General features: G+C 46.2%; 1 protein-coding gene across 3 annotated transcripts; it reads left to right on the top strand.

Annotated features, from left to right (window-relative positions):
- The first annotated feature begins 33,267 nt into the window (after positions 1-33,267).
- CUNH17orf114 (chromosome unknown C17orf114 homolog) lies at positions 33,268-71,404 on the top strand. 3 transcript variants are annotated; one of them, XM_089689341.1, is made up of 3 exons: positions 33,268-33,390; positions 67,191-67,267; positions 67,574-71,404. In XM_089689341.1, the coding sequence occupies exons 2-3, from the start codon at positions 67,192-67,194 to the stop codon at positions 67,741-67,743; spliced, it is 246 nt and encodes an 81-aa protein (XP_089545467.1). In that variant the 5' UTR covers positions 33,268-33,390; position 67,191; the 3' UTR covers positions 67,744-71,404. The 3 variants fall into 3 exon arrangements, with proteins under 3 accessions (XP_089545467.1, XP_089545469.1, XP_089545468.1); XM_089689343.1 differs by lacking the exon at positions 33,268-33,390 and adding an exon at positions 33,564-33,627; XM_089689342.1 differs by lacking the exon at positions 33,268-33,390 and adding an exon at positions 39,483-39,621.
- The last annotated feature ends 685 nt before the right edge of the window (positions 71,405-72,089 follow it).

Below are 72,089 nucleotides of genomic sequence, written 5' to 3'. Positions count from 1 at the left end.
CCCTAATCATCCCTACTAGCACAAATCCCCCTCCAAATAAAAAATCCCCTCTTAGCATCTTAGCACAAATCCCCTCCCCCCTCTGCCATATTACCTTTGCTAGCACAAACCCCCCACATACCCCCTCCCAACACATATTGCCAAATCCCCACTCCTGGCACACTTCCCTAAATTTCATTTCCTAGAACAATTCTTACCCCCTGCCGTCACCCCCACCCCACAGTGCCCAGAGCAGCCACCCCTCCTGCCTACCCTTTGTCCTGGCCCTGATCCTGAGTTGGACCTCTCCTTTCAGTCCCTTATCAGGTCCCTGTCCAGTCTGGTGGCCTCAGACTCCACAATGTCTCGAAAATACGTCTTTCTTAACCAACAACACCACAAAGCTTCAAATTCGTTCCCTGGTTATCTCTTTCCTCGACTATTGTAACTCCCTCCTCATTGGCTTACCTTTACACAGTCTATCCCCCTTCAGTCCATCATCAATGTTGCTGCCAGACTCATCCACCTCACCAACCATTCAGTGCCTGCTTCTCCTCTCTCCCGATCCCCCCATTGGCCTCCACTCATCCACCTCACCAACCATTCAGTGCCTGCTTCTCCTCTCTCCCGATCCCCCCATTGGCCGCCGCTCATCCACCTCACCAACCATTCAGTGCCTGCTTCTCCTCTCTCCCGATCCCCCCATTTGCCGCCACTCATCCGCCTCACCAACCATTCAGTGTCTGCTTCTCCTCTCTCCCAATCCTCCCATTGGCCTCCACTCATCCACCTCACCAACCATTCAGTGTCTGCTTCTCCTCTCTCCCGATCCCCCCATTGGCCGCCGCTCATCCACCTCACCAACCATTCAGTGTCTGCTTCTCCTCTCTCCCGATCCCCCCATTGGCCTCCACTCATCCACCTCACCAACCATTCAGTGTCTGCTTCTCCTCTCTCCCGATCCCCCCATTGGCCTCCACTCATCCACCTCACCAACCATTCAGTGTCTGCTTCTCCTCTCTCCCGATCCCCCCATTGGCCGCCGCTCATCCGCCTCACCAACCATTCAGTGTCTGCTTCTCCTCTCTCCCGATCCCCCCATTGGCCTCCGCTCATCCAATGAATAAAATTCAAAGTACTAACTGTAACCCACAAAGCCATCCACAACTCTTCACTCAGCTGCATCCCCATCTCCATCTCAACATATTGCCCAAACCATCCTCTCCGCTTCTCCCACAACCTCCTGCTCTCTAGCTCCCTTGTCTCCTCCTCCCATGGTTTCCTCCAGGACTTCTCCAGAGCCTCTCCCATCCTCTGGAGCTCCCTACCCCAATCTGTCCAGTTGTCTTCTACTCTGTCCACCTTTAGGCGATCCCTGAAAACTCACCTCTTCAGATAGGCTTTTCCTGCCTCTGACCAATAAATTGAACTTCTACTTTCACTTGACCTACCCTTTTAGATTGTAAGCTCTGACGAGCAAGGCCCTCTGATTCCTCTCGTACTGTCTCCCTTCTTTGAAAACAGTTTTTATTATATAAATAATGTTTTTTAATCACCTCCCGCCTGCCATATAGTAATATGACGGGTGCAAGGTGGTTCTCCCATTCTGGGAGCACGTCATATGACGTCCTCCCATTCTCACCGCGCTTCCCTCGGACACAGCAGATCACCGATCAACGGAAAGAGCCGAAGATGTCAGCTCGGTCATGTGAACAGCTGTGTCCAATCACAGCTGATCACACGTAAACAGGGAAATGGCGGTTATCCGCATTTCTTTCCTCTCGAGCTGTCACGCTGACAGAGGAGAGGAGAGCCGGTAATCGGCATTCTGTGGAGGGGACATCTACACTGATCATCAGAGCACTGATGATCAGTGTGCCCTGATGACCAGTGTAGCTCCAGCAGTGCCACCTGTCAGTGTTCATCAGTGCCTAACGTCAGTGCTCATTAGTGCCACGTGCCAGTGCCCAACAGTGCCACATCAATGCCACATATCAGTGCCTACCAGTGCACATCAATGCCACATATCAGTGCCCATCTGAGCTGCCTTTCAGTGTCACCCATCAGTGCTAGTCAGTGCCACCTATCAATGCCAATCAGTGCCACCTATCAGTGCTACCAATCAGTGCCACCTATCAGTGCCAATAAGTGCCACCTATCAGTGCCAGTCAGTGCCACCTATCAGTGCGCATCAGTGCCGCCTAGTGCCAGTCAGTGCCACCTATCAGTGCCATATATCAGTGCTGCCTTTCAGTGCCCATCAGTGATGCCTGTCAATGCCCATCAGTGCCATGTATCAGTGCTGCCTTTCAGTGCCCATCAGTGCCACCTACCAGTGCCTCCTCATCTGTGCCCATCACTGCCACCTATCAGTGCCCATCACTGCAGCCTCATTAGCGCACATCAGTGAAGGAGAAAAATCACTTATTTACAAAATTTTATAATGAAACCTAAGAAAAAAATGTATTTTCAAAATTTCAGTAGTTTTTGGTTTGTTTAAGAAAAAATTAAAAAACACAGAGGTGAATAAATACCACCAAAATAAAGCTCTATCAGTCACAAAAAAATTATAAAAAATTTCATATGGGTACAGTGTTGCATGACCGCGCAATTGTCATTCAAAGTGCAACAGCGCTGAAAGCTGGAAATTGGCCTGGGCAGGAAGGGGGTAGAAGTGCCCTGTAGGCAGGAAGGGGGTAGAAGTGCCCTGTAGGCAGGAAGGGGGTAGAAGTGTCCGGGGGGCAGGAAGGGGGTAGAAGTGTCCTGTAGGCAGGAAGGGGGTAGAAGTGTCCGGGGGGCAGGAAGGGGGTATAAGTGTCCTGTAGGCAGGAAGGGGGTAGAAGTGTCCTGTAGGCAGGAAGGGGGTAGAAGTGTCCGGGGGCAGGAAGGGGGTAGAAGTGTCCGGGGGGCAGGAAGGGGGTAGAAGTGCCCTGTAGGCAGGAAGGGGGTAGAAGTGTCCTGTAGGCAGGAAGGGGGTAGAAGTGTCCTGTAGGCAGGAAGGGGGTAGAAGTGCCCTGTAGGCAGGAAGGGGGTAGAAGTGTCCGGTAGGCAGGAAGGGGGTAGAAGTGCCCTGTAGGCAGGAAGGGGGTAGAAGTGTCCTGTAGGCAGGAAGGGGGTAGAAGTGTCCGGGGGGCAGGAAGGGGGTAGAAGTGTCCGGGGGGCAGGAAGGGGGTATAAGTGTCCTGTAGGCAGGAAGGGGGTAGGAGTGTCCTGTAGGCAGGAAGGGGGTAGAAGTGTCCGGGGGCAGGAAGGGGGTAGAAGTGTCCGGGGGGCAGGAAGGGGGTAGAAGTGCCCTGTAGGCAGGAAGGGGGTAGAAGTGCCCTGTAGGCAGGAAGGGGGTAGAAGTGCCCTGTAGGCAGGAAGGGGGTAGAAGTGCCCTGTAAGCAGGAAGGGGGTAGAAGTGTCCTGTAGGCAGGAAGGGGGTAGAAGTGTCCGGTAGGCAGGAAGGGGGTAGAAGTGCCCTGTAGGCAGGAAGGGGGTAGAAGTGTCCTGTAGGCAGGAAGGGGGTAGAAGTGTCCGGGGGGCAGGAAGGGGGTAGAAGTGTCCGGGGGGCAGGAAGGGGGTATAAGTGTCCTGTAGGCAGGAAGGGGGTAGAAGTGCCGGTAGGCAGGAAGGGGTAGAAGTGCCCGGTAGGCAGGAAGGGGGTATAAGTGTCCTGTAGGCAGGAAAGGGGTAGAAGTGCCAGTAGGCAGGAAGGGGGTAGAAGTGCCGGTAGGCAGGAAGGGGGTAGAAGTGCCCGGTAGGCAGGAAGGGGGTAGAAGTGCCCGGTAGGCGAGGGGTTAAAGGAATGTTGCAATTTGAATGTTTTACTTTCAGCATTACTAAAATCTCTGCTTCCAGCCAAACGGAGTGTCAAAATTTTTGTTTTTTTGGCTTTGGTGCATGCACCCCGGGGCAGTGCCCAGCCCCCACCCTGTGTCATTTGTTTGACAATTCGGAGAATACTAGCCTTAAAAATAGCCAGTGCTGTATTCTAACATCAAAGTGCAGTATATGGGAACCCTCACCTTGTATAACAACCCGTAGCAATGGGAGGCAATGTGTCGAGAATCGTTCTCCTGTATGTGTCCTTTTAATAATCACAAATAAATAAATTACTATTTAAAAAATTGAATTGAAAAGCAAAGCATTTGTGTATGGATATAAAAATAAAACCATCATAAATACCTTTCTGTCCCCTTTTCTTTATAGGTGATCACCTACCCTCTGTTCTCACCTGCACAGGGAGGTGAGTAGGAGAAACATCAGCACACTGATGTTCCCAGTGAAGGGCTGTGCAGTGGGGGGGTGTCAGGACAAGTCTGATCAGGAGGAGAGCAGCACAGGTAGAGAACTGACCACGCTGTGCGCTCATGCCTAGTGTAGTCAGTTTTTAATAGGAAAGCAGAGGGTATAGCAGGATCCCCAGGGACTTCACACAGAGGAAGCATTGCCAAGAGAACAGGATCCTTTTTCATACGAGTACATGGTACAGCCGGCTCAGCTCAGGAATATGAAATGTTGGGTTTATATATTCCTTAAAGGATAAGTTCCCCTTTGGGAACATGTTACAGGATCCACCTGTTTTTAGGGTAACGTTCCCATAGCCGCAGCCGCCGCCCCCCGACAGCTAATACGGAGAGAAGTTTCCCCATACTATCTGTCAAATGTGAAAATAGCGTGGCTGTGCAGGGCTCCGCCCACATGGCCACATCATTCATTCATGGAATTTTGTGAATGAATGATCTGCAAGTCCCAGCAGCCTTAGCAGCTGTGGGCTTGTAGTTTTTTATGAACTACCACGGTGCTGTGGAGCACACTGGTAGTTCATTGAAGCTTCCTGTACATCCCATACACCCCATACACCTCGTACATCCCATACATCCCATACACCTCGTACATCCCATACATCCCATACACCTCGTACATCCCATACATCCCATACACCTCGTACATCCCATACATCCCATACACCTCGTACATCCCATACATCCCATACACCTCGTACATCCCATACATCCCATACACCTCGTACATCCCATACATCCCATACACCTCGTACATCCCATACATCCCATACACCTCGTACATCCCATACACCCTGTACACCCCGTACATCCCATACACCCCGTACATCCCATACACCCCGTACATGCTGTACACCCCGTACATCCCACACACCCCAAACATCATGCAAACCCTGTACACCCCGTACATCCCATACACCCCGTACATCCCATACACCCCGTACATGCTGTACACCCCGTACATCCCACACACCCCAAACATCATGCAAACCCTGTACACCCCGTACATCCCCTACACCACATACACCCCGTACATCACATACACCCCGTACATCCCATACATCCTGTACATCCCATACACCCTGTACATCCCGTACACCACGTACATCCCATACACCCCATACATGCCGTACACCCCATACATCCCATTCACCCCATACATGCTGTACACCCCGTACATCCCATACACCCCGTACATCCCATACACCCCATACATCCCATACATGTTGTACACCCCATACATGCCGTACCCCCTGTACATCCCATGCATGCCATACACCCCATACATGCCATAAACCCTGTACATCCCGTACATCTCCGTACACTCCGTACATCCCATACACCCTGTACATCCTGTACACCCCGTACATCTCCATACACTCCGTACATCCCATACACCCTGTACATCCTGTACACCCTGTACATCACAAATATCCCTTATATCCCGTACATTCCATACATCCCGTACACCCCGTACATCTCCGTACATCCCATACACCCTGTACATCCCATACATCCCGTAAATGTTGTACATGCCGTTCACCCAGTACATCCCATACACCCCGTACATCCCATAAACCCCGTACATCCCATACACCCTGTACATCCTGTACACCCCATACATCTCCGTACACCCTGTACATCACATACATCCCTTATATCCCGTACATTCCGTACATCCCATACATCCCGTACACCCCATACATCCCATACATCCAGTACACCCCGTACATCCCGTGCATCCCATACATCCTGTACATCCCGTACACCCCATACATCCCGTACACCCCATACATCCCTTGCATCCCATGCATCCCGTACATCCCATATGGCCAGCAGATATTCTGACAGGTCTGCAGGAAACCTGAATGGCATCAGAGTTCTACTGATCACTGGTGCAATGCTTTCCATGCTCCTGTAGACAAAAATAATAAATTCACATTTTAAAAAAAAATATATTTATAATTATAATTTTTTTTTAAAGTGAACTTATCCTTTAATTTCAATGGGGTTCAGATTCAGAACTTTAGTCTTGTTGCCCACACCCTGCTTGAACCGATCCCAAGTATGTTTGACTCATCATTATCCTAAATGCCATGTCACCACCACATTCAAAGTACCCTCAACAAAGTGCAGATCAATGTGGCAACGTCAGCACAACATGTGTGGTCCGGGAAGCGATGCAAGCATAACAATTCTGCAGTGAAGCTCAGATAATAATTTAAGCTCATTATGTGAATGGTGGATACCCAGAAAATTACCGGTTTGTTGTTTTGTCTGGAAGTTTTGTTGAGGTTGCTGACAACTGAAGAGTTTATCAATGTATGCTAATCCCAGGAGATCTGAAAGGATTAAAGGAAGAGACGTTTAGGGATGGTTGAAGATGGGACATTTATCTACGGAAAGAACTGAATTTTGGTTGGGGCCACTGTTCATTTGCGTAGTATCTCTTAATTAGAGTGATCAAGATTTCCATACTTTCTGTACCTTCGGAGCTGCTAATAAAGATAATTTAAATAAAAGTAAACTGGGGTAGGATTCCTTTCCTTAATGATGAAGTGTAGTATGAATACCCCCCAAAATCTTCCCGACCCCTTCCCTGGATTCTCCACTCCACATTACTGTCTGTGTACAATTGGGGGAATTTCCTTTAACTTCCTTGCCCACAAGGAAGAATTTAGAGGGAATCTCCAAACATGGTGGAATTCCCCTCTTTGACAGGAAGAGGTGTCCTCATTGGCAGTCTCCCCAGCACAGACAACACTTTAAAGGGTGCATTTATAAAAGGTTCACCTCGCTGTTCCGCCATTGAAACTGCATAGTAATTCAATCTGCAATGCAAATGGGGTCAAATCAAATGTTCTTGAGCTAAATCCTCTGCGATTTGAATGTGACAATGCAGAATATACCGCATAATGGTCACTGGATGCAGGGTAGCCCTTTTACACAGCTTTAGGCCTCCCCCCCTTCCCCCCCACCAGGCCTGACCACCAACATCCCCCAGGGCCTGCTCATTGGCCATCCCACTGAATCCAGCCTTGGTCATCTGGTCGAGTCCTTCAGTACACCCACTTTTATTTTAACACTCTTGCAACTTAATATATGACAATGAAAAGTGTATTCCAAGGACTCTACACTAGCACAAACTGCACTACCTTTTCAAAGAGACAGCTCAACCCAGCAAAGAGACATCCCCAAATATTAAGCAAAGGGATGGCCCAATACAGCAAAGAGACAAGCCCATATATTCAGTAAAGAGATGACCCACTCCAGCAAAGAGACATCTGCATATATTCAGCAAAGAGATGGGCCAATCCAGCAAAGAGACAGACTCATATATTCAGAAAAGAGACAGCCCAATCCAGCAAAGATACATCTCCATATATTAAACATATAGATGGCCCAATTCAGCAAAGAGACATCTCCATATATTCAACAAAGAGACATCCCCATATATTCAGCAATGATATAGACCAAATAGACATCCCCATATATTTAGCAAAGAGATGGCTCAATGCAAATACCCCAATATATTCCATATATTCAGCAAAAAGACATCCCCATATATTCAAAGAGACAGCCCAATCCAGCAAAAATACATCCCCATATAGTCAGCAAGATACAGTCCCATATATTCAGCAAAAAGACAGCCCCATATATTCAGCAAAGAGATGACCCAATACAGCAAAGTGACATCACCATATATTCAGTAAAAGAGATGGCCCAATCCAGACATCTCCATATATTCAGCAAAGAGACATCCCTATATATTCTGCAGAGAGACAGCCCAATCTAGCAAGGAGACACTCCCATATATTCAGGAAAGAGGCATCTCCGTATATTCAGCAAAGAGACAGCCCAATCCAGCAAAGAGACATCTCCATATATTCTGCACAGAGACAGCCCAATCTAGGAAAGAGACATCCCCATATATTCATCAAGGAGATATCCCCATATATTCAGCAAAGAGACATCCCAATCCAGAAAAGAGACAGTCCCATATATTCAGCAAAGAGACATCCTAACCCAACAAAGAGACATTCCAATCCAGCAAAGAGACATCACCTTATATTCAACAAAAAGACATCCCTATATATTCAGGAAAGAGCCATCCCAATCCAGCAACGAAACATCCCCATACAGCAAAGAGCCATCCCAATCCAGAAAAGAGACAGCCCCATATATTCAGCAAAGAGATAACCCAATCCACCAAAGATACATCCCCATATATTCAGCAAAGAGATGGCCTAATGCAGCATAGAGACATCTCCATATATTCAGCATAGAGACAGCCCCATATATTCAGCAAAGAGACAGCCCTATATATTCAGCAAAGAGACATTCCCTTATATTCAGCGAAGATACATCCCAATCCAGCAGACAGGCCATATATTCAAAGAGACACCATAATCCGGCAAAGAGACATTCCCCATATATTCAGCAAAGAGATGGCCCAATCCAGCAAAGAGACATCCCAATCCAGCAATGAAACATCCCCATATAGCAAAGAGACAGTCCCATATATTTAACAAAGAAAAGAAGAGAACAAAGGAAGTCCAGTCGGCTGCACTCCAAACAATCCATTTTATTGAACCAGGATAAAACCAATACAGACAGTGGAAATACAGTGGAGGGTATGGCAGGTAAACACATTTCACGCTAAAGACAGCGCTTATTCATTACCCAGTGGACCCGTGTACAAAGTGTTGGTTTTAAGCACCAGCAACAGCTATTCCTACTAATCAACACTGGGTCCATCCCCTGCTACACCAAACTGATTTAAAGGTAAAGACAGTTCTGCAACTAACAACAATTTCAACATCCCCAAAGTGCAACGCACAAAGTCCAACGCACCAACCCGAAGGATATATGCAAGAATTCCCACGTCGCACAATGGGTACGGCAAAAATAAAAATGAGAATAAAAATTAAGCTGTAAAGAATGTATGGGAATAAGAAACAAAAAAACTACATACTATGAAGAAAACACCACATCATGTATAAATGTATGTATATTGGATCTATCCCAAATAAGAAGATATACAAATGATAAAAATAAATATGCCTCACATCAATGACATAAAGTCCCCGTCCTGTCCTCACCATGCCAAATATAACAAAGACCAAAAAGACCAATAAGGCGATGGAACGGGCAGAGACACAGAGAATAATAAAAAAACATCAGCACCAAATAAACGCATAGAGTCAAATAAACGCATGTAGTCAAATAAACGCATGTGTTCAAAAAGCTGGCAAAACATAATTACATCAGAGAGGGAGGGGGGTGAGGCCATGGCTGGGCAAGGAAGTCACTCATAAAAATGGGTAAGAACTGTAAGGGAAAATGGAGCAGCCATTTATTGAATTAGATGGCCTAACAACCTATTTCCCTCTCCTGCTGGCTCAACATTTCACTCCTACTTCCAGTTCAGCATCATTCATACCACCTATTGTCTACAAGATTATTATCACAGCCTTTGAAGACCTGTTAAACCCAAAGGACAATGGAAGTAACAATAACATGTGTTAACTATTCGCATCTCAATGAGTTACACCAAAGATACAGATGACTCTTCAAAGAAAGATCAGATAGCTAGGTACCACCCACTGTAAGAGCATATAAATTGTATTAGAAAACCTTAGTAAGATAGAGCATTTCTTTGAATCTAACACCATGTATTGTTCTGCTCTCCCTGCATGGAGGTCTAGCTACATGCTTGTATAATAAACATCTACTTTTCAATCTGGCTTCAGCAGTCAAAATGTTACTGAAACCCATGAGTTTTGGGTTTCCCCGTCAGAACCCATTCAATATTCAAACCATTAGGAATACGGGTATCCAAATAACAAAAGCCAAAAGACTTTACGTTTGGACACACAATCTAAAGCCATCTCCACCCCTAGGAGACCTGTCCACCCTCTCAATGCCCTGTAAGCTCAAAGCACTAAAGTAACCTCCATGAGTACTGTAAAATGATTACATTGGTAGAATGGTTCTTCTGTATGTCATAAACATGATCATGGAGGCAATCTCGTATCTTCCATGAGGCCTAGTAGTCCCTCAACGAAAGGGTTGGACAATGGTTGGATTTCCAACTACAGCCTATAGTACTGGGACTCCCTAGCTATGTTCTGTATTGGTTTTATCCTGGTTCAATAAAGTGGATTGTTTGGAATGCAGACGACTGGACTTCCTTTGTTCTCTTCTTTTCTTTGCTGGTTATATGGGGCTGTCTCTTTGCTGGATTGGACTGTCTCTTTGTTACATGGGGATGTTTCATTGCTGGATTGGGATGTCTCTTTGCTGGATTGGGCTCTTTGCTGAATATATGGGGCTGTCTCTTTGCTGGATTGGACTGTCTCTTTCCTATGTGGGGATGTTTCATTTCTGGATTGGGATGTCCCTTTGCTGGATTGGGCTCTTTGCCGAATATATGGGGCTGTCTCTTTGCTGGATTGGACTGTCTCTTTGCTATGTGGGGATGTTTCATTGCTGGAGTGGGAAGTCTCTTTGCTGGATTGGGCTCTTTTCTGAATATATGGGGCTGTCTCTTTGCTGGATTGGACTGTCTCTTTGTTATATCGGGTTGTTTCATTGCTGGATTGGGATGTTTCTTTGCTAGACTGGGCCATCTCTTTGCTGAATATATGGAGATGTCTCTTGATCCCCACTGATGAAGTCCTGCCCAGGATGTAATGCATACGGGAGGAGTCACGCCCACTGACGTCACCTGCAGCCATCTCGGGCTACCATGTGGAGATTGTTTTCACACACTGGCCCTGTTCCTTGCACTTGGACAAAGGTGTGTTCAGGAACAGTCTGGTCATTAAGGATGTATATTGAGCCCCTGAGCAGTAGGGAAATGAAACAATGGTCATCAATTGGTCTGGGATACAGATGTGTATGTATACACAATTACTCAATAGGCCTCACAGACTCAATCATCATTTAGCATCAATTAGCGTTAATTAGTCTAAAGCCCCGCCTCCTGGATGTCACACCTTGGTGTTAACCTCTTGCCGTCCGCCTGCTGGTTATAAATGGCAGGGCGGTGGCAGTCCAGGGGCGGGTTGCCGTTCCTAAACGGCAACCGCCTTTTCTAGCTGTGCGCGCTCCCTGGGAGCGTGCACCACCGCGATCCGGTGCCCGCTGTGTCCTCCGGACACAGTGAAACACGGATCGTCGGACGGGACCTCTATACGAGGTCCCGATCATGTGATCACTGATTGGCAAATCATTGATCACATGCAAAGTAGTAAGCAAGATGTCACTTGTGACATCATTGCTTACTACGTGTGAAATCTGTGAATGATCACAGAGGTCACATGGTACAAGGCTATTCACAACAGCCTTGTACCATGTGACAAGCTGTGACCAATCACAGCTCACACAGTACTTCTCAATGACTGCAAGAAGAGAGAGAAAGAGAAATGATTGCTTTTACATCCTATATGGGTGTAAAAGCAATCAGTGTAAAAAAAAAAAAAACAAATCTTCATCACCCCCCACAAGTAGTACAGTGTCACCATGGTGACACTGTACTGCTAGGGTGACAGTATGTAAAAAAAAATAAAAAAGAATAATATAAAAAAATAAAATAAAAATGTAAAAAAAAATGTTTAAAAATTATAATTTTTGGTTATAAACTAATTTGGTTTTTTTTTTTACTAGAAAAATAACGGAATAAAATTTGGCCAAGATTTATGATGAAATATTATTTATTTGCAAAATTTTATTTAAAAAAAACACTTTTTTTCAAAATTTTTGGACTTTTTCATTTACATAGTAAAAAAAATAAAAATCCCAGCGGTGAATAAATACCACCAAAATAAAGCTTTATCTGTCTCAAAAAAATGGTAAAAAATTCATATGGGTACAGTATTGCATGACCGCGCAATTGTCATTCAAAGTGTGATAGCGCTGAAAGCTGAAAATTGGCCTGGACAGGAAGGGGGTAAAAGTGTCCGGACAGGAAGTGGTTAATGAGATTATCACCTGCTGGGAAAACCTGTTTAGGAACTTGTTATAGGAGACGGGACGGCTAGGTTTATGTATTCATAAAAGGAGTATATTTAATCTCTTATAAAAGCTGAAATATTAGTTGGAGAGATGGAAATACTTCTGTTGCGCAGGGCCTGCTGTGCGCTACATTTGCATATAAGAAACATATTTGTGGCTTGGAAAGCCAGGAAAATGCATGGAATGATTAGATGACGCGGGGGGTGCGACAGTCTGATGGTGTTTGGTACTGTCGCGATCGGGCTGACGCGCTGGTCTCGGAAATCCAATCCCCGACTTGGTGTTCAGGCCAGTCTTGGCGCAATTGAACTTGGGCAGGTCCACGCACGGTACCACTTGTGGGCAGGTCAGGACCACCTTCCCCCGAGTCAATTGGCCGAAGACTATTGTCCCGCCCATGTCCTAATCCCAATAAATTGAGCGCACGGACATTTGTGATCCGTACAGAGTTGGTCGATCGACTAGCGGATTGCTGATTTTCCGGCTTGCTCCAGCCGCAGGGTAAAGTGTTATTCTGTCTTTTTATTCCCTTTTTATTTTATAGTAATTAGTCATTTGTGTGTCTTCTTATATCTTTTGTATTTCTGTAATTTTTTTATATTTTGTACATATTCTCTGCACTGCCCACTTTGGGAAATTAAATCTTAAAATTAATTAGTGAACCTCTGTGTATTTAAGCACATGCTCATATCTTCGGAGAGACCAGATCGGGGAGATTAGATTGTACTGTATGTTAGTGCCTTTAAACGCTCGGTTAAGCTCATTGCCAATCTGTATGCAACTGCACTGTGAGTGGGCAGATTGCTCGCAGATTGCAAAGAGAACAGATCGGCCAGACGGAGATCTGTATGTGTGGGGTGTCTCAACAGACCATTCTGATAAACTGTTGGGTGGTGGCAGGCTACCTTTTGTGTTGTGTCTGATGTGGGGGTGTGTGGACAGTGGAAGGGTTATCAACACCGGGGTTCAAGCTAGGATAGCTGGAGGGACCTTAGAAGGGTGCGTGATTACTAAGCTGGTCCTCAACTCTAATCAGGGCACCAGGTTGTATGTAAGATCGTATCTGCCAGTGTGTGTGGTCGACCAGCTGGATTGGAGTGGAGTCTCCATCTGGTGGTGGCCACAGGTAGTGCGGGCTGTGAAAAGGTATCACGGCTGATCTTGTATACGGTTTTAGATATTCAAGTGCAAATCCCCTTTATTCCCCCTCTTTACCACCCTGTCGCGGCCGCACGTGCGCATCTCGGTTAGCTAGTCGCTGTGGGCGTGGCGTGTGGTAGACACGTGACAGGGTGATCGTTGACAAATCCTTGACAGCTTCCATTTGGTATCACACCATTCATCAGAGGATCCGCTTGTTGTGACTGTGATTGATGTCAGTGGAAGCTTGTTACCCGTTTGAGGAAAGCTCTGCTTGACTTACCTGTTAGCCCAGGGGTCATACAATTAAGGTGAGAGGCCATGAGTGGGATGGGCTTTGGGGTTCTATCGTTGTTTTTTTCCACATGGAGGAGTCCATTTGCTGCGACATGACCTTGTATATACCATACTATATAGGGGTGGAGTCTTTTGGACTGACATCTCTGGTGTTTCTGCCTGCCTAGGACTACATGAACATTTTAATCATGTGTTTATTTAATATTTTACATTTAATATTGAGCTGCACTTTTATTTGTTGTTTGTTATATATTTTTGGAGGTATTGTGAAAATGACCTTACGGTGTTCAGCTTGCATAATTGGTAGGTCTATATATCGTTTTTGTGCTGATTTATAGAGGTTTTTCATGAATAAGCGCTGTCTTTAGCGTGAAACGCGTTTACCTTCCAGTCCCTCCACTGCATTTCCACTGTCTGTATTGATTTTATCTTGGTTCAACGGAGTGGATTGTTTGGCGTGAAGCCGATCGAACGTCCTTTGCTCTCATCTATGCAGCACACGAGCTGGGTTAGCACCTACAGGAGGGGTTGTGGTTGGAGACTGGGAATCTCTCTACCTTGAGCAGCGGTAAACATAGCAAAGAAACATCCCAATCCAGTAAAGAGACATCCCCATATATTCAGCAAGGAGACATCTCAATCCAGCAAAGAGACATCCCCATAAATTCAGCAAAGAGACAGCTCAATCCAGCACAGACAAATCCTCATATATTTAGCAAAGAGACATCTCAGTCCACCAAAGAGACATCCCCATATATCTAGCAAAGACACATCTCAATCCAGCAAAGAGACATCCCCATATATTCAGCAAAGAGACATCTCAATCCACCAAAGAGACATCCCCATATATTTAGCAAAGAGACATCTCAATCCACCAAAGAGAAATCCCCATATATTTAGCAAAGAGACATCTAAATCTACCAAAGAGACATCTCAATCCACCAAAGAAACATGCCCTTATAGCAAAGAGACATCTAAATCCACCAAAGAGACATCCCCATATATTTAGCAAAGAACATCTCAATCCAGCAAAGAGACATCCCCATATATTTAGCAAAGAGACATCTCAATCCACCAAAGAAACATGCCCTTATAGCAAAGAGACATCTAAATCCACCAAAGAGACATCCCCATATATTTAGCAAAGAACATCTCAATCTACCAAAGAGACATCCCCATATATTTAGCAAAGAGACATCTCAATCCACCAAAGAAACATGCCCTTATAGCAAAGAGACATCGGGAGCTTTCCAGGACCTGCTGGTAACTGTGGGAGTGCGCTCTCAGCTCAGTTATGTGTTTACATAGGGATGCATTGGCATTAAAGCCCCCCCCCCCCCCAACACCCCTTACCAGCTCGTTGAGAGGCTGCATATATGCATACCTCTGGTGGAAACTGGTTATGTAAGAACAAAAGTATGAAATCTGTTACTGCTGCTATACAGGGAGTGAACAAACACCAAAAACTAATTGGTGCCGCGGTGTGAATGGGCGCGCTGCGTGTTTGTGGAATCCTGCGACATTCTTCCAGCCTTACGACCTGTTCACCGTTATCTGTAAGAATGTCTCATTGCCTGTATCTCCTCCGACTGCCACTGCAAGGCGCGGCTCACACCGGAGCACACATTTCCGCATGTTCCTGCGGGTGGGGCGGCCCATGTATTTCAAAACGTTGCCCTACATGCAAGAAATCAGCAAAAGAAGTCCCTGAACATTTATCAAAATTGCATTGTACCAAACCGCATGGTGCTGTTTACAGATGGGTGGGGGTGGGGGGGGGGGTGTCAGAAAGCATTCATTAGGGCTCATTTACACTTTCTTCGACTTTAACACACATTAAAGAGCCTACCACTTCATGCTTATTTGATGCTTCGGTGATGCTTTAATAAAGCTTGGCAAATACCCTGTGTGTGTTGATTTTCTGTTCTTTTAAAGGGGCCCAGTGAAACCCTGGCTCAGTAGTACCCCCACTCAGCAGATCCTCAGCAAATTGGTACCCTCGTTTAGCAGACCCCCAGCTTATTAGTACTCTCATTCAGCAGATCCTCTGCTCAGTAGTACCCCCATTTCTGCTGATCCCCCACTCAGTAGTGCCCCCAGCTCTGCTGATCAGCCACTCAGTAGTAACCCCCAGCTCTGCTGATCCCACACTCAGTAGTAACCCCAAGTTCTGGTGATGCCCCACTCAGTAGTAACTCCTAGCTCTGCTGATCCCCCATTCAGTAGTAACCTCCAGCTCTGCTGATCCCCCATTCAGTAGTAACCTCCAGCTCTGCTGATCCCTCACTCAATAGTAACCTCCAGCTCTGCTGATCCCCAGCTCAGTAGTAAGCCCCAGCTCTGCTGATTCCCCACTCAGTAGTAACCTATTCTTAAAGCGGCCCAGTGAAACCCTGGCTCAGTAGTACCCCCACTCAGCAGATCCTCAGCAAATTGGTACCCTCGTTTAGCAGACCCCCAGCTTATTAGTACTCTCATTCAGCAGATCCTCTGCTCAGTAGTACCCCCTGCTGTTGATCCCTCACTCAGTAGTAATCCTAAGTTCTGCTGATCCCCCACTCAGTAGTAACTTCCAGCTCTGCTGATCCCCCACTCAGTAGTAACCCCCAGCTCTGTTGATCCCTCACTCAGTAGCAATCCTCAGTTCTGCTTATTCCCCACTCAGTAGTAACCTCCAGCTCTGCTGATCCCCCACTCAGTAGTAACCTCCAGCTCTGCTGATCCCCCACTCAGTAGTAACCTCCAGCTCTGCTGATCCCCCACTCAGTAGTAATCTCCAGCTCTGTTGATCCTCCACTCAATAGTAACCTCCAGCTCTGTTGATCCCCTGCTCAGTAGTAACCCCCAGCTCTGCTGATTCCCCACTCCGTAATAACCCCCAGCTCTGTTTATCCCTCGCTCAGTAGTAATCCACAGCTCTACTGATTCCCCACTCAGTAATAACCCCCAGCTCAGTTGATCCCCACTCAGTAGTAACCCCCAGCTCTGCTTATTCCCCACTCAGCAGTAACCCTCAGATCTGCTGATCCCTCACGCAGTAGTAATCCACAGCTATGCTGATCCTCCGCTCAGTAGTAATCCTCAACTCTGCTGATCCCCCACTAAGTAGTAACCACCAGTGCTGTTTATCCCCTGCTCAGTAGTAACCCCCAGTTCTACTGATACTGTAGTTTGCTGATCCTCCTCTTTTTCTGGATCCCGCTCACCTCCCACTATATTGTTCCCACGCTGAGCACCACGTGTGACATTGCTAGTTTCTCCTGCTCCTGTTCCCCACTTCATGCTTATTTGATGCGTTGGTGATGCTTTAATAAAGCTTGGCAAATGCCCTGTGTGTGTTGATTTTCTGTTCTTTTAAAGGTGCCCATTGAAACCCCGGCTCAGTAGTACCCCCACTCAGGAGATCCTCAGCTCATTGGTACCCTCATTTATCAGATCCTCTGCTCAGTAGTACCCCCACCTTTGCTGATCCCCCACTCAATAGTAATCCTCAGCTCTGCTTATCCCCCACTCAGTAGTGTCCCCAACTTTGATGATGCCCCACTCAGTAGTAACCCTCAGCTTTGCTGATTCCCCTCTCAGTGGTAACCCTCAGCTCTGCTGATCCCCCACTCAGTAGTACCCCCAGCTATGTTAATCCTCCACTCAGTAGTAACCCCCAGCTCTGCTGATTCCCCACTCAGTAGTAACCCCCCGCTCGGTCAATCCTCCACTCAGTAGTAACCCCCTGTTCTGCTGATTCCCCACTCAGTAGTAACCCCCACCTAAGCTGATTCCCCACTCAGTAGTAATCCTCAGCTCTGTTGATCCCCCACTCAGTAGTAAACCCCAGCTCTGCTGATTCCCCACTCAGTAGTAACCTCCAGCTTTGTTGATTCCCCTTTCAGTGGTAACCCCCAGCTCTGTTGATCCCCCACTCAGTAGTAACCCTCAGCTCTGCTTATCATCTAGTTTGCTGATCCCTCCTTCTCTGGTCCCCACTCACCTCTGACTATATTGTTCCAACACTGTACACCATGTGTGACATTGATAGTTTCTCCTGCTCTGGTCCACCAGCTCTGCTGATCCTCTGTCACTCAGTCCTCTCTCTGGGCCCCGCTCACCTTCTGCTATACCTTTCCCATGTTGCACACATATACTCCTGTCGCTGCACCTGTCCAGTCCAGACCCCGCTCACCTTCCTAATGCTCCACGCTGCACACCAGCTGTGATATCTGCACCAGACACCCCCAGAATATACTGTATACAGATGAACTGGAAATGACTTCTGATTAAGTTTTTTTTGGATCGGTTGTTGGTTTCCCAGTGCATCCTGGGACATCTCATACCTGCAATACCTACAAAACAAAATGAAGTTAAAGCTGAATAAAAGCCTCTCAAAAGCTTCAGGTGCTGTTAGCAAGTTTTGTCATAGACTCCTATGGAGGTTTGGGAGACACTTTGAAGCACCAAAAAAGTGGCATGGGGTATAATTTTTTGAAGCAATGTAAGCAGGACTGTAAGAGCGCAAAATCCAAAGCATTCCCAACACTCACAGAGATGGAGATGCATGGGGGTTCTACTACTTCCTAATGGTATCCCCATGGATCAGCAGCCACTCACACTTAACAAAACGGTCGGGGAATTCATTTCCATCGTATGTACACCAGGCCGCACCAAACCGCCTGTTATAGGGTGACAACGCTCTGTCCCTGTATGCCAATTCTGATCCTGTGTTGTCACCCTGTCACATGGGTTTCTGAGGGAGGCTTCAAGTGGCTTTTCCCACACACATTACACAGGCATGATCTATATTGGGGTCTCCAAACTGTGGCCCTTTTCCTGCCTTTATCTGGCCCATGGGGCACTATTCCTCCCGCTGACACCAATGATGGGCACTATTCCTCTCACTGACACCAATGATGGGGCACTATTCCTCCCACTGATACCAATGATGGGACACTATTCCTCCCACTGACACCAATGATGGGGCACTATTCCTCCCACTGACACCAATGATGGGGCACTATTCCTCCCACTGACACCAATGATGGGACACTATTCCTCCCACTGATACCAATGATGGGGCACTATTCCTCCCACTGACACCAATGATGGGGTACTATTCCTCCCACTGACACCAATGATGGGGCACTATTCCTCCCACTGATACCAATGATGGGGCACTATTCCTCCCACTGATACCAATGATGGGGCGCTATTCCTCCACTGATACCAATGATGGGGCGCTATTCCTCCCACTGATACCAATGACGGGGCGCTATTCCTCCCACTGACACCAATGACGGGGCGCTATTCCTCCCACTGACACCAATGATGGGGCGCTATTCCTCCCACTGACACCAATGATGGGGCGCTATTCCTCCCACTGACACCAATGATGGGGCACTATTCCTCCCACTGACACCAATGATGGGGCACTATTCCTCCCACTGACACCAATGATGGGGCACTATTCCTCCCACTGACACCAATGATGGGGCACTATTCCTCCCACTGACACCAATGATGGGGCACTATTCCCCCCACTGACACCAATGATGGGGCATTATTCCTCCCACTGATACCAATGATGGGGCATTATTCCTCCCACTGATACCAATGATGGGGCACTATTACTCCCACTGACACCAATGATGGGGCACTATTCCTCCCACTGATACCAATGATGGGGCACTATTCCTCCCACTGACACCAATGATGGGGCACTATTCCTCCCACTGATACCAATGATGGGGCACTATTCCTCCCACTGATACCAATGATGGGGCACTATTCCTCCCACTGACACCAATGATGGGACACTATTCCTCCCACTGATACCAATGATGGGGCACTATTCCTCCCACTGATACCAATGATGGGGCACTATTCCTCCCACTGATACCAATGATGGGGCACTATTCCTCCCACTGACACCAATGATGGGGCACTATTCCTCCCACTGACACCAATGATGGGGCACTATTCCTCCCACTGACACCAATGATGTAAATTTTTTTACTCCCACTGACCAACAAGCCTATGGCATGGTTTACTTCCACCAATCCCAGGGCATTTTCTACTTCCACTGGCCATAGTCCGGCCTCCCTAAAGCCTGAAGGGCAGTAAACTGGCCCTTTGTTTTGAAAGTTTGGAGACCCCTGTTCTATATCATCACCCACCATGAGAAATGCCACACAGCCACACTGGGGTGGATGTAGACTGGAAGTGGCTGCAAAGAGGTTTGAAGAAACCAGCAGCACTGACATGTAGCCAAGGATGGAAAAAAAAGGGACAAACTGTAGCAATTGTGCACACAGAGATGGACGCAATCATCCATCTTGCTAAGGATCCTCCATCTTGTATCTCTCTCTCCCTCCTCCAATCCCCCCTCCCTCTTTGCTGACTGAAATGTGGTCTGTATGATGCCAGAGATCATAGGCATCAGGCACAGTGGGAGAGCATCATGGTTATAAACCCCAATTAGCCTGGACCCAGTATGTCTGTGAGATTCTTGCTTGGAAAGGATCGTAAAGCCATAAAGCAGTCCTTCACTGGGCTTCAAATGCATTCCAGATAAGCTGTAAAACAGACTCACATTTAAAAATCCACTTTCCCCTATGATTTCATATCTTGAAATAGGAAATAATTACATAAACATAAAGCACATATTCGGATAGCTCAGTTTTATGCGAGTTGTCTGATATCTTACACCCCCTAGTTGAAGTCTGCAGGGGAGCAGAAAGCCATATAGTTCTAGCTGGAATAGTAAATTATGGCATGTTTCATATCTAGACGTTCAGCAGATGATTCTGCATATTAATCTACCCGTGGATAGAATGTTACATGTACCTAGGGAAGGTTATTGACCATAGTATAATTTGTGAGGGATTTGGTCATAGCCTGAGCTTCCCGCCTGCAACACCCCTCCCCGAATGAGGCGATTGGTTCTCTGCTTTAAGGAGACACCTTGCCCAGTTCCTAGAAAAAGGCTGTTATGCTTGGAGTTGAGTTGAAGTTGAAGAATTCTCCCTTTTAACATCGGAACCAACTTTGGGAGAACGGTACCCTTTTGCTCTGACACTTGAACGCTGCTTAAACCAAGACTGACGGCAAGTACTTTACCTCTCGAAACTTCTTTCTGTTATCTCTTTGCTGTGCTGTTGTTCTCTGTATATTTATATATATATTGGCTACATCTTTTTCTGTAAATACTTTTTATTGCACCATTTTTTGACCTTTTTAGTAATAAATCTTACTTTCTGAAAAGTGTTGAACTGATTCTAAAGCTCTTTAATGCAAACTAAGAACCCCTGTCTCTGAAGAGCGCTACTGTGTGTTTTAAACATCTGTATACATCTGTCTGCGGTGACAGTGGTATACCAACGGTTATTCAACCATTATAGTGTTATTGCTGATATTGCTGAGTTTCCTCTTTCTCTGTACAAAAAAGAGGTGGTGGCAGTGTGAAGGGTTAATTGCGTAGTTAACCTGACCCAGTAACAATCGCTCAGGCTGCAGATACACAGATTGTGGTCCATTAGCTGGAAAATCTTTGTGCAGGGTGCAGCTGGGCGTGGCATTGTTTCGCACATGACAGCGCGATTTTAGATTGGCTAGTCCTTCGCTCACGAGTTTGGTGAGAAGGGCGGGGTCTGACGCCGCGATCGTCACACAAACAAGTGTTTTATTAGCGCTTACATATTAAACATTCTTTTTCTAACTTTGTTAATGTGAATATTTCATTTAAAAGGAAACTGTACTTAAAGATGTAGTCTGCTGGTGTTGAGCATCTTCTGAAAAATGCTACTTTTCTGACTGTCTCTGGCTTAATATCTTTACCCATTTAGATCTATTCGCATGCGTAGAAGTGCAGTTTTTGGGTTTTTTTGTGGCATTTGGCAGGTTCCTTGATATTCATTACATGTGTTTTGAATTAGGGATTTGGAGCGGATAAAGTTAACAGTCATTGATCAAGACAGCCAGGAAATTAGTATTTTCAGAAGGCGAGATCAGCAGAGTCGGTCCTCATGCTTCCATGGGACAGTTTCTCCTTATTTGTCATTAATATTTATTGTCCGTGAGCCCAAAAATTTGTATTTTCTGAAGGAGAGGTCAGTAACATCAGTCTCCATACTTCCTCATCGTCATCATTTCTATTTATCATTCCTCAGCCAGAAAATTAGTATTTCCAGCAGTGTTAGTCCCTATGCCTGCTCAGGACAGGTTCTCTTTACTGTCATAATTTCTATTTATCATTCCTCAGCCAGAAAATTTGTATTTCCAGCAGGAAAAATCAACAGTGTTAGTCCCTATGCCTCCTCAGGACAGGTTCCCTTTACTGTCATCATTTCTGTTTATCCTTCCTGAGCCAGAAAAGTAGTATTTCCATCAGTGTTAGTCCCTATGCCTGCTCAGGACAGGTTCTCTTTACTGTCATCATTTCTATTTATCATTCCTCAGCCAGAAAATGAGTATTTCCAGCAGGAGAAGCCAGCAGTGTTAGTCCCTCTGCATCCTCAGGACAGGTTCTCTTTACTGTCATAATTTCTGTTTATCATCCATCAGCCAGAAAATTTGTATTTTCAGAAGGAGAGACCAGCAGAGTTAGTTTCTATACATCCTCAGGACAGGTCCTCTTTAACTGTCATAATTTCGGTTTATCATTCCTCAGCCAGGAAATTTGTATTTTCAGAGGTGTCAGTCTCCATACGTCCTCAGGACAGGTTCTCTTTAACTGTCACTGCTCACAGCCAGGAAATTTGTATTTTTTTTTAGAGATTTTTGTCTCCAAACTTCCATGGGACAAGTTATTTTTAACTGTCATCATTTCAATGTATTAGCCCTCAGCCAGGAATTTAGTATTTTCAGAGGTTTCACTCTGTTTATACTCAGGTCCTCTTTAACTGTCATCCTTTCCTTTTGGCCCTCAGCCAGGATATTTGTATTTTCAGACATTCTGCTTTCTGTATATCCTCAGGACAAGTGCTCTTTACCCTTCATAATCTCTGCTTATCATCCCTCAGCCAGAAAATGAGTATTTTCAGAGGCGTCAATCTCCATACATCCCCAGGACATGTTCTTTTTAACTGTCACTGCTCACAGCCAGGAAATTGCTTTTTTTTTTTAGAGATTGTATCTCCATACTTCCACGGGACAGGTTCTCTTTAACTGTCATCAATTCAATGTATTGGCCCTCAGCCAGGAAATTTGTATTTTCAGAGGTTTCACTCTCTGTTTATCCTCAGGACAGGTTCTCTTTAGCCATCATCATTTCTTATTTTATTGTCCGTAGCCAGGAAATTTGTATTTTCAGAAGTTCTACTCTTGGTATATCCTCAGGACAGGTGCTCTTTAGCCATCATCGTTTCTTTCCTTTTGGCCCTCAGCCAGGAAATTGGTATTTTCAGAGGTTTCGCTCTCTGTAGATCCTCAGGACAGGTGCTCTTTAGCCTTCGTAATTTCTTTCCTTTTGGCCCTCAGCCAGGAAAATAGTATTTTCAGAGGTTTCGCTCTCTGTATATCCTCAGGACAGGTTCTATTTAACTGTCATAATTTCTGTTTATCATCCCATAGCCAGAAAATTAGTATTTTCCGAGGTGTCAGTCTCCATACATCCTCAGGACAGGTTCTCTTTAACTGTCACTGCCTACAGTCAGGAAATTGGTATTGTTTTTTAGAAACGTTATCTCCATACATCCATGGGACAGGTTCTCTTCAACTGTCATCAATTCAATGTATTGGCCCTCAGCCAGGAAATTGGTATTGCGCTCTCTGTTTATCCTCAGGACAGGTCCTCTTAAGCCTTCACCATTTCTTACCTTTTGGCCCTCAGCCAGGAAATTGGTATTTTCAGAGGTTTCGCTGTCGGTATATCCTCGGCACAGGTTCTCTTTAGCCTTCACCATTTCTTACCTTTTGGCCCTCAGCCAGGAAATTGGTATTTTCAGAGGTTTCGCTCTTGGTAGATCCTCAGGACAGGTGCTCTTTAGCCTTCACCATTTCTTTCCATTTGTTGCCTCAGCCAGGAAATTGGTATATTCAGAGGTTTCGCTCTCGGTATATCCTCAGGACAGGTGCTCTTTAGCCATCATTTCTTTTCTTTTGACCCTCAGCCAGGAAGGTGGTATTTTCGGAGGTTTCGCTCTCAGTAGATCCTCAGGACAGGTCCTCTTTCGCCTTCACCATTTCTTTCCTTTTGGGCCTCAGCCAGGAAATTGGTATTTTCGGAGGAGTTATTCTGCACACATCCTTGGTTGAGGCCCGGAGGGGGTTAATGTGGGGCAGCCAGGTGTGTGTGGAGGAATCTCGGGGAATCTTGGCTCTCAGGTCTGTTTACAGGAGAGGAACCTGCAGACCAGGCGGAGGGGAGGCGAGGAATGCGGAGAGGGGCGGGGCCAGGAGAAAATTCACGCCGCAAAATAGTTCCGTAGGTGGTGGCGAGGCGTTGGACGGTCCCAACCCACAGCGACACCACGAAGGCACAGCCAGGCACGTACAGCGCACTGTCCAGTCTTCATGACTCCAACTACAATTCTCTGGAATCTGTCCTCATGTGGCCGCACACCAGCTGAAACTGGAAATGGGCCTTGCAGCCGGGGCCCCTGGTCCATACTGTGAGTTGTATGGTTTCCTGGGACTGGTTTTGTTTCAGGAAGAAAATACAATGGGCGTGACCAAAACAGGCAGGAGGCGGGGCAGTGGCACTGAGGATATGAAATCGGGTGTCTGCAAAAATAAAAAATAAAACAGTGGGCGTGTCTTTATTAATAACAAATTCACAGAGCGATCCATCCTACAAACCTGCGTGTACGTTCGTTCTGTGCGAATGGGGGCCAAATCGAATGTTACTAAGCCAGTGTCTGTCCGGGACGAACGTTATTCATTCCTACAGAATAGAGTGAATCGGGAAAATACCACATTATGGCCACTAGATGGAGCTGGAGGTCATAGGAAATCAGTGTTTTCCTGATTCACTGTATTCTTTATAAAGGAGTAATATATAACCCGGAGAGAAAACAGCCTAACAAAACCAATTGTTACTAATCCATTTTTTTTCCGGGTCGAACGTCATTCATTTATAAATAATAGAGTGATTCAGGAAAATACCGCATTAGGCCACTGGATGGAGCTGTGATTGGCAGAGGAATGCGGTGCGATGCACAGACTTGGATCCTATAGGTGTGACTACCCGTGCGATCCGATACTAGTGCAGACCCAGAAAAGGGTCCTGTGTGTTTCTGCTGCGGGTCCGGGTGCAATGCGATTAGATCCATACATAATGTGCGTCTCGGATCGCACGGCACACGTGATTGGCAGAGGAATGCGGTGCGATGCGCAGACTTGGATCGTATAGGTGTGACTACCCGTGCGACCCGATACTAGTGCAGACCCAGAAAAGGGTCCTGCGTGTTTCTGCTGCGGGTGCGGGTGCAATGCGATTAGATCCATACATAATGTGCGTCTCGGATCGCACGGCACACGTGATTGGCAGAGGAATGCGGTGCGATGCACAGACTTGGATCGTATAGGTGTGACTACCCGTGCGATCCGATAGTAGTGCAGACCCAGAAAAGGGTCCTGCGTGTTTCTGCTGCGGGTGCGGGTGCAATGCGATTAGATCCATACATAATGTGCGTCTCGGATCGCACGGCACACGTGATTGGCAGAGGAATGCGGTGCGATGCGCAGACTTGGATCGTATAGGTGTGACTACCCGTGCGATCCGATTCTAGTGCAGACCCAAAAAAGGGTCCTGCGTGTTTCTGCTGCGGGTGCGGGTGCGATTAGATCCATACATAATGTGCGTCTCGGATCGCACGGCACACATGTGATTGGCAGAGGAATGCAGTGCGGTTCCGGTGCGAATCACATGCAATATACCGCACCGCATATATGTGAACCCAAACTTTGCATCGGTCATATCGCTGCGATTCTGACTTGCTTGGAGACGCACCAATTTGTAAAGTAGTACATGAGCGACTTGAGCTGCGACTTCCATAGACATCTGTGTCTTCCAAGCCGTGGATTCCTTGCGAGTCGCACCTCAAGTTGGAATACCATCCGACTTTGAAATCATTTTCTACACACATTTTTGATGCGTTTTGATGCGTTGACTGCGTTTGTTAAGTAATTTTTTGTGGAATTTTTTGTTGCTGGGCAGAATAAAAATGCAAAAACGCGGCAAAAACGCACTACCGCGCATTTCAGCAGATTCTCCACTGAACTCTATTGCAGCAAAAATGCTGCTCAGGGCCGGTTCACACTATAGAAACGCAGTCTGGATGTGTTTCTGCATGTGCGTTTTTTGTGCTTCCTGGTTCATTTTTCCCCCCTCTCTTATACTTCAATTTAAATAGGGACATGTGCGTTTTTGATGCGTTTTTACGCTTTCCAGTTCCAGTTTTGTGCAGGAAAAATGCCGCCTGTTCTGCTTTTTTTTTTTTTTCTGCATTGGAACTGCAAGCGCTGATGTGAACGATGACATTCAGCCTAGGTTCACATATATGCAGTGCGGCGTTCCTGTGCCAATCACATGCGATTTGTGTGCGGTGCGATCGGAGCCGTACATTTTGTATGGCTGTAATCACCAGGAAGGTGCAGGATCCTTTTTAGGGTCTGCATTAGCATCAGATCGCACGGGTATTCACATGGGATCCGATTCTGCACATCGCGCTGCGTTTTGCGGACGGCTTTGGGGATGTTGTTAACATACACACCCGCAGCGGATCTAATGAACGGGGCGCGATTCTGATGCCGCGCGGAAATCGCACAGAAAACGCTGAGAATTCCACAGCACATCAGTGTGAACCCGAACTTTGCATCGGTCATATCACTGCGATTCTGACTTGCTGGGAGACGCACCAATTTCTAAAGTAGTACATGAGCGACTTGAGGTGCGACTTCCATAGACATCGGTGTCTTCCAATCGGCGGATTCCTTGCGAGTCGCACCTCAAGTTGGAATACCATCCGACTTTGAAATCATGTTCTACGCGCGTTTTGATGCGTTTAACCGCATTTGTTTTTTTTTTTTTGTGTGGAATTTTCTTGTTGCCGGGCAGAATAAAAATGCAAAATGTGGCAATATCGCTGCAAAAACGCACTACCGCGCATTTCAGCAGATTCTCCATTGAACTCTATTGCAGCAAAAATGCTGCTCAGGGCCGGTTCACACTATAGAAACGCAGTCCGGATGTTTCTGAATGTGCATTTTTGGTGCGTTCTGATGCACTTTTGATGCTTCCTGGTTCATTCCCCTCCTCTCTCTTTTTCTTCAGTTTAAATGGGGACATGTGCGTTTCGGTGCGTTTTTGATGCATTTTACCGCGTTCCAGTACAGTTCTGTGCAGGAAAAATTCAGCCTGTTCTATTTTTTCTTCTGCACCCGGAACGCACTGGAACTGCAAGCGCTGGTGTGAACTGTGACACTGACAACCAGATCACCGACTTTCTGTGCGTTTTGGATGCAGAAAAAAAATTAAGTGGAAAGCATAAAAAAAATGCACCGGTACATGTCAGAAATACGCATATAGAAAGGCATCCGGAACGCTTCTGGACTGCATTTCTATGGTGTGAACCGGCCCCTTAACTGGTGCATTTTGGTGCGGTTTTAACGCGTTCCAATGCGTTTTTAGTGCGTTTTGATGCGTTCCAGTGCGCTTGGTGCATTTCAGTGCGTTTTTAATGAGTTCCAGTGCGTTTTTTAAAATCAATTTGATTTTGAATAAACTCAATTCTAGCGGCGGTTTTTATTCAGAAACGGGCCGTGCGTCCCAGACTTGATGCGTTCTTGGTGCGTTTTGATGCGTTCCAGTGGGCTTGGTGCATTTTGGTGCGTTTTTAATGCGTTCCATTGCGTTTTTTGATGCGTTCCAGTGCATTTGGTGCATTTCAGTGCGTTTTTAATGCGTTCCAGTGCGTTTTTAAAATCAATTTGATTTTGAATAAACTCAATTCTAGCGGCGGTTTTTATTCGGAAACAAGCCGTGCGTCCCAGACTTGATTGTAGAATTAGCAACATTGGCGTGGCGATCCAGGAAAAAAAAAAAGAAAATTCAGGGATATCATCCAAAATTTGCCCGGTCCATTCTGGAATAGGGGGTTCCAGTGTGTTTTTGGTGCAATCTGGTGCATTTTTATGCATTCCAGTGCGTTTTTGGTGCATTCCAGTCTGTTTTTTTTTTGTGTGTGTTTCAGCTCATTTTTGGTGCATTCTAGTGAAGTTTTGGTGCATTTTGGTAAATTCCAGTGCATGTTTGCTGCATTCCGATGTGTTTTTGGTGCATTTTGCCACATTCCAGTGCATTTTTGGTGCATTCTAATGTGTTTTTGGTGTGTTCCAGTGTGGACCGGGCAAATTTTGGATGAAATCCCTGAATTTTCTTCTTTTTTTTCTGGATCGCCACGCCAATGTTTCTGATTCTACAACCAAGTCTGGGACGCACGGCTCGTTCCCGAATGAAACACGCCACTAGAATTGTGTTTATTCAAAATCAAATTGATTTAAAAACGCACTGGGACGCACCAAAAACGCACTGGGACGCACCAAAAACGCACTGGGACGCACCAAAAACGCACTGGGTTTGTGGTGTGTTCCAGTGTGCTTTTGGTGCATTTTGCTGCATTTCAGTTTGCTTTTGATGCATCCCAGTGCATTTTTGGTGCGTTCCAGTGCGTTTTTTAAATCAATTTGATTTTGAATAAATGCAATTCTAGCGGCGGTTTCCATTCGGGAACGAGTGTGTGCGTCCCAAAATTGATTGTAGAATTAGAAACATTGGTGTGGCGACCCAGAAAAAAAAAAGAAAATTCAGGGATTTCATCTGAAATTTGCCCGGTCCATTCTGGAATAGGGGGTTCCAGTGCGTTTTTGGTGCATTTTGCTAAATTCCAGTGTGTTTTGGTGCGTTTCAATGTGTTTTTGGTGTGCTCCAGTATGTTTTTGGTGTATCCCAGTGCGTTTTTGATGCGTCCCAGTGCGTTTTTGATGCGTCCCAGTGCGTTTTTGATGCGTCCCAGTGCGTTTTTGGTGCATCTTAGTGCGTTTTTGATGCGTCCCAGTGCGTTTTTGATGCGTCCCAGTGCGTTTTTGATGAGTCCCAGTGCGTTTTTGATGCGTCCCAGTATGTTTTTGGTGCGTCCCAGTGCGTTTTTATGTGCGTCCCAGTGCGTTTTTTATGCATCCCAGTATGTTTTTGGTGCATCTTAGTGCGTTTTTGGTGCATTCCAGTGCGTTTTTTATGCATCCCAGTATGTTTTTGGTGCGTCCCAGTGCGTTTTTTATGCGTCCCAGTGCGTTTTTGGTGCGTCCCAGTGCGTTTTTTAAATCAATTTGATTCTGAATAAACGCAATTCTAGCGGCGGGTTACATTCGGGAACGAGCCGTGCGTCCCAATATTGATTGTAGAATCAGAAACATTGGCGTGATGATCCGAAACACATAAAGTCCCGGGATTGGTGGTACATTTGCGCTCATCACTCGGACGGAGTTGTTTCTGTGACTTTCCATGCGAACCTTCCAATGTTGTCCTGGGTGCGTCCAGCTTTACAGTCCATCCATCATCTCCTACAGGAGCGATAAAAGGCGATTTATGATCCGGGAGATTCTTCTGGGGGGTGTAATGTACCCCCGGCCTGAATCTAGCGATCGCATGTAATCCGGCTGCACAGGACCAGGGGCGGACTGACCATTTGGAAACTCAGGCACTGCCCGAGGGCCCGGGGTCAGTAGGGGGCCCCATGAGATGCCCCTGGTACCTTTTTTCATAGGCTTTTTTGAGTTTGGGCAAGGACACAGGGGCCCCATGATCCCCTATTGCCTGGGGGCCCCATGAGTTGTCAGTCCGCCCTTATTGCCCGGGAGCCCCATGATCCCCTATTGCCTAGGGGCCCCATGATCCCTTATTGCCCGGAGGCCCCATGAGTTGTCAGTCCGCCCCTATTGCCCGGGAGCCCCATGATCCCCTATTGCCTGGGGGCCCCATGATCCCTTATTGCCCGGGGGCCCCATGAGTTGTCAGTCCGCCCCTGCACAGGACGACAGGAGAGCCCTGCGTTGTATGGAGCAGCCAGAGAAGCGTGAGCGCCCCCTAGGTACTGACACCACTAACAGGATGGTAATTAGTAGTCAGGCTGGTTAATGCAGTTAAAGGGTGACCCCCCCCAACACAATGCCCCCCCTATCCTGGACAAACAGCTTATCTGACATTGCAGACAAGGCAATTGTACTCCATGTAATGATCCCTCCCCTCTGTATACTCAGCCCAGACACATTGTGCCAGCCAGGGGCCCCAGACAATGACTGACCCCAGATAATAGAGGAGAACAATAGGCAGGGGGGAGCACTCACTTCACTGGCCACATGCTTACTTTGGGTGAGTGCTCCCCCCTGCCTATTGTTCTCCTCTATTATCTGGGGTCAGTCATTGTCTGGGGCCCCTGGCTGGCACAATGTGTCTGGGCTGAGTATACAGAGGGGAGGGATCATTACATGGAGTACAATTGCCTTGTCTGCAATGTCAGATAAGCTGTTTGTCCAGGATAGGGGGGGCATTGTGTTGGGGGGGGGGGGTCACCCTTTAACTGCATTAACCGGCCTGACTACTAATTACCATCTAGTGGTGTCAGTACCTAGGGGGCGCTCACACTATGGCTGCTCCATACAACGCAGGGCTCTCCTGTCTTCCTGTGCAGCCGGATTACATGCGATCGCTAGATTCAGGCCGGGGGTACATTACACCCCCCAGAAAAATCTCCCGGATTGTAAATCGCCTTTTATTGCCCCTGTAGGAGATGGTGATGGACTGTAAAGCTGGACGCACCCAGGACAACATTGGAAGGTTCGCATGGAAAGTCACAGAAACAACTCCGTCCGAGTGATGGATCGCCACACCAATGTTTCTGATTCTACAATCAAGTCTGGGACGCACGGCTCGTTCCCGAATGTAACCCGCCGCTAGAACTGTGTTTATTCAGAATCAAATCGATTTAAAAATCGCACTGGGACGCACCAAAAAACGCACCGAAATGAACCAACAACACACTGGAACACACCAAAATGCACCAAAAATGCACCAGAATGTACCAAAAGCACACTGGAATGCACCAAAATGCACCAAAAACACACTGGAACACACCAAAAACACACTGAAATGCACCAAAAATGCACTGGAATGCAGCAAAACACACTGGAATGCAGAAAAATGCACCAAAAATGCACCGGAATGTACCAAAAGCACACTGGACTGCACCAACACACTGGAACGCACCAAAATGCACCAAAAATGCACTGGAATGCGCCAAAAATGCACTGGAATGCAGCAAAATGCACCAAAAACCCACTAACGCACCAAAAACACACTGGAATGCACCAAAAACGCACTGGAATGCAGCAAAACGCATTAAAAGCACACTGGAACGCACCAAAAACACACTGGAATGCACCAAAAATGCACTGGAATGCAGCAAAATGCACCAAAAATACACCAAAATGTACCAAAAGCACACTAGAATGCACCAAAAACGCACTGGAATGCACCAAAATGCAGCAAAATGCACTGGAATGCAACAAAATGCACCAAAAACCCACGAACGCACCAAAATCACACTGTAATGCAACAAAATGCACTGGACCCCCCTATTAAGAGGCCGGTTCACACCATAGAAAAGCAGTCCAGATGAGTTCCCACATGTGCATTTTTTATGCGTTCTGATGCGTTTTTGATGCTTTTCGGTTCATTTTTTTTCACCTATTTCTTTAATTTAAATAAAATGAAATTGATTTAAAAAACGCACTGGAACGCACCAAAATACACAAAAAAGGCAACAAAATGCACTGGAACCCCCTATTAAGGGTCTGGTTCACACCACAGAAATGCAGCCCAGATGGGTTCCGCATGCGTTTCTGCATGTGCGTTTTTGATGCTTTCCGATTCATTTTTTTTTTTCACCTCCCTTTTTCTTTAATTTAGATAGGGATATGTGCGTTTTTGATGCATTCTACCACATTGCAGCATCCACTTCAAACTCAGGGCCGTCTCACACTATAGAAATTTGGCCCAGATGCATTCTGGATGCATTTCTGCATGAGCGTTTTTGACATTTTTGGTGCTTTCTGGTTAATTGTTTCCCCTTTCATTTTATTCAATATAAATAGGGACATGTGCGTTCCAGTAAGTTGTTGGTGCGTTTTGATACATTTTTCCGCATTCCAGTGCAGTTCTGTGCAAGAAAAATGCAGCCTGTTCTACTTTTTTTCTGCGTTTTTGATGCTTCCTGATTCATTTTTTTCTCCTTTCATTTTCTTCAATTGAAATAAAGACGTGCGTTCCGGTGCATTTTTGATGCGTTTTACCGCGTTCCAGTACAGTTCTGTGCAGGAAAAATGCAGCATGATCTACTTTTTTTTTCTGCATCCGGAACGCCCTGGAACTGCAAGCGCTGATGTGAACGATGACACTGACCACCATATCACCGACTTTCTGTGCGTTCTGGATGCAGAAACAAAGCAACTGAAACGCATGGAGTGTGAACCGGCCCTAAACTTGAATAAAAAGAAGAGGGGAAAAAATGAACCGGAAAGCATCAAAAACGCACTGGAATGTGTCAAAAACGCATCAAAAACACGCCAAAGGTCAAAAGTGCGTATGCAGAAACGCATCCAGAACAAATGTGGACTGCATTTATATGGCGTGACCCGGCCCTCAGGGCTAAGTTTAGATGTGCGTTTTAGGGGTTGTCCCTATTGGCCGGTTCACAACACATGTAGTCCAGGGTGGGAGGTTTTTTTTTCGGCATCAAAAACGCATGGACAGCAGGTTAGATGGTTCGTTCATCGTTCACACCACTGCCGTCAGCTCCAGAAAAAAGAAAGTAGAACGGGCAAAAAAAAGTTGTACTGGAAATCGGTAAAACGCATCAAAAACGCACCACAACGCACTTTAGAACCCGGTCCTAAAGGATCATCAGCTCCATCTAGTGGCCATAATGTGGTATTTTCTTGAACTACCCAATCAGTAAAAATGCTGCGTTTTGGGCTCTAGAGAGCGGTAAAATGTGTTAAAAAAAATGCACCGGAACGCACATGTTCTAAAGGGGAAAAAAAGGGCAAAACGCACCTAAACGCGGCAAAAACATGCATGAAGAAGGGCGTTTCTACGGTGTGAGTCGGTCTTAAAGGTAAACGATTCTCCTGCGTTTTTTTTTTTTTCGCAGTGAAAATGCAGGAAAAAATCCTCCAGTGCCAAAGGGGCCCTTAAAGTTGCCATTTTTTTTGCGGTCCTATTTTTGGCGTTTGCGTCGCGATCGCTGATCCCGACTGCAGAGTCAAACGTTACGCTGCGATTATTCTCGGTGTGAAGGTAACCTGCGGATCCCGCTCCCGGTATAATCGAAGGGGGAAAAAAAAAATTATGCCGCCCCCGAAGGATTTTGAAACCGCACGTGAAACGCACGTGTGTAGACGCCCAGCGCGAGCTGCGCCCCTCGGCGGTCGGTCGGAGGAGGGGATCTCCATGTAGTGTGTTGTGGGAGGAGTTAAAGGGGATGTCCTTGTGTAGGCACAGATAAGGCAGCAGTGATTAGGTGGGGAGTCTGGAGGGAGGGGGTCATGTGACTCGCACACACACGTACACTCCCGATCTGGCAGAGGAGAGATCAGAGTGAGCGCAGACAGACGAGGACTCAGGGTGAGTGCGGGAGATTGGACTGTGTGTGTGCGCAACGCAGATTGGGAGGGAGCACCGGGGAGGGAGCACAGGGGGGGATTGCTGACTCTGCAGAAAAGTTGCACACAAGGCGACTCTGTGCTCTCCACATGTACAACATTCCATACAAATCTATATATATATCCTGGATATCTGCTGGGACCGGGGGCACCGACACACACATACAATTTACGGGATTGCAGATCGGTCCGAGTGAAGGTACTAAACTGCATACTAACTCCAGGGGTGTCCCTAGGGTTGGTGTCACCCGGTGCGGTAACACTTGGTGACACCCCCTCCGACGATCCCCGCAGAATGGATCAGATCTGCGGATTGAGCATAATGGATCAGAGTCTGATCAATTATGATCCCTAATCTGCAGATCGGATCCATTCTGCGGGGATCTTCTGCGGGGATCATCGGCATGCAACCTATACGGGGTGACACCGGACTGCAGATTCCATCCATCCTGCGGGGATCGTCGGCATGCAACCTATACAGGGTGACACCGGACCCGCTCCGCGAAAAGGTAAGTTGTAAAGCAAGCCGACGATCCCCGCAGGATGGATCAGATCTGCGGATTGGGGAGCATAATAGATTGGACTCTGATCCATTATGCTCCCCAATCCGCAGATCCCATCCATCCTGCGGGGATCGTCAGCTTGCTTTACAACTTACCTTTTCGCGGAGCGGGTCCGGTGTCACCCCCATGCGGTAGGTGTCACCCGATGTGGCGCGCACCCCCCACACCTAGGGATGCCACTGACTAAGTCATTGTATCAATTTTTTTAAAATATTTATTTATGTAAATGTTTATCTGCGTAAATATTTATGTAATTTTTTTATTCATATACATATTTATATAGATAAATATTTATGTACATTTTTTATTTTGTAAATATTCGCTTATGTACATAATTATCTACGTAACTATTTATGTACATTTTTATCTATGTGCATTTTTATTTTTTAAATATTTTATTTTCTTATGTACATTTTTATCTACGTAACTATTTACGTCATTTTTTTTATTTATGTACATTTTTATTTTGTAAATATTTACTTATGTACATATTTATCTATGTAAATATTTATGTACATTTTTATTTTTAAAATATTTATTTACTTATGTACATTTTTATCTAGGTAACTATTTATGTCATTTTTTTTATTTATGTAAATTTTTATATACCGTAGGTAAATATTTATTTACCTATATCTACGTAATTATTTATGAACATTTTAATCTATGTGCATTTTTATTTTGTAAATATTTATTTATGTACATATTTATCTATGTAAATATTTATGTACGTTTTTATTTTTAAAATATTTATTTACTTATGTACATTTTTATCTAGGTAACTATGTCATTTTTTTTATTTATGTAAATTTTTATATAGGTAAATATTTATGTACAATTTTTTTTATTTTGTAAATATTCACTTATGTACATAATTATCTACGTAACTATTTATGTACATTTTTATCTATGTGCATTTTTATCTATGTAAATATTTATGTACATTTTTATTTTTTAAATATTTATTTACTTATGAACATTTTTAGCTACGTAACTATTTATGTCATTTTTTTTTATTTATGTAAATTTTTATATACCGTAGATAAATATTTATTTACCTATATCTATGTAATTATTTATGAACATTTTAACCTATGTGCATTTTTATTTTGTAAATATTTATGTACATTTGTATTTTTTAAATATTTATTTACTTATATACATTTTTATCTAGGTAACTATTTATGTCATTTTTTTTTTATTTATGTACATTTTTATTTTGTAAATATTTATTCACTTAGGTACATATTTATCTACGTAACTATTTATGTAAATGTTTATGTTATAAATATTTACTAGTTTAGATATTTGTGAATAATGCGATACAATCAAAACCTTTAAATCTGAAAAAAAAAAAAAATTTCCCTCCTGATCGATTCAGAGTCCACTGTGATCAGATTTGATCCAACTGAATCGATCGTCCAGGGTGGGATTTTATTATTATTGTACGGTTTGCTCAGCGCTGTACAACATGAAGGCAGGCATTGGGGCTACAATACAATTTGGTACAAGAGGAATCAGAGGGCCGGCTCGTTGGATTTTATCGATTGTTTTTCACAGCGGTACTTTGTTCACGAAGGCGATGGTATTTGGATCGATCAGACGATGAGATCACATGGCGGGAATAGAAGATACGATCGATAAGTTACAATCCAGAGTTACCGGCTGATCTCAGGGATCAATTGACATCCACATCCCTGTGTGGGGAAAAGCCATCTAACAAGTTATAGATCAATTATTCCAATCAGAAGAGATCGATCGGGAAGCAATTGGTCTGTTGGAAGCCAAAGGCGCTGAAATGGAGAGAATTCAGCAACAATCGGGGATTTTATCCCCAGGCTGGCCGGCAGTAGAAATCGGGGACAATATATTGATGGCGATGAATTTGTTGCGGTCATCATGTCGTGTTGGAGGCGTCTAAGGCCCCCCATACACACGGTGCGAATATTGGATGAACGATCTTCCATTTTTTTGCACGCTAGTCTCGTATCGTCAGTGAAGAGGTTACCGAAGTTCAGAAAATTCTTGAACGACAGAATCAAAATTTGGAAGTGATGTCCTTGTATTGTATTTGCCGCCGAAAAACGTATTGATTAGAGGAAAATAGTTCGATCTGGTATTGTACGAAGAAACATTTTTTGTGCTTGTCCCTTCAAATGATTGCTGACGCAAGCCGTGTGCTGACCATCAGATTATCGAACCATCGGTTCGCAGCCGGTATGTTTGTTCGGTTTTCTGATTGTGTGTGTACTAGGCTTTAGGCTGACTGTACACTATACAATCTGATTGTACAATCCCCGGTGGACCTATCAACAAGTCTGTAGTGCTAGGGTGTGTCCTATGTGATATACGGTAAAACGTGGCACACTGGTAAACGTGGTATAACGCGGCACACTGGTAAACATGGCAGCACACGGCACACTGGTAAACATGGCAGCACACGGCACACTGGTAAACATGGCAACACGCGGCACACTGGTAAACGTGGCACATGGTAAACGTGGCAACACGTGGCACACTGGTATACGTGGTATATTGTGGCACACTGGTAAACGTGGCAACATGTAGCACACTGGTAAACGTGGCAACGCGCGGCACACTGGTAAACGTGGCAACGCGCGGCACACTGGTAAACGTGGCAACGCACGGCACACTGGTAAACGTGGCACACTGGTAAACGTGGTAAAATGTGGCACACTGGCCTAACGCAGCCAGCGTTTTTAAAACCCCCAATGTGCAGGAGGTGTACACGGGGGAGAAATTCCGACATATCGCATTTTTTGCTGCGCACAAAAACGTGTCCCAACCTGCTTCAGGGTATAGAATTATGTAGATTTTTTTTTTTTTAATTTTAAAGAGCAGAAAAAAAGAACTTTCTGAAGGTAACAGAGAAAAAAAAGCCTAAAGTCCCCATTCACTCCGGTGTTCCGGTTTTTTCATCGCTTCAAACATGTTTTTTCCAAGAAACGGATCAGAGCACATCCATTATTCATCTGGTTTTCATCAGTTTACACCACTTTAAATCCGTTTTTTAATTAGTTTTTTCATTCGTTTTTCATCCAATTTCTCATCTGTTTTTCTTTAATAGAAAAAAAATAGGGTTTTCTTCTGTTCAAAAAAATGGATGTTAATGGATGCGGACATTACCAGATGTAAACAGATGATCATCCTTTACATCCGCTAGTCCATAGAAAAACATGGGGGTCTGTTTTTCATCCATAAATGGACATACGGAACGTCCGTGTGAAAGGGGCCCTAAAAAGAAAACAAATACAGCCGCCACATCTAAGGACCAATAAGCAGAAACATATATATTGATAAGGAGAGATTAAATTATTATTATTATTATACAGGATTTATATATTATTATTATACAGGATTTATATATTATTATTATTATACAGGATTTATATATTATTATTATTATACAGGATTTATATATTATTATTATACAGGATTTATATATTATTATTATTATTATTATACAGGATTTATATATTATTATTATACAGGATTTATATATTATTATTATACAGGATTTATATGGCACCAACAGTTTGCTCAGCGCTTTACAATATAACGGGAGACAATACAGCAACAATACAGTTCAATACAAGAGGGATAGGAGGGCCCTGATCCTGGGAGCTTAATACACACCATATTGCCAGAAGCATTAGCACCGCCCTCCCAATCATGTGATTCAGGTGTTCCAATCCCCTCCATGGACACAGGTGTATACAATCCATCACCTAGGCATGCAGACTGCTTCTACAAACATTGGTGAAAGAATGGGTCGCTCTCAGGAGCTCAGTGACTCCAAGCGTGGTCCCGTGATAGGTGGCCACCTGTGAAATAAGTCCATCCGTGACATTTCCTGGCTACTAAATATTCCACGCTCAACTGTTAGTGGGATTATAACAAAGTGGAAGCAACTGGGAACAACAGCAACTCAGCCACCAAGTGGTAGGCCACGTCACATGACAGAGTGGGGTCAGCGCATGCTGAAGCGCACAGTGCGCAGAAGTCACCAACTGTCTGCAGAGTCAATAGCTAAAGACCTCCAAACTTGGTGTGGCCTTCAGATGAGCCCAACAACAGTGCGTAGAGAGCTTCAGGGAATGGGTTTCCATGGCCGAGCAGCTGCATCCAAGCCTTCCATCACCAAGTGCAATGCAAAGTGTTGGATGCCATGGTGTAAAGCACGCCGCCACTGAACTCTAGAACAGTGGTGGCGTGTTCTCTGGAGTGACCAATCACGCTTCTCTGTCTGGCAATCCAATGGACATGTCTGGGTTTGGCGATTGCCAAGAGAACGGTACTTGCCTGACTGCATTGTGCCAAGTGTAAAGTTTGGTGGAGGGGGGATTATGGTGTGGGGTTGTGTTTCAGGGGTTGGGCTTGGCCCCCTAGTTCCAGTGAAGGGAATTCTGAAGGCATCAGAATTTTGGACAATTTCATGCTCCCAACTTTGTGGGAAGAGTTTGGGGATGGCCCCTTCCTGTTCCAACATGACTGCGCACCAGAGCACTAAGCAAGGTCCTTAAAGACATTGAGGATCCAGTTTGGGGTGGAGGAACTAGACTGTCCTGCACAGAGTCCTGACCTCAACCCCATAGAACACCTTTGGGATGAATTAGAGCGGAGACTGCGAGCCAGGCCTCCTCCCCCAACATCAGTGCCTGACCTGACAAATGTGCTTCTGGAAGAATGGTCCAACCTTCCCATAGACACCCTCCTAAACCTTGTGGACGGCCTTCCCAGAAGAGTTGAAGCTGTTATAGCTGCAAAGGGCGGGGCCAACTCAATATTGAACCCTACGGACTAAGACTGGGGGGCCATTAAAGTCCATGATATCTTGTTTCTAGCAGACTAAAGCTGGTCATACACCTGTAGGCAGGGGTGGACTGACAACTAATGGGGCCCCCGGGCAATAGGGGATCATGGGGTCCCTGTGTCCTTGCCCAAACTCAAAAAAAGCCTATGAATAAGGTAGCAAGGGCATCTCATGGGGCCCCCTACTGACCCCGGGCCCTCGGGCAGTGCCTGAGTTTCCAAAAGGTCAGTCCGCCCCTGCCTGTAGGATTTTCGACTGAACATTCATACCAAAACCATTTGTACATTCGACGTCACCATCATGGACTCTTGGCCGATTTCATATGACATTTTGTTCGATGGCCCAGCCAATGTTTCCATCTTTATGTTCGATCCCGAGAAGCGGTGTACTGCCCGCGTGCGCACTGAAGCACATCCAATTTGTCTTGGCTGATAACTGCATTCGCTGTTAGAATTTCATTCGTTCTGATAAGAAAAGGACAATTTTCCAACCTGAGACTTCAAATTTTCTCGGCACCGCAGTTGAATACGAACGTTGATTTGCCCCCATTTTGAGAAGAAAAAAGTCACAGCTGAGACATGACAGTATGATAAATTCCTTGTACATCCCCCCCCCCATACATATATAGTCAGATTTCGTGGAAGCGGACAGAGGCGCCATTCACAGGACGGTAACATGACACAGCCTCGTCCCGGCTGCTTTTTTAGGATGTGGAAAAACCAGTTTCTGTGTGCGGGTCCCGGTGGGAATTCTGCGCAGTGAGGAGGCGCGGAGGGCCCCTAGACGCAGGATAAAGGTGAGGAGGATGTGGGGTGCCCGGAGGGGGGAATGTGAGCTCTTGGGGTCAGTCCTCCTGAGGAGAGGTCAGAGTCTGTTTTACTTCCACAGACCTGTTCTGACTCTTTACATCCCCTGCAGTCCAAACGCATCCTTCAGGGTCTTGTATACAGTCTGATAGAGTGGAACTAAAACCAACACATACCTATTAGTTTTGGATGGAGTGCAGAAGGGTTAGGACCCCTACTGGGTGCTTTTTTTTTTTTTTTTTTTTTTTTCTTTGCGGGAGGAAGAGCTCATTCACGCTTGTGCATTGTGGCAACGCATGCCAAAATGCACACATTAACACACATGCCGCAATGCACCTGTTCTATGTGTGCTACATAGTGGTGCCATTTGTTGTACAGCGCAGCACAGCACCCTGCATCACAATGCATATCCCATCATTCACATCTTTTATGCGTAGTGGTGCATTGGCAGCACATTCATAATGAATGGGCTGCCTTATAAATGGTCTGCTTTATGAATGGACTGGCTTATAAATGGTCTGCTTTATGAATGGACTGGCTTATAAATGGTCTGCTTTATGAATGGACTGGCTTATAAATGGTCTGCTTTATGAATGGACTGGCTTATGAATGGGCTGCCTGATGAATGGACTGGCTTATGAATGGGTTGCCTTATAAATGGGCTGTTTTATGAATGGGCTGTTTTATGAATGGGCTGCTTTAGTCCCCTTTCACACCACTGTTCCAATCAGGGCAGGGGCAGACTGACCATTCGAGTACTCGGGCACTGCCTGAGGGCCCGGGGTCAGTAGTAGGGCCCATGAAATGCCCCTGATACCTTTTTTTTTGTATAGGCTTTTTTTGGGTGTGCTTTGAGTGTGGGCAAGGACACAGGGGGCCCATGATCCCTTATTACCCGGGGGCCCCATGAGTTGTCAGTCCGCCCCTGGATCGGGCCCACCTGCCCATTTTTTAGGCGTACCCAATCCTAACCTCTATTCTAATGTACGGAGGGGCGGGTGTAAACGGACATTTGTCTGTTTACACTCATCCACTAAAAAACAGGCAGATAGGGATCCAGTCCCCTTCCGTCCAGCAGACCGGATTGGGTGGCAGTCGGGTGTTAATGGACATGCGGTCTGTTTTCACCCGACCACCCATAGAGGAGAGTGGGCTTTGTCCATGTCCACTTTGCATAAGCGGAGCGGACATGGACCTGTCATCTGCCAGCTCTGTGGGGATCAGCAGATAGATCTGCTGAGCAAGCGGGTTGCAGCCGGAGTCTGCCCTGTGTGAAAGGGGCCCTATGAATGGGCTGCTTTATGCATGGACTTCCCTATCAATTGGCTACTTTATAAATGGCCTGGCTTATAAATGGACTTCTTTATGAATGGCCTGGCTTATAAATGGACTTCTTTATGAATGGCCTGGCTTATTAATAGACTGCTATATGAATGGCCTGGCTTACAATTGGACTGCCTTATCGTATTGTGCGTTAACATATGTGCATTAATGCACTGCAAGGGAAAGCTGTGTTGTAATTGGTCTCAAAATGTTTCCAAAGCGAGGGGAAATCTTCCTTTGGAAGTTGTTACCTGAACAGGTGTCCCCATTGGAAGATTTCTCCTCTACAAAATGTTTGATTTCCTATCATATTCATCCCCAGTGACATTGGTCATCAGAATAAATAAAGGGGGGTGTGTATGGCCTATCTGTGCGTTGTGGTGCGCAGCATTGAGGAAAATGATGCGGGTCTATTAAAACTTGCCTTGTGAACCCATCCAATAGAAACATTCTGCCTTACCACAACACCATACTTATCAACATTTTGGTCTCAGATCCTGGAACTCTGTCAACCCCCCCCCCCCCCCCCCCGACAATTTGTATTTGGCCCCGCCTACTTTGCAGGGTGGGCTTACTCAAATTGTTCTTACTTTAAGCGTTTCCACCCTCCACCACCCAACCTCTAAATACCCAGGGACCACCCATGAAGCCGATGTTACTGGTTGGTCCTGCCCAGATCCCACCTCTAAATACATAGGGACCAGCCATCCCATCCACTTTATTGGTTGGCCACATCCAGATCCTACCACTAAAGACACAGACACCACCCATCATGTCTGCTTTGCTGGTTGGCTCCACCCAGATCCCACCTCTTAATACCGAGGTACTAACCAACATATCCACTTTACTGGCCTAAATTCCACCTCTAAACACAACATAGAGACCAGCCTTCATGTCCACTTGACTGGTTGTCCCCATCCTGATCCCATTTTGAAACACACAAAAACCACCCACTATATCCACTTAACTGGAGATCCCACCTTTAATTAAATACCCAGGGACCACCCTTCATGCCCACCTCACTGGTTGGTCCTGACTAGATTCTACCTCTAAATACATAGGGGTCAGCCATCATGTGCACTTGACTGGTTGTCCCCATCCAGATGCTAATTCAAAACACACAGACACCACCCATCATGTCTACTTTGCTGGTTGGCTCCACCCAGATCTCACCTCTAAATACCCAGGGACCACCCTTCATGTCCACTTCACTGGTTGGTCCTGACTAGATTCTACCTCTAGATACACAGGAACCAGCCATTACATCTATTTTCCTGGTTGGTCCTGCCTAGATCCCACCTCTAAATACATAGGGGCCAGCCATCATGTCCACTGGACTTGTTGTCCCCATCCAGATCCCAATTCGAAACACACAGACACCACCCATCATGTCTACTTTGCTGGTTGGCTCCACCCAGATCCCACCTCTAAATACTGAGGTACTAATCAACATACCCACTTTACTGGCCTAAATTCCACCTCTAAATAAATAGAGACCAGCCTTCATGTCCACTTGACTGGTTGCCCCCATCCAAATCCCAATTTGAAACACAAAGACTCCACCCACTATGTCCACTTTACTGGTTGGCTCCACCCTGATCCCACCTTTAAATACCCAGGGACCACCCTTCATGTCCACTTCACTGGTTGTTCTTAACTAGATTCTACCTCTAGATACACAGGGACCAGCCAGGCATTACATCTACTTTCCTGGTTGGTCCTGACTAGATTATACTTCTGGATACACAGGGACCAGCCAGGCATTACATCTACTTTCCTGGTTGGTCCTGCTTAGATCTCACCTCTAAATAGATAGGGGCCAGCCATCCTGTCCACTTTACAGGTTGGCCCCATCCAGATCCCACCTCTAAATATGTAGGGACCACCCATCATGCCTACTTTAGTAGTTAGTCCTTCCTAGGTTCCACATATATATATATATATATATATGTATATATATATATATATATATATATAGGGATCCCCCATCACTCCCACTTTACTGGTCCCTCCCAGACCCTGTCTGTAAATGTGCAGGGGCCACCCATTAGCAGCCCTCTGTCCCAACAATTAATACTTTTATGAGTTAAAGTGCATGCTCACTAGCCAGGACATGATCCGGGACACAGTATTGGTCGGACAGAGGGCCAAAATGCAGGACTGTCCTGGCAAATCCGGGACAGATGGCATGTGTGCAAGACACATTACCAGTTCCCACCGAAGGTACGCATATATGGGGCTTCTCAGTAGGCGGGCTACAAGAGGTTGCATACATGCGTCCCTCTGTAAACATAGTACTGGAAAGATCCCGATGCCTACTTGCGGTTGGGATCTTCCTGATTATGTGACCTGCCAACCACAGTAGTCACCTGATCTGAATGCCTGCCTCTGCCTCCTGGCAGTTAGGACCTCGGGGGGTGGGGGCAACGGGAAGGGGTTAAGAGACGGCAAAATAAAACGCATTAAAGTGTAGCAATCTAATTCTTCAATCTCAGTTTTCCATCAATCCACCATTGGTGATCGCCATCTTGGAAATCTACAAACAATCGATCTGCTCTCAGATTGCTTCATATATTGTATTTCCCTTTCCATACAATCTCCATTATCCTCGCATTCGATAAATCTGTTACTTCAGTCAATCTAATTTCATTTGTAAACGTTTATGTAAACCCTACACCGATAAAACGTTACACTGAGCCCTTCGTGACTGAAGGAGCTGAGATCCAATGAATGAAAGGCGCGGGTCAGGGACAGGTAAAATGAAGAGCCCTAAAAATACGTTTTATAGAAACTCTTTTGTAGAAAGTTCTGTCCCCTCTTCCCCAATTCCAGCTCAGCTCTCTCCCCTCCCCCTCCATCTATTCAGAGTCTCTCTATTTACACAGAGGACACAATGCAGCTGTTACCAGAACCTCTCACACTTGGGATCCCTTCACCCAACATTCTTCTCTCCATCCTGAACCTCCTTAACATATTAATCACCCCTGACTCCGACTACAACATACAACCAGCTCCGACTACAACATACAACCAGCTCCGACTACAACATACCCCCAGCTCCGACTACAACATACCCCCAGCTCCGACTACAACATACCCCCAGCTCCGACTACAACATACCCCCAGCTCCGACTACAACATACAACCAGCTCTACAACCAGCTCCGACTACAAGATACCCCCAACTCTGACTACATGATACAACGAACCCTGACTACAAGATACCACCTGAATCTGACTACATGATACCACCTGAATCTGACTACAAGATCCCCCCCCCCCCCCGACACTGGCTACAAGATACATCCAACTCCAACTACAAGGTACCCTTGACTACAGGATGCAACCAAATCTGACTACAAGTTACCCCCAAATCCAACTCTGACTACAAGATATAAACAGACATGCCACAGCAGATCGTAAAATACTGGGCCTACTACAGTAGATGGTTAGAGATCGGTCACACTACAGCAGATGGTCAAAAATTGACTACAAAATACATCCAAATCCAACTCTCATAGACTGGACACTCTACAGTAGATAGTGAGAGACTGAAAATACTATAATAGTTGCAGACTGGACATATTATAGTAGATAGTCAAAGTCTGGAGATACTTCAGTAGATGGTCCCAGACTGGACACACTACATTAGATGGTCCCAGACTGGACACACTACATTAGATGGTCCCAGACTGGACACACTGGAGTAGATGGTCCCTGACTGGACACAGTACATTAGATGGTCAGAGACTGGACACACTACATTAGATGGTCGTAGACTGGACATACTATAGATGGTCAGAAACTGGGCATGCTACAGTAGATCATCCAAGACTGGACTGGACAGGACTATAGTAGATGGTGGCAAACTGAACATGCTACAATAGAGAGTCAAAGAGTGGACACTACATTAGATGGTCCCAGACTGGACACACTACATTAGATGGTCCCAGACTGGACACACTACATTAGATGGTCAGAGACTGGACACACTACATTAGATGGTCAGAGACTGGACACACTACATTAGATGGTCAGAGACTGGACACACTACATTAGATGGTCAGAGACTGGACACACTAGAGTAGATGGTCAGAGACTGGACACACTAGAGTAGATGGTCAGAGACTGGACATACTAGAGTAGATGGTCAGAGACTGGACACACTAGAGTAGATGGTCAGAGACTGGACACACTAGAGTAGATGGTCAGAGACTGGACACACTAGAGTAGATGGTCAGAGACTGGACACACTAGAGTAGATGGTCAGAGACTGGACACACTAGAGTAGATGGTCAGAGACTGGACACACTAGAGTAGATGGTCAGAGACTGGACACACTACACAGATTGGACATACTACAGTAGATAGTGAGAGACTGAAAATACTATAATAGTTGCAGACTGGACATATTATAGTAGATAGTCAAAGTCTGGAGACACTTCAGTAGATGGTTAAAGACTGGACACACTACAGTAGATGGTCCCTGACTGGACACACTGGAGTAGATGGTCCCTGACTGGACACACTACATTAGATGGTCAGAGACTGGACACACTGGAGTAGATGGTCCCAGACTGGACACACTACATTAGATGGTCAGAGACTGGACGCACCACATTAGATGGTCGTAGACTAGACATACTATAGATGGTCAGAAACTGGGCATGCTACAGTAGATCATCCAAGACTGGTCTGGACAGGAGTAGATTTTGGCAAACTGAACATGCTACAGTAGAGAGTCAAAGACTGGACACACTACAGTAGATGGTCAAAGACTCGGCATAGTACAGTAGATGATCAGAGATGGGATATTCTACAGTAGATGGTCCTAGACTAGACATAGTACAGTAGATGGTCAGATACTTAACATACTATGGTAGATGGTCAGGGACTTTGGAAATACTACAGGAGGTGGTCAAACAGGTGTGGCTGAAGAGACTGTCAGAGATTGGGGACATATTACAAGAGACCGCTCTAGATTGCAGTTCCTTTCCAATCTGCTCCCTCTACAGTCCACTTATAAGTTACTGGCAGCAAATGTGATATTCCTCTGAGCAAGATCCATCCATCCTGGTGACCAAACAGGGAAATCTGCCCAACAGGGACACAGACCACCATAGATATAGATACATAACTCAAAGCCCTCCAAAAACACCCCCACATACATACAAGTCCAGGGGCGCACTGACAAATCATGGGGCCCCCGGGCAATAGGGGATCATGGGGCCCCTGTGTCCTTGCCCAAACTCAAAAAAACCTATGAAAAGGTACCAGGGGCATCTCATGGGGCCCCCTACTGACCCCGGGCCCTCGGGCAGTGCCCTAGATTCCAAATGGTCAGTCCGCCCCTGTACAAGTCTATAATATATATCAACAGAAACATTCAAGTGACATTTTGGACCTTTGTATGGAGAACCTTGTCCTCTACATATAGACCGTCCATGTCATTGTCTCACTGCACGCGTTCTATGGTGGAAGACGGGGTTAGCGAAGTTCTGGAGACTGGCTGCAGCTCCGGCTCCATTAATGGGCCATGTGGGCTCCCAGGGATTACAGATACACAAATATTTATCTAAATCTCCCATTAACGCTCCACTTATAACATCCAGACGCGGGGAGATGAGACCAAGCTGGCTTTATTCCTGTACACATCCTTCCCTCCACATCGGCCAGTTGCTTGGATGCCACATGTGTCCCTCAGCTAAGGCTGACCATGTTGGGGGGGATCAGCGTCCATCCCACGATGGTCCTAGATTGTCCCCGGAATCCTTCTTCAGCGATGGCCAGTAAAATATCATATCATACAACTGCAGCATAAATGGGATCTTTATTGAGTCAGAACCTTTACAATGAGAAATGGGGTTTTATTTTTATTGTAAAGAGACCCTGTCACCACTTTAAATATTCAACTATTTCAAATTTACAGACTTTTTCCTTTCCAAAAAGTCTATTATTGCTAGCAGTGTGTCTCTGACCGTGCTAGAAAATCTGTCTTCTTCAGGAAGAGTCAATTCTCGACCACAGCCATCTCCCCCCATGTATGTCATAGCCCTGCCCTCTGTCTAATGTCTGTCTGGGCTGGCCTGGCTCCTCTAGCTTCCAGGGGAGGAGCAAAGGATTATAGGGCAGTGGTCCCCGAACTGCGGCCCGGGTCCAGTTGTGGCCCTTTGCTTGCCTTTGTCTGGCCCTTGGGGCGCTGTTCCTGCTGATGACAAGTGGGGCGTAACAGTCCTGAGATTGATTAGTCTGGTGCCTGCAGGAAGCTATGAGAGCCTTCCAGAGCATGGGCGGGGCTAGGCAAATGAACAGCATGGATATGGATACAGCCCTGGCCAATCGCAGGGGAGGGATGCCCCACTGCATGCTGGGAGCGGTATTCATGTTCTGGGAGCACATGGGCTCAGCGTCTTTCCCTGGAGAGGATTGCACCAGCCAGGCTGGAGGCATGCTGCCACCAATATTACTACCCATTTCTATACTACCCACCAATATTACTACCCGTTTCTATACTACCCACCAATATTACTACCCGTTTCTATACTACCCACCAATATTACTACCCGTTTCTATACTACCCACCAATATTACTACCCATTTCTATACTACCCTCCAATATTACTACCCGTTTCTATACTACCCATCAATATTACTACCCATTTCTATACTACCCATCAATATTACTACCCGTTTCTATACTACTCACCAATATTACTACCCGTTTCTATACTACCCACCAATATTACTACCCACCACTATTACTACCCGTTTCTATACTACCCACCAATATTACTACCTATTTCTATACTACCCACCAGGGGCGGACTGACAACTCATGGGGCCCCCGGGCAATAGGGGATCATGGGGCCCCTGTGTCCTTGCCCAAACTCAAAAAAGCCTACAAAAGGTACCAGGGGCATCTCATGGGGCCCCCTACTGACCCGGGCCCTCGGGCAGTGCCCGAGTTTCCAAATGGTCAGTCCGCCCCTGGTACCCACAAATATTACTACCTATTTTTATACTACCCTCCAATATTACTACCCATTTCTATACTATCCACCAATATTACACCCATATGCATTCCCATACTACCAATTCCCATATCTATTCTCCCCAGAACTGTACTCCCTGTATTACCCATAATGCTCATACCTATAACCAGGGCTTTTTTCTAAAAAAAAAAAAACCGGTGTAGAACCCCCCCCCCCCCTTCTGAATCATTTATTTTCTCTGCCCCCTACCCACCTCTGAGCACCGTCACTTGGTTCCACCTCTTTTTCAGAATACAGAGCCAGGTATCATTTATGGTGCTAAATAATTTGTACAGCATAAAAACAGATCCCCCACCGCCAGCAGAAATAGATTCCTCCAGCAACAATAGACCCTCAAGTAACAATAGATCCCTCCAACAACAATTGGTCCCCAAAACAAAATACCACCCCAGCAGCCACCATCAATATACTCTCCAGCAGCTAGAAACAATAAACAATAGACCCCTCCCTTAAAAGCAGATCCCTTCCAGCAACAATTGACCCCCAGCAACAATAGACCACCACACAAAAATAGATCCCCTTTAGTGACAATAGATCCCCTAGCAGCCAGCAATAGGTCCTCCAGCGCCCCCCTAGCGCCCCGTGCCATTACATACATTCAGTGCTGGAGGTGCCAGAACTGCGTTCCCCCCCACGTTCCCGCTGAATACAAATCCCTGCCCACAACTATTCTACCCACCCAAATTACCTATACCCAGACTACTTGTTTTTATACCTTTTTTTTTTTTTTTTTTTTTTTTTTTAATGGTTGAACTTGTTTTTTTTTTTTCAGCAAGTAAGATGATACGTGCATTTACTCCAAATAAACGGAGAAATACTCCAATGAAATATTGTACATGTATGAGACCCGTTTAACCTGCTACAGGATTTGTAAATCTGTCCATCCAGTTCTGAAATTTGCACAGCTCTGTCACACAGCAAAGCCCGGTTTGTCAGGGGCAAGAGACCTGATTTTTTTTTTTTAACGCTTGTGAATGTTCAGTGAATGGAGAAGCAGCACAGTGATGATCTCATCTCTCTCACTCTTCTCTTTCCTCTTATCAGCATGCTCCTTGCACTGCTTTGGCTTCTGGTGCTGCTTCTCTTTCTCCCAGTCTGAGCTCTGCTGTAGAGCAGCTGAAAGAGCTCAATAGTAGGCCCTGACTGGACTGGACAGTGAATGGAGAAGCAGCACAGTGATGAGCTCATCTCTCTCATTCTTCTCTTTCCTCTTATCAGCATGCTCCTTGCACTGCTTTGGCTTCTGGTGCTGCTTCTCCCAGTCTGAGCTCTGCTGTACAGCAGCTGAAAGAGGTCAATAGTAGGCCCTGACTGGACTGGACAGTGAATGGAGAAGCAGCACAGTGATGAGCTCATCTCTCTGTCACTTTTTCCTCTTATCAGCATGCTCCTTGCACTGCAATACACCTTATTGGCTTCTGGTGCTGCTTCTGCCTCTCCCAGTCTGAGCTCTGCTGTAGAGCGGCTGAAAGAGGCTGATAGTAGGTTCTGACATCTGGGGTACAAGTGCCTGATAACATGCACTAAAGGGCCACATGCGTCCCTCAAGCTGCTGGTTGTGCACCAGGGTCCTAATGTGCTTAACAGTGACGTCGGCCATCATGTGTCATGGTGTGAACGGGGCCTCTCAGTGCATCTTATGGTGCTAAAAGGTGTGCGTTGGCAAGGTGCGTTGGGTGCAATTCCCACAGCACAAAGGGTGAGCTGACACCAGTTTGGTGCAAGCTAGTGCATGAGTGGTTCCAGGAGATTTTTGCGCATCTTGCGTGAAAATGCGTGTTTGCTGATGTCTTGGGGTACCATTAAAAATTAATAGCGCCCCCACATCTGCTAAAGAGCCTGTTGGGAAAGTGCGAGATTTTGTGCATGTTCCTGACATGTTTAGATGTAAACCAAACCGAAGGCCCCTTTCACGCAGGCGTTCCGTATGTCCGTTTTTCATCTGTCCGTTTACAGATGAAAAACAGCCCCCCATGTATTTCTATTAACATCCGTTAAGGTCCGCATCCGTTAACATCCGGGTTTTTTTGAACGGAAGAAAACCCTATTTTTCTTCCATTAAAAAAACGGATGTAAAATGGTTGTAAATGGACAAAAAACAGATGTAAATAGATGAAAACTGATATAAACAGATACCCATGTTTTTCTGTGGACTAGCGGATGTAAATGGATGATGATCTGTTTACATCCGTTAATGTCTGCATCCGTTAACATCTGGGGGGTTTTAAAACGAAAGAAAACCCTATTTTTCTTCCATTAAAGAACCCCAGAACGGACAAAAGACGCATGTAAACGGACGAAAAATTGATGTCAATAGATGAAACCGGATGTTAAAAGACCAAAAACGGATGTAAGTTGACCAAAATCAGATGTAAACAAATTAAAATGGAGAAAAATGGATGTAAATGGACAAAAAAATGGATGTAAATAGATGAAAACGGATGTAAACAGATGTAAATGTAAACGGACCAAAAACTGATGTAACTGGATGTAAATGGATGTAAACGGACCAAAAACTGATGTAACTGGATGTAAATGGATGTAAATAGATGAAAACGGATGTAAACGGACAAAAATGGATGTAATTGGACAAAAGATGGATGTAAATAGATGAAAACAGATGTACATGAAAATGGATGTAAACGGATGTAAATGAATGCAGATGCAAATGAATTAAAAACGGATGCAAATGGACAAAAAAGTTATGTAAATAGATGAAAACGGATGTTAAAGGACCAAAAATGGATGTAAGTTGACCAAAATCAGATGTAAACAAATTAAAATGGAGAAAAATGGATGTAAATGGACAAAAAAATTGATGTAAATAGATGAAAATGGATGCAAACGGACCAAAAACTGATGTAAATGGATGTAAACAGATGAAAACTGATGTAAATAGATGAAAACGGATGTAAATGGACCAAAAACAAATGTAAACGGACAAAAATGGATGTAATTGGACAAAAGATGGATGTAAATAGATGAAAACAGATGTAAATGAAAATGGATGTAAATGAATACGGATGCAAACGGATTAAAAACGGATGCAAATGGTCAAAAAAGTTATGTAAATAGATGAAAACGGATGTTAAAGGACCAAAAACAGATGTAAGTGGACCAAAAAGGGATTTAAACAAATTAAAATGGAGAAAATGGATGTAAACGGACAAAAATTTATGTAAATAGATAAAAACGGATGTAAATGAAAACGGATTTAAAAGGACCAAAAACAGATGTAAACGGATGTAAATAGATTAATATGGATGTAAACGGACCAAAAACGGATGTAAATAGATGAACATGGATGTAAATAGATGAACATGGATGTAAATGGATGAAAACAGATGTAAATAGATGAAAACGGATGTAAACGGACCAAAAACAGATGTAAACAAATAAAACAGATGTAAACGGATATCAACTGATGTAAACTGATGAAAAACGTGTGTAAACTGATGTGAACTGATCAGTTTTTTTCTTGGAAAAAACGGAAGGCCCGTGTGAAAGGAGACCTTAGAGGTGAATGGAGCCAAAGTTTTCTTTTTGGCAAAGTAATCGAAGATGAAAAGGATGCATGAGCTGCTTGGCCCCATTTTCCGGGTGCAGGGCCGGCCCTTGAAATCAAGAGCCTGCACTGCGTGTGAAGGCACCCAAACATTTTGCATACATGTACAAACCCAATCATGTGAAGGCAGCGTAAGGGTGTCACCTGTTCTGGGAACCAGTCCCGATATCATCTGTTTAATATTCATGAGAATGGCAATGAGTCCCCTTTTTTAGCAGCCAGGTGTTTCCGCCCCCCCTGTGTCTCCTGCACACCTGCCGCTCATGCCCCTGGGGTGTCCCAGCACTGCAGACCGGATTGTCCGGTTCAGGTGTGCTCCTCACACCCCACCGTGTACAATCCACGTATGTAGGACACAGGTCGGCACGCAGGAGATAAGAGCTCAGTGGGGTCATGTGATCTCCTTTTCTCACGTCGGGCGTCTCAGAACGGGGCGTTCACACCTGATTCTGATATCTCATCCCTGCGCTGCCAACACAATGATCCCAAACCTTTCCATGGCAGACTTCTCATTCGGCTGTCATGCTGGTCCTCTGGCTTCCATATACGGCATCTCCGGATCAGAACACACCCCCCTGACTTTACTCTGACTTTCTTGCTGCGTATTAGTTCTAAATATCAAAGGTAGAGGATAAATATATATATAAATGTGGCATAACTAGAACCTTCAGGGCCCAAGTGCAAGAAACCATGAAGGGCCCTCCTGGCCGGTGCCCTTCCCTCAGATCCTGGTGGCAGGGTTGGGTGCAAGTGCGACCTTTGCGACCCTGGTAGTCCCACCATTGGTCAGCAGTTCTTTTACTTGTATTTTATTTATTTTTACAATTTAATTTATTAAACTATTAATACAATTTTTTTTTTCTGCCTGGTGGCAAAACGCCAGGTTTGGGCACAAGTGCGACCTTTGCGACCCTGGTAGTCCCACAATTGGTCAGCAGTACTTTTACTTGTATTTTATTTATTTATTTATCTATTTTTTACAATTTAATTTATTAAATTGTTAATAAAATTATTTATTAATTTTTTTTTGTGCCCGGTGGCAGAACGCCAGGGTTGGGCGCAAGTGCAACCTTTGCGACGTTGGAAGTCCCACCATTGGTCAGCAGGTCTTTTACTTATATTTTATTTATTTAATTTTTTTTTTTTACAATTTAATTTATTTAATTTTTAATAACATTATTTATTTACATTTTTTTTCTGCCTTGTGGCAGAACGCCAGGTTTGGGCACAAGTGCGACCTTTGCGACCCTGGTAGTCCCACCATTGGTCAGCAGTTCTTTCACTTGTGTTTTATTTATTTTATTTTTTTCATACAATATCATTTTTAATTACTTTTTACAATGTTTTTTGGAGTTTGGGGGCTTTGGTGAGATATCGGGGGTCTCAACAGACTTCAGTCTCCATCTCGGCAGCCTCAGCTGCACAAAAAAAAAATAAATAAAAGCCAGCAACTACAAAAACTGTACAAAACTGTAGCTGCTGACTTTTCAAAAAGCGTATACATACCTGTACCTCGGTCCCACAGTGTCCCCCCTGCAGCCCGTTTCACCGGCCATTTTCTCTCCCCGGCGCCGCCATCTTCAGTGTGGGCATCTGGCTGTGACAGCTTGCGGCTTCACAGACAGGATCCCACTGCACATGTGCGAGAAGCGCTGCACTTTGTGAATGGCCCCGTAGTCTTCTGGGACCTGTCATGTGTCTCAGAAGACTACAGGGAGGAAGGGGGGGGGGACAACTTCCACTTCTGATCGCCTAGGCCAGGGGTCTCCAAACTTTCTAAAGAAAGAGCCAGTTTACTGTCCTTCAGACTTTGGGGGGGGGGCTGGACTGTGGCCAGTGGGTGAAAACGATGCCCAATCTTTGGTATTAGGGGGAGAAATAGTTGGTGTCAGTGGGAGGAATAATGCCTCAAGGGTCAGATAAGGGCAAGCAAAGGGCCACATCCAGCCCCAGGGCCACAATTTGGAGACCACTGGCCTAGGCGATCGCAGCGGAAGTGGGAGCGGGTACCTGTCAATTTCTGGTACCCCCTCCCCCCGCTCACCAAAGGTGCCAATCCTTGACAGGGAGCAGGGGGACAAAGCCTTAAAGCGGAACTTCCCCTTTTGGGTGGAGCTCCACTTTAATTTAAAAGTGAACCTTGAATTCCAGTCAGTGACTTTACCTGGTCTGCTGCAGGCAGATGGAAGCATGTCCTCAGTCTCCCCTCCCCCAGTGATCAGACGGAAACATTGTAACATTGTACAGGGCAGGGGGAAGCATTTTCTCAGTCTCCCTTCACCCAGTGATCAGACTGTACATTGCAACTTTGTAGCAAGTCACAAATTGAGAGCCTGCAGCAGGGGCTGATCTGTGTCAGACATTTGCAAACACAGCCAGGAACTGCACAGGTATCAAGATGTACAGTACAAGACTGTGTCATCTAGGCCAGCATTTCAGTCCAGGAAGTACATGGTGACCCTGGGTGATGTCTGAAGAGCGCTCTATCTTTCAGGAATGAATTTCAGATCAGAGGTCCCCCCATCACATCAGAGCCCCCCCCCCCCAACACATCAAAGGTCCCCCATCACATCAGAAGTCCCCCCATAATACCAGAAGTCCCCCCATTCTACCGAAGGTCCCCCTTCACATCAGAGGTCCTCCCATCACATCAGAGCCCCCCATCACATCAGAGGTCCCCCATCACATCAGACCCCCCCCATCACATCAGAGGTCCCCTATCACATCAGACCCCCCTATTACATCAGAGCCCCCCCATCACACCAGAGGTCCCCCCATCACATCAGAGGTCCCCCCATCACATCAGAGCCCCCTAACACATCAAAGGTCCCCCCATCACACCAGAGCCCCCCTAACACATCAAAGGTCCCCCATTAAAACCGGGGGCCCCCCATAATACTGGAGGTCCCCCCTTCACATCAGAGGTCCCCCCATAATACTGGAGGTCCCCCCTTCACATCAGAGGTCCCCCCTTCACATCAGAGCCCCCCATCACATCAGAGGCCCCCCCATCACACCAGAGCCCCCCCTAACACATCAAAGGTCCCCCATCACATCAGAGGTCCCCCCCATAATACTGGAGGCCCCCCTTCACATCAGAGGTCCCCCCATAATACCGGAGGTCCCCCCTTCACATCAGAGGTCCCCCCTTCACATCAGAGCCCCCCATCACATCAGAGCTACCCCCATCACATCAGAGCCCCCCATCAAATCAGAGGTCCCCCCATCACATCAGAGCCCCCCCATCAAATCAGAGGTCCCCGCCATCACATCAGAGCCCACCCCATCAAATCAGAGGTCCCCCCGTCACATCAGTGATCCCCCATAACATTGGAGGTCCTCCCTTCACATCAGATGTCCTCCCATCACATCAGGGGTCCTCAATCCAAGCCAAGTCCCCCATCACATCAGAGGCCCCCCCATAACATCAGAGATCCCCCACACATCCAAGTACCCCCATAACATCAGATGGCCTCCCATCACATCAGAGGTCCTCAATCCAAGCCAATTCCCCCCCCCCCATCAAATTAGAGGTCCCCTCATAACATCCAAGTCCCCCCATAACACTGGAGGTCCCCTCCTTCACATCAAAGGTCCTCTCATCACAACAGAGGTCCTCTCATAATATCGGAGGTCCCCCCATAATATCAGAGGTCCCCTATCAGAGTCCCCCCTTATCATACCAGAAGGTCCTCCCATCGCATGAGAGGTCCTCCCATCTCACCAGAGGTCCCCCCCCTTCAAACCAGAGGTTCCCCATCACATCTGAGGCCCCCTTCTTCAGACCAGAGTTTCCCCCTTCACATCTGCGGTCTCCCCTTACCACACCAGATGTCTCCCCTTCAGACCAGAGGTTCCCCGTCACATCAGAGGTCTCCCCTTCAGACCAGAGGTTCCCTGTCACATCAGAGGTCTCCCCTTCAGACCAGATGTCCCCCGTCACATCAGAGGTCTCCCCTTCAGACCAGAGGTTCCCCGTCACACCAGATGTCTCCCCTTCAGACCAGAGGTTCCCCGTCACATCAGAGGTCTCCCCTTCAGACCAGAGGTTCCCTGTCACATCAGAGGTCTCCCCTTCAGACCAGAGGTCCTCCGTCACATCAGAGGTCTCCCCTTCAGACCAGATGTCCCCCGTCACATCAGAGGTCTCCCCTTCAGACCAGTGGTCCCCCGTCACATCAGAGGTCTCCCCTTCAGACCAGTGGTCCCCCGTCACATCAGAGGTCTTCCCTTCAGACCAGAGGTCCCCCGTCACATCTGAGGTCTCCCCTTCAGACCAGTTTTTTAAAAAAATATTTTGTTTTATTCTGTTCTTGTATCTTATATTCTATTCTGTAAAGCAGCCTCAGTAGGAATCATCATCTTATTTCGCTTTTAGAGCCCATTCTCACTTGTGCGACTTGTCATGCGACTTTGTGGTCCAAAGTCACATGACAAGTCATCCCCCCTCATGTTTCCCAATGGGTACCATTCATATCTGTGCGACTTCAAAGTAGTTCATGAACTACTTTGGCTACGGCTCCCATGCAACTTGTGTGCCATAGACTGCCATGCAAACCCTCAAAAGCCGTATGAAAGTTGCACCTGAATGTTGTACACACAACAGTTGTCCGTTGTCATTAATGAAAGCCAAAGTCGTATCCAAGTTGCGCCCATCCAAGGTTACGTCAAAGTTGCACTCCAAGTGTGAACGGAACCTAATGCAGACAATAGACGGGTCGAAAATCGGCCGATTTTTAAAAAAAAAAAACATTGGTCGTTCGATCGACCGATGTTACCACCAATGTTAAAAAAAATCGGCTGATTTTCAACCCGTCTATGGCCGGCATTAACCCCATAACTTCTGTCCCTTGCATAGACAGGGGAGCGCACCATACAATGTGACAGCAATACAAATACAGTGGGGCAAAAAAGTATTTAGTCAGCCACCAATTGTGCAAGTTCTCCCACTTACAAAGATGAGAGAGGCCTGTAATTGGCATCATAGGTAGACCTCAACTATGAGAGACAAAATGAGAAAATAAATCCAGACAATCACATTGGCTGATCTGGAAAGAATTTATTTGCAAATTATGGTGGAAAATAAGTATTTGGTGAATATCAAAAGTTCATCTCAATACTTTGTTATATATCCTTTGTTGGCAATGACAGAGGTCAGACGTTTCCTGGAAGTCTTCACAAGGTTGGCACACACTGTTGCTGGTATGTTGGCCCATCCTCCATGCAGATCTCCTCTAGAGCAGTGATGTTTTGGGGCTGTCGCTGGGCAACACGGACTTTCAACTCCCTCCAAAGGTTTTCTATGGGGTTGAGATCTGGAGACTGGCTAGGCCTCTCCAGGACCTTGAAATGCTTCTTACGAAGCCACTCCTTCGTTGCCCGGGCGGTATGTTTGGGATCATTGTCATGCTGGAAGACCCAGCCACGTTTCATCTTCAATGCCCTTGGTGATGGAAGGAGGTTTGCACTCAAAATCTCACGATACATGGCCCCATTCATTCTGTCCTGTACATGGATCAGTCATCCTAGTCTCTTTGTGGAGAAACAGCCCCAAAGCATGATGTTGCCACCCCCATGCTTCACAGTAGGTATGGTGTTCTTTGGATGCAACTCAGCATTCTCTCTCCTCCAAACACGACGAGTTGTGTTTCTACCAAACAGTTCTATTTTGGTTTCATCTGACCATCTGACATTCTCCCAATCCTCTTCTGGATCATCCAAATGCTCTCTAGCAAACTTCAGACGGGCCCGGACATGTACTGGCTTAAGCAGGGGGACACGTCTGGCACTGCAGGATCTGAGTCCCTGGTGGTGTAGTGTGTTACTGATGGTAGCCTTTGTTACGTTGGTCCCAGCTCTCTGCAGGTCATTCACTAGGTCCCCCATGTGGTCCTGGGATTTTTGCTCACCGTTCTTGTGATCATTTTGACCCCACAGGGTGAGATCTTGCGTGGAGCCCCAGATCTAGGGAGATTATCAGTGGTCTTGTATGTCTTCCATTTTCTAATTATTGCTCCCACAGTTGATTTGTTCACACCAAGCTGCTTGCCTATTGCAGATTCAGTCTTCCCAGCCTGGTGCAGGTCTACAATTTTGTTTCTGGTGTCCTTCGACAGCTCCTTAGTCTTCACCATAGTGGAGTTTGGAGTGTGACTGTTTGAGGTTGTGGACAGGTGTCTTTTGTACTGATAACAAGTTCAAACAGGTGCCATTGATACAGGTAATGAGTGCAGGACAGAGGAGCTTCTTAAAGAAGAAGGTACAGGTCTATGAGAGCCAGAAATCTTGCTTGTTTGTAGGTGACCAAATACTTATTTTCCACCATAATTTGCAAATAAATTCTTTCCAGATCAGCCAATGTGATTGTCTGGATTTGTTTTCTCATTTTGTCTCTCATAGTTGAGGTCTACCTATGATGCCAATTACAGGCCTCTCTCATCTTTTTAAGTGGGAGAACTTGCACAATTGGTGGTGACTAAGTACTTTTTTGCCTCACTGTACATTATTTGGATTACAATGGTTTTATTTGGATACAGATGGATACATTTGTTGCAACTTCTTCTTTCTTCTTCTTCTTTCTTCCTTCTTTCTTCTTTTTCTTTCTTCCTTCTTTCTACATCTTCCTTCTTTCTTCTCCGTCTTCTTTCTTCTTCTTTCTTCTCTTTCTTCTTTCTGCTTCCTCTTTCTTCTTCTTTCTGCTTCCTCTTTCTTTCTTCTTCTTCTTCTTCTTCTTCTTCTTTTTCTTTCTTTCTTTCTTTCTTCTCCGTCTTTCTTTCTTTCTTTCTTCTCCGTCTTTCTTTCTTTCTTTCTTCTCCGTCTTTCTTTCTTTCTTTCTTCTCTTTCTTTCTTTCTTCTCCCTCTTTCTTTCTTTCTTTCTTCTCCCTCTTTCTTTCTTTCTTTCTTTCTTTCTTCTCCCTCTTTCTTTCTTTCTTTCTTCTCCCTCTTTCTTTCTTTCTTTCTTTCTTTCTTTCTTTCTTCTCCGTCTTTCTTTCTTTCTTTCTTTCTTCTCCGTCTTTCTTTCTTTCTTTCTTCTCTTTCTTTCTTTCTTCTCCCTCTTTCTTTCTTTCTTTCTTCTCCCTCTTTCTTTCTTTCTTTCTTTCTTTCTTCTCCCTCTTTCTTTCTTTCTTTCTTTCTTTCTTTCTTTCTTTCTTCTCCCTCTTTCTTTCTTTCTTTCTTTCTTCTCCGTCTTTCTTTCTTTCTTTCTTTCTTCTCCGTCTTTCTTTCTTTCTTTCTTCTCCGTCTTTCTTTCTTTCTTTCTTTCTTCTCCGTCTTTCTTTCTTTCTTTCTTTCTTCTCCGTCTTTCTTTCTTTCTTTCTTTCTTCTCCGTCTTTCTTTCTTTCTTTCTTTCTTTCTTCTCCGTCTTTCTTTCTTTCTTTCTTTCTTCTCCGTCTTTCTTTCTTTCTTTCTTTCTTTCTTCTCCGTCTTTCTTTCTTTCTTTCTTTCTTTCTTCTCCGTCTTTCTTTCTTTCTTTCTTTCTTCTCCGTCTTTCTTTCTTTCTTTCTTTCTTCTCCGTCTTTCTTTCTTTCTTTCTTTCTTTCTTTCTTCTCCGTCTTTCTTTCTTTCTTTCTTTCTTTCTTCTCCGTCTTTCTTTCTTTCTTTCTTTCTTTCTTTCTTCTCCGTCTTTCTTTCTTTCTTTCTTTCTTTCTTCTCCGTCTTTCTTTCTTTCTTTCTTTCTTTCTTCTCCGTCTTTCTTTCTTTCTTTCTTTCTTTCTTCTCCGTCTTTCTTTCTTTCTTTCTTTCTTTCTTCTCCGTCTTTCTTTCTTTCTTTCTTTCTTTCTTCTCCGTCTTTCTTTCTTTCTTTCTTTCTTCTCCGTCTTTCTTTCTTTCTTTCTTTCTTCTCCGTCTTTCTTTCTTTCTTTCTTTCTTCTCCGTCTTTCTTTCTTTCTTTCTTCTCCGTCCTTTCTTTCTTTCTTCTTCTTCCTTGCAGGTCACGGCTCATGCACAGATTTTTTATCGGTAAATGATCAGCCGATTTGCCCATCATTGCCGGGAAAATTGGCCATTCATCAAAATCGGCTGTGAATTTTCCAACATGACCAATAAAAAAAATGTGCAAAAACCCCGAAAAACAGCCGACCAATTAACCCATTAACGGTGCAATAATCGGCCGATTTTCGACCCATCTATGGCCGGCATTATACCTTACTGCATTTATTGCAGTACGCTGCCAACTCAAATTCATTTTCCTGTTTGGATAATTCGTTTGGTTATCGTTTATTTTGGACCTGTTCATCTCTGTTGTGATTCGGATACATCGGAATCTCCAAATAATGAACATTTTGTCCAGATTGATTTGTGAGCGATGAATCGCACCTGTCTATAGCAGGCGGAGCGAGCAGCAAGGTGTCATTCAATTGGTGCTTGTAATTATTGGCCTGTCTGTGCCCCCCCCCCCCCCCCAGGTATTGTTCAGACTGGAGGCGGTATAACTTAAAATAGCGCGGCTCCTTTATCGGAAGAATAGCGATTTGTGGCCCTATAAGGTCATGTGGAGAGGAGCCACACACACCATCCTCATTGCAAATGGCAATCTGCTAATCAGAAACAGACAGGATCCCCCTGACGGCAGACTTGTGAATGTGGGATCCCAGTCAGCCCTGCGCAGGGGCCCTTGGGGATTGGGTGGGTCTCAGAACTATTCGGACCACCCCCTAATCTCAGATTATCCCTCTTCTATAACATTCCAGATCCCATTTCTCACCGTTTTCCTATACCAGCAGGGACATACATCGACTTCCTTTAAAGGGAAACAAAACTTTTTCCCTTTGTGAAGTTGAGGTTTATAGCGTTTCCTGATTCCTCCACCCGCCCTCATAGACATGCTGATGACATTTTTAAAATAAACCCTTTCCATTTTTATTGCATACGTTCTTTTTGGTCCATTGACATCATCACTGGGTCTCTGTGTGTCTATAGGCAATGCAGGCAGATCATGGCTGGTGGGAGGGGTTGGCAGGATGATGTACATAGCTTCCTAAAATCACCACAGCACCCTGCCTCAGTGCTCCTCTCCGGAGCCCTCAGTTCTGATGCAAACATTGGGCTGGACCTTGGGAGGAGTTATTCTAAAAATCAAAATGCCTCAATGGGTGGATGTCAGTGTGGAGGAGCGGAGGTCCCTTTTACAGACCTGTCTAGGAGCGGAGGTCCCTTTTACAGACCTGTCTAGGAGCGGAGGTCCCTTTACAGACCACCCTAGGAGCGGAGGTCCCTTTACAGACCACCCTAGGAGCGGAGGTCCCTATACAGACCCCCCTAGGAGCGGAGGTCCCTCTACAGACCCCCCTAGGAGCGGAGGTCCCTCTACAGACCCCCCTAGGAGCGGAGGGCCCTCTACAGACCCCCCTAGGAGCGGAGGGCCCTCTACAGACCCCCCTAGGAGCGGAGGTCCCTCTACAGGCCCCCCTAGGAGCGGAGGTCCCTCTACAGGCCCCCCTAGGAGCGGAGGTCCCTCTACAGGCCCCCCTAGGAGCGGAGGTCCCTATACAGGCCCCCCTAGGAGCGGAGGTCCCTATACAGGCCCCCCTAGGAGCGGAGGTCCCTATACAGGCCCCCCTAGGAGCGGATGTCCCTATACAGGCCCCCCTAGGAGCGGATGTCCCTATACAGGCCCCCCTAGGAGCGGAGGTCCCTATACAGGCCCCCCTAGGAGCGGAGGTCCCTATACAGGCCCCCCTAGGAGCGGATGTCCCTATACAGGCCCCCCTAGGAGCGGATGTCCCTACACAGGCCCCCCTAGGAGCGGAGGTCCCTACACAGGCCCCCCTAGGAGCGGAGGTCCCTACACAGACCTCCCTAGGAGCGGAGGTCCCTACACAGACCTCCCTAGGAGCGGAGGTCCCTACACAGACCACCCTAGGAGCGGAGGGCCCTACACAGACCACCCTAGGAGCGGAGGGCCCTACACAGACCACCCTAGGAGCGGAGGGCCCTACACAGACCACCCTAGGAGCGGAGGGCCCTACACAGACCACCCTAGGAGCGGAGGGCCCTACACAGACCACCCTAGGAGCGGAGGGCCCTACACAGACCTCCCTAGGAGCGGAGGGCCCTACACAGACCTCCCTAGGAGCGGAGGGCCCTACACAGACCACCCTAGGTAATGCCTACATGTGATTCTGAGCCTCCATAATTGGAAGAACTACAATTCAATGAGTGAGAGGGGCGGCCAGGGTCAGTCAGGCTGGGGTGGACAGAGCAGGATGATGCTGGATGTCCTCCAGCCAGCAAATGAGGAGGGATCTGCAGCTTCTAATGCACATTGTAAGAAGCTCCCAGTGTGCGGTGACATCAGAGGAAGCCATTCTGTACAGGAGAGGAACCTTTCCTGGCAGCCTATATATAAGGAGGGGTAAAGGAGCTGGGCCAGCACAGACACTCCCAGAAGAGGACAAGGCAGTAAAGGAGTTGGGCCGGCACAGACGCTCCCAGGAGAGCACGAGGCTGTGAAGGAGCTGGGCCGGCACAGACGCTGCCAGGAGAGGACGAGGCTGTGAAGGAGCTGGGCCGGCACAGATGCTCCCAGAAGAGGACGAGGCTGTGAAGGAGCTGGGCCGGCACAGACGCTCCCAGAAGAGGACGAGGCTGTGAAGGAGCTGGGCCGGCACAGACGCTCCCAGAAGAGGACGAGGCTGTGAAGGAGCTGGGCCGGCACAGACGCTCCCTGAAGAGGACGAGGCTGTGAAGGAGCTGGGCCGGCACAGACGCACCCAGAAGAGGACGAGGCTGTGAAGGAGCTGGGCCGGCACAGACGCTCCCAGAAGAGGACGAGGCTGTGAAGGAGCTGGGCCGGCACAGACGCTCCCTGAAGAGGACGAGGCTGTGAAGGAGCTGGGCCGGCACAGACGCTCCCTGAAGAGGACAAGGCTGTGAAGGAGTTGGGCCGGCACAGACGCTCCCAGGAGAGGACGAGGCTGTGAAGGAGCTGGGCCGGCACAGACGCTCCCAGGAGAGGACGAGGCTGTGAAGGAGCTGGGCCGGCACAGACGCTCCCAGAAGAGGACAAGGCTATGTCATACAAAGGTACAAAGGGGGGGGGGGGTGTGGCTGGGGAATGGACTCTTCCTGGAGTGGTCAGATTTTCCAGGCAGCCAAGAGGCGCAGGCAATCATTTATTTAAAGGGCCAGCGACACTAATAAGCACTTGATGTTTCTATGCTTCTGCCTGCCATTTATTTTGGATTCCTCTTCCCCTCCTCCATGGGATTGAAAGGCTCTTTTATCCCATCTGAGAATAGCCTTGGGGCCGGGGGCCCCGCTGTGCTGATCCCTGTGGCCCCGGAGACGCCTGTGTCAGGTGACGGTCACTGAGCTTTTCTTTCCTCCAGAAAGGTGTATTGTGAGCTGTGATCTCAGCTGCCCCCCCCCCCTTGTACTGACCTGGGGTCCGCCTGTGTCAGAGCGACTCCAACACAACGTGCAACTATGTTCCTCCTGCAAAAGAATCATCGCAAAACACGATCCTGCCAAACATCTGCTTTCTTCTATTTTCATGATCCAGCCAGTAAGTCTGTTGTTTTTCAACAGAAAACCTCTCTAGGAGTTACAGGGACGAGACTAGTGACGGCTGTATGGAACATCGGCTGTTTGTGTGTTCGCTGAAACACACGAACGGTCGGGGCTATTCGCCACAATGTACTGCACCCTGACAGTGCACTGTGATTGGCCACAGCAATGCAACTGACCACACTAGGGGTCCTCAGTCTGATCACCAGCATCATTGAGTCCGCTTTCTCTGGACTAAGGTCTTCCTGGACCCTCCCCCAGCCTGTGACTGGACAGTGAAAGGAGAAGCAGCTCACTGATCAGCTCATCTCTCCGTCACTCTGCTCTCTCCTCCTATCAGCATGCTCCTTGTCAGCATATGAGCTGATTAGCTCCTTGTGCTGCTTCTTCCTCTCACACTGCAGTCCTGCTGTTCAGGGACTGCAGAAGGCTGATGCCAGGTCACATTCAAGGATCTACACTGCATTCATTTGTCTTTTTCATCTGGCTAGCGTTGTTTTTTGGTTTTCTTCCGGCACATATGTTACATCTCCGGAGAGACGCCGTGTTCGGCTATTGATCTAAGTAGGGCGAGGCTGTGCTGCGGGGGAGGGGGGAGGGGAAGGGGGTGTTGTACATCCATATAGTCAGTGACAGGAGGTATGAGTTGTATGGGAAGTATGTCCCTGTGTGCACTGATCACTGTCATCGGGACAAGTGTCTACAAGAGGAACACTCCCAGTGCCGGGACCCCCGTGTTATATCTGTGTAGGGGTCACCTGTAGGATAATTCAGGGCCGGGACCCCGTGTTATATCTGTGTAGGGGTCACCTGTAGGATAATTCAGGGCCGGGACCCCCGTGTTACATCTGTGTAGGGGTCACCTGTAGGATAATTCAGTGCCGGGACCCCCGTGTTACATCTGTGTAGGGGTCACCTGTAGGATAATTCAGTGCCGGGACCCCCCGTGTTACATCTGTGTAGGGGTCACCTGTAGGATAATTCAGTGCCGGGACCCCCGTGTTACATCTGTGTAGGGGTCGCCTTTAGGATAATTCAGGGCCGGGACCCCCGTGTTACATCTGTGTAGGGGTCGCCTGTAGGATAATTCAGGGCCGGGACCCCAGTGTTATATTTGTATAGGGGCCGCCTATAGGATAATTCAGGGCCGGGACCCCCGTGTTATATCTGTGTAGGGGTCGCCTGTAGGATAATTCAGGGCCGGGACCCCCCGTGTTATATATGTGTAGGGGTCACCTATAGGATAATTCAGGGCCGGGACCCCCTTGTTATATCTGTATAGGGGTCACATGTTTTATCTGTATAGAGGTCACCTGTAGGATAATTCAGTGCCGGGACCCCCTTGTTATATCTGTATAGGGGTCACATGTTTTATCTGTATAGAGGTCACCTGTAGGATAATTCAGTGCCGGGACCCCCGTGTTATATCTGTGTAGGGGTCACCTGTAGGATAATTCAGTGCCGGGACTCCCGTGTTATATCTGTATAGGGGGTCACCTGTAGGATAATTCAGGGCCGGGACCCCCGTGGTATATCTGTGTTGGGGTCACCTGTAGGATAATTCAGGGCCGGGACCCCTGTAATACAGTCAGTGTATTCAGATATAGCACGGGGTCCCAGCACTGAATTATTGTACAGATTACCCCTATACAGATATATTACAGGGGTCCTGGCATTGAATTATCCATACAGATGACCCCTATATAGAGATATAATATAGGGGTCCCGGCCCTGAATTATCATATAACTGACCCCTATATAGATATATTATGGAGGTCCCAGCGCTGAATTATCATACAACTGAGCCCTATACAGAAATACTGTATATCTGTATAGGTTTCAGTTGTACTATAATTCAGTGCCGGGACCCCCATATTATATCTTTATAGGGGTCAGTTGTATGATAATTCAGGGCCGGGACCCCTATATTATATCTGTATAGGGATCATCTGTACAATAATTCAGTGCTGGGACCTCCATATCTTTATAGGGGTCAGTTGTATATTTCAGGGCCGGGACCCCTGTATTATATCTGTATAGGGATCATCTGTACAATAATTCAGTGCTGGGACCCCCATATCTTTATAGGGGTCAGTTGTACTATAATTCAGTGCAGGGACCTGTAACGGACATGTAAGATTTGAGTGGAAATATGGAATCATAGCCATGACAGGTTGAGTAGATTAGATGAGGCCACGCCCTTTCATTGCAAAGGTGTGTTCAGGAACAGTCTGGTCATTAAGGATGTATATTGAACCCCTGGGCAGTAGGGAAATGAATAGATGGTACAAACAATGGTCATCAATTGATCTGGGGTCAGATGTGTATGTATACACAATTACTCAATAGGCCTTGAAGACTTAATCATCATTTAGCATCAATTAGCGGTAATTAGCCTAAAGCCCCGCCTCCTGGAGGTGACACCTTTTGTGTTAATGAGATTATCACCTGCTGGGAATAACCCGTTTAGGAATTTGTTATAGGAGACGGGACGGCTAGCCATATGCATTCATCAAAGGAGTATGTTTAATCTCTTATAAAAGCTGAACTATTAGTTGCAGAGATATGAACATACTCCCTTCTTGTAGGCCACTCTGTACGCTGCATTTGCATATGAAAATCATATTTGTGGCTTGGGGAGAAAGCCAGGAAAATGCATGGAATGATTAGATGACGCGGGGGTGCGACAGTCTGATGGTGTTTGGTACTGTTGCGATCGGGCTGATGCGCTGGTGTCGGAAATCCAATACCTGACTTGGTGTTCAGGCCAGTCTTGGCCCAATTGAACTTGGGCAGGTCCACGCACGGTACCTCTTGTGGGCAGGTCAGGACCACCTTCCCCAGAGTCAATTGGCCGAAGACTAATGCCCCGCTCATGTCCAAATCACAATAAATTGGGTACACGGACATTTGTGATCCGTACGGAGCTGGTTCGATCGACCAATGGATTACTAAGTTTCTGGCTTGCTCCAGCCGCAGGGTAAAGTGTTATTCTGTCTTTTTGTTCCCTTTTTATTTATAGTAATTAGTCATTTGTGCGTCTTCTTATATCTTTTGTATTTCTGTAACTTTTTATATTTTGTACATATTTTATGCCCCGCCCACTTTGGGAAATTAAATCTTAAAATTAATTAGTGAACTTCTGTGTATTTAAGCACGTGCTCATATCTTCGGAGAGACTAGATTGGAGAGATTAGATTGGAGAGATTAGATTGTATTGTATGTTAGTGCCTTTAAAACGCTCGGTTAAGCTCATTGCCAATCTGTATGCAACTGCACTGCGAGTGGGCAGATTGCAAAGGTAACAGATCTGCCAGACGGAGATCTGTGTGTGTGGGATGTCTCAACAGACCGTTCTGCGGATAAACTGTTGGGTGGTGGCAGGCTACCTTTGTGGTGTGTCTGGTGTGGGGGGGGGGGGGTGTGGACAGTGGAAGGGTTATCAACACCGGGGTTCAAGCTAGGATAGCTGAAGGGACCTTTAGAAGGGCGTGTGATTACTAAGCTGGTCCTCAACTCTAATCAGGGCACCAGGTTGTATGTAAGATCGTATCTGCCAGTGTGTGTGGTCGACCAGCTGGATTGGAGTCTCCATCTGGTGGTGGCCAGAGGTAGTGCGGGCTGTGAAAAGGTATCACGGCTGATCTTATATACGGTTTGAGATATTTAAGTGTAAATCTCTTTATTATCCCCTTTACCACCCTGTCGCATCCGCGTGAGCTAGTCGCTGTGGTGTGTGGTGGACATTTGACAGGGTGATCGTTTAACGGATCCTTGACAGGACCTCCATAATATATCTATATAGGGGTCATCTGTATGTATAATTCAACGCCAGGACCCCTGTAATATATCTGTATAGGGGTCATCTGTACAATAATTCAGTTCTGGGACCCCGTGCTATATCTGAATTCAAGTCGCTTGTATGATAATTCAGGGCTGGGACCCCCCGTGTTATATCTGAATACAAGTCACCTGTAGGATAATTCAGGGCTGGGACCCCCCGTGTTATATCTGAATACAAGTCACCTGTAGGATAATTCAGGGCTGGGACCCCCCCGTGTTATTTCTGTATAATGGATCATTTGTACAAATAAATGTCTTTTTTATTTTCTCAGCATGGGGGTGAAGGCTCTGCGATGTTTCCCTTGGTACGGAAGGAGGAAAGAGAGGAAGAAGAGCAAGACTCAGGAAGGTGAGTACATACGGGGCTTAATGGTGACCCCCATTCATCACTCTGTGACAAGTGCTGTCTGTAGAGCCCACAGTGCCCTACCTGATGTATGATAGGAAATGATCATTGCAGGCCCACTAATCCTCACCCACTCTATTCAAAACTAAAAAAAGAAAAATGAACAGAAAATAGATAACACAACAGAAGCAATATGGCAGCCTTGATTGTCTGGGTCCAAACCGGATCTCATCTACGGTGGTGTAGAGCGTTAGTAGGTGGATAAGGGTTCAAAGCTCTTCCTAATTCCTTTCTCTCTCCTCCCCACAGAGCCACCTACCCCCTCTCCGGTGGAGGAGAAACCTAGGCTCCGCTCCACCAACTCTGCGGGCAGCGATACAGAATCGCAACCAAACCGGGCCTACTTCAGCGGAAAAGCCAGGGTGTCCTTCCGCCACGAAATGGACTCCGCCATGAATGAGATTGACTCCACCAACTGAGCAGAAGAAGGACTGACACTATTGACAGCCCTCACCATACACTAGATTTATATAGGTGGACAAGAATATTTGGTGGCCCCCACCTAGGGGACAATAAAGGAGGTTGGATTACATGTGCGGCACAAGCAGACGAGTGGAATCATCCTATTACTTGCATCATGTATACAATTGTAAGCTTGGAAGATGCCATGGCTTCTACCTACCAGAAGATGGCAGCAGTGGGGCTAAAGTGGTGATTGCGTCATTATACATATAAGACTTACCATCCACCAGCAGATGTCGGCATCGTTCTACGCAAGAACCGAGGCATGCAATACCCTCCGTCCTCTTGCAGGCTTGGAATGTGCAATACTTAATGCTTGCATACATTTCAGAATATATCGATGCCAATTACAAGCTTGTACACTGTAGTAAACTCTAACAACCAGCAGATGTCAGGAATACACTGATCTGAGATTAACTTGAAGCATGCACTACTGCATACCCACCAGAGGATGTCAGTATTGTACTGAACTGGCATGGAGAAACTTAGAAACTTAGATGTCAATGTTGTACTGAGTTGACAGTTACAGCTTGCATTACTTACAACTAACCATCAGCAGACAGTATTGTACTGACCTGACAGGTACAACTAGGATACAATATTTCATATCTATCAGCAGATGTCAGTATTGTACTGATCCAACAGTTACAGCTTGCAGCATGCAGTACTGCATACCCACCAGGAGATGTCAGCATTGTACCACTCTGACAGTTACAGCTTGAGCCTGCAGGGCTCTGTAACCACCAGATGTCAGTATTGCGCTAAGCTGACAATTACAGATTGGAATATGCAGTACTCCATACCTACCAGCAGATGTCAGTATTGTACTGATCTAACAGTTACAGCTTGCAGTACTGCATACCCACCAGGAGATGTCAGCATTGTACCACGCTGACAGTTACAGCTTGAGCCTGCAGTGCTCTGTAACCACCAGATGTCAGTATTGCGCTAAGCTGACAATTACAGATTGGAACATGCAGTACTCCATACCTACCAGCAGATGTCAGTATTGTACTGACTTGACAGATACAGCTTGGAGCATGCAGTTCTCTGTACACACCAGCAGATGTCAGCATTGTAACTCTCTGACAGTTACTGATTGAGCCTGCAGTACTCCATACCCACCAGCAGATGTCAGCATTTTACTGATCTGACAGTCATGCAATACATTTTACCAACTAGCAATGTCAGTATTGTTCTTATCTAATAGTCACAGCTTAAAGTGATGCAGTACTTCTACCCATCAGATGACAGTATTGTACTGACCCAACAGTTACAATGCCGATCGCAGTACATTTCACCTACGTGCAGATGTCAGTATTGTTCTGATCTAATAGCCACAGCTTAACATAATGCAGTACTTCTACCCACGATCAGATGTCAGCATTGTACTGATCCAACAGTTACAATGCTGATCGCAGTACATTTCACCTACCTGCAGATGTCAGTATTGTACTGATCTAATAGCCACAGCTTAAAGTGATGCAGTACTTCTACCCATCAGCAGATGTCAGTACTGTACTGATCTAATAGTCACAGCTTAACATAATGCAGTACTTCTATCCACCATCAGATGTCAGCATTGTGCTGACCCGTCAGTTACAGCTTGAAGAGTGTAGCACTCTCTACCCCCCCAATAGATGTCAGTATTGCACTGACCTGACAGTTACAGCTTGGAGAATGTACTACATGCAGCCAACGGCAGATATCAATACTGAACTGACCCTACAAGTATAGCTTGGAGCATTTACTGATCTACCAGGGACAACTAGAAGCATGCAGTACTTCACATCCCCATGCAGATATGAGGATTATACTGACTTACTGCACTACTCTGTACCCACCAGTAGATGTCAGTACTGAGTTGAGTTACAGATTGGAGCATGCAATACACCATACTTACCAGCAGATGTCAGTACTGAACTGACCAGATAGTTACAAACTGGAACATGCAATACATCATACTAAACAGCAGATGTCAGGCTTGTACTGAACCACAGGTATAGATTTGACCATGCACTACTCCATAGTCACCAGCAGCTGTCAGTATTGTACTGCTCTCATAGTTACAGCTTGAGTGGGCAGTGCTCTGTAACCACCAGCAGATGTCAGTAAAGCACTTACCTGACAGTTACAGATTGGAACATACAGTACTCCATAACAACCAGCAAATGTCAGTATTGTACACATCTAACAGTTACAGCCTGCAGCATGCAATACTGCATACCCACTAGCAGATGTCAGCATTGTACCACTCTGGCAGTTACAGCTTGAGCCTGCAGTGCTCTATAACCACCAGCAGATGTATGTATTGTACTGACTTGACAGTTACAGCTTGGAGCATGCAGTTCTCTGTGCCCACCAGCAGATGTCAGCATTGTACCTCTCTGACCGTTACAGCTTGAGCCTGCAGTACTCCGTTTCCACCAGCAGATGTTACTATTGTACCACTCTGACAGTAACAGCTTGAGCCTGCAGTGCTCTGTAACCACCAGCAGATGTATGTATTGTACTGACTTGACAGTTACAGCTTGAGCCTGCAGTGCTCTGTAACCACCAGCAGATGTCAGCATTGTACCACTCTGACAGTTACAGCTTGAGCCTGCAGTGCTCTGTAACCACCAGATGTCAGTATTTTACTGATCTGACAGTTACAGATTGGAACATGCAGTACTCCATGCCTACCAGCAGATGTCAGCATTGTACATATCTGACGGGTGCAGCTTGGAGCATGCAGTTCTCTCTACCCACCAGCAGATGTCAGTATTGTACATTTTGGGGAATACATTGTACCTCCGGGACATTTGTAGATCATCACAGCTCACTTTATTTTAACAAAAACATCTTATAAAACGTTAGAGAAATAAATATCGTAACCGTGGCGCTGTCCTCACACCGCCATTATTATTACTATCTGGAATCTCAACACCTAACCTCCCACCGTGTAGCGATATCCGCCTCCCATGTTGTCGCTGGGTTTTGCCTCCAATGTATCACTTTCTAACAGGGGCGGACTGACCATTTGGAAACTCGGGCACTGCCCGAGGGCCCGGGGTCAGTAGGGGGCCCCATGGGATGCCCCTGGTACCTTTTTCATAGGCTTTTTTGAGTTTGGGCAAGGACACAGGGGCTCCATGATCCCCTATTGCCCGGGGGCCCCATGAGTTGTCAGTCCGCCCGCTTTCTAATAAGTAGCAATATACTGGAACACGGCCAGGTTCCGATGTCGGTGATTTGATATCTCATTTGAAGAGTTCCTGAAAGTTTTGTCTTTATAAAAGAAAAAAAAATGTATTTGAGCAATTTACTGGAAATTGAACAGCGACACCCGATGGTCAGGCTCAGTACTGCCGGAGACATAAATCTACCCAGTCTGCTTTTCAGCCATGTCCTTCTATCATCCAGCAAGACGGATGGCCCTACTGTCCCGGCATAGAGCACATGGCTGTCCACCCCAGGGTACTTTGCAATGATTTTGGGGGGGGAGGGGGGGGGGTACACTCTCTTTTTCATATTTTTGTTTTTTTGGTGGTTATAAATGAACTGCTTTGTTTTCATTGGGTTGGCATAGATGGAATGTTGGTGAGTTCCATTCAATAAAAAACATCTAATACAGAAGCGCTGACTATTCCTTTATATATGAAACTGAGAAACTTCTACCATTTTGCAGTTAGCAAGACTTTGGTGCTGCATGTTATACCCCCCCTCCTCCTCCTCCCCTCCCCCATAGCATGCTGGCTGCTAGGAATCAGCTTCCAGATGGCGGCCTGTTGCTTGTGCAGACCTGCTTGGCACAGAAGGGAAGGATTAAACCGCAAGTACAGGCGCTATATGCTTCTTGAATAAAATGCCGTCCCACCTTGCAAGTTTTCAGTCCCGCACACTGCAGCCCCAGCAATTGTGTAGAGCAGCTTTTTGCAGTGTAAATCCTCCTACATATGTTGTACCTGTTAATCTGCAGTTTTCTCTTCTCTACAGCTGGTCAAAGGGTTGAATTTACAATGCTTGTCTGAGCTTTCAGAAAAAAAGGGGTGGAGAGCTGAAATTACACTCTACAGAGTGAGTAGAGTTCTGGGAGCTGATTGGAGGGAAGGGACATCCCCCACGAGCACACACACAAAGCTCACAGGAACAGAACTGAGGCTGTCATTTACAGGCTGTGTGCTGGAGGTTCCTCCTCTCTGCAGCAGCTGAGAGCCAGCAGGAGGGAGAGGAGAAGCGGCCAGCTTTCAGCTGCTGCAGAGAGAGCCAGATGGGGGATCAGTTCCAGTTATTGCCTCCCAGCCGTATCGATCACCCTCCC

This window comes from Staurois parvus, unplaced genomic scaffold, assembly GCF_062004578.1.
Source record: "Staurois parvus isolate SC_StPar_1 unplaced genomic scaffold, SC_StPar_1.0 ptg000470l, whole genome shotgun sequence".
Classification (NCBI taxonomy): Eukaryota; Metazoa; Chordata; class Amphibia; order Anura; family Ranidae; genus Staurois; species Staurois parvus.
This window is presented reverse-complemented; position numbering and strand designations above follow the sequence as displayed.

Coding starts and splice junctions, on each gene's coding strand:
- CUNH17orf114 (XM_089689341.1), top strand. CDS start 67,192: ATGGGGGTGAAGGCTCTGCGATGTTTCCCTTGGTACGGAAGGAGGAAA. Junction 67,268..67,573: donor GAAGAGCAAGACTCAGGAAG/GTGAGTACATAC, acceptor TCCTCCCCACAG/AGCCACCTACCCCCTCTCCG.